Below are 72089 nucleotides of genomic sequence, written 5' to 3'. Positions count from 1 at the left end.
ATAGTTGCCAAGAAGTTTCTAGTTACAACACCCACCTGTGGATGAGTGATCAAAAAAGTAATGGGGGAGAGGCAAGTGGATAGTGAAGAACCAGGCATGTATGATGTGACTGGGTTTGCAGAGTCATATTTTTTCAGCTCTGCAAATTTCAACAGTGTCAAAGATATAATTTTATCCAAGGTCATTTAGGATCAGTTTTTATCGTTTCATTTGCCTAAGAGTCTTCTAATCCTGAATGATATCACACTACCCAAGCAAACAGACTGTCAGACATGTAAATAAACAGACAAATGTCAAACAGAGTCTTACTAAATGCTACCACCATTATGATAGTTGAAACATCTTTAATTATTTTTTTGTGTTAATGAAATGCAACCTTTATCAGTTATATATATTGAGGTTACATAAGATTGGATTCAGGGGGAAATGGTTTCACTGTTAATAAATGCTTAAGAACCACTGATAATTAAACACGAGAACTCTGGACTTGAAAAATGAAGACTTTGTTTCATACCCATAATGCACCAGTGCCTAGCTCAGTGACCTTGAGCAAATTACTTAAAAGTTTTGGTCTTCCGTTTAAATCTACGACACAAGAGAGAATTGTGTTAGCATTTTTTTTTTTAAATCAGGAAAATAAATAAAAATAATGTATATGAGTCATACCGTTTGAATTTATGTCCATGCCCCTTGCTGGGGGATGGATTTCTCCTTTGCTGTTCTCATGATAGTGAGTGAGTTCTCATGAGACCTGGTTGTTTAAAAGTGTATAGCACCTTCCTCTTTGCTCTCTTCCTCCTTTGGGCATGTAAGACATGCCTGCTTCCCTTTCCCCTTCCACCATGACTGTAAGTTTCTCTTAGGCCTCCCCAGCCTTAGAACCATGAGTCAATTAATCCTCTTTTCTTTATAAATTAACCAGTCACAGGTATGTCTTTATAGCCATGTGAGAATGGACTATTACAATGAGGATTAAAAATCTCAGGAGATATCTGAATATTTAAAAAGAAGCTGTTTGGTGCAAAAAAACAAACAAACAAACAAAAACTCTAGTAGGTGACAAATGTGGAAAAATGATCTTTTTCTCAGATTCATCTTAACTCATTCATCTCATTTCATTTGTCTCATCTCATCTCAGCTACATAACACTCCCTTGTACTTTCTTTACTTTAGCTAGTGACCCTACTTATCATGATGCTCAGAAAAATATAAAGGCCAGTATAGAAAATTCATAAATACCCAAAGGCACCATTGTAAGGTGTATTCTATGCCTACTCTTGAAGACTTTGAGGTTGACTTTCACTAGATGTGGAACATACTTGATGAGATTCTCACACCCTGAACTTGCCTGATCTCATCAGACATCTTTAATCCTACAACTCTTTTCTTTACTAGAGAACATAGTAAAAGCTGGAGGTGGTGTATAGATGAGGTGGTGGAAGAATGCCAAATAATGATTTAAAAACATAGCATTTATAATTATGAAATTCACTACTAAAACCACTCTCTCTCTGAAAATTTTGCTACCTTACTTGGAGAAACATGGCCTTAGCAAAACAGCTGTGATAATATTATGCATTCAATGTGGAGACTTATTCATTGACTCAAGAAATATTTATCAGTATGTATTTTAGGTGTTGCGACTGAATAGAAACTAAGAAAATGATATATGATTTCTTTTCCTCAAGCATATAATGATATGCTTAGTGAGAAAAACACACAAAAAAACCCATTCCAGCTCATGTAAGACAATAGAGAAACAGACAATTTAGGAAATCCACCTTGAGGAGGGTAGGATTAAACGTGGTTCCACAAAAGGGGTGCCACTTGAAAATCTTCCCACTTCAGCCTCTTGAGCAGCTTGATCCACAAGAATGCACCATCATGCCTGGCTAACCTTGGTATTTTTTTTTTTTTTTTTTTTTTTAGAGACAGGGTTCTTCCATCTTGCCCAAGCTGGTCTCAAATTCCTGGCCCAAGCAATCCTTTTGCGTTGGCTTCCCAAAGTGCTGGGATTACACATGTGAGCCACCATGCCTGGACTACATTTATTTTTATCTAAAAATCAGAGACCTTAATCTGATGTTGTATTTCATAACCAGGACTTTAACTCAAATAAGCTAGATAAATCAGCAGTAAAGAAAACACAGAAGTTGGATTATGAAACTGTAGAGCCACAGAAAAATTTGAATTTAGATACTGGATGTTAGTTAGGCTTGAAAATAAGATATTTTTTCTTTCCTCCTTATAATAAAAGGAGAGAAAACTTAGCTAACCTTGCATTCTGGGTTCCTCTGAACTGGTGGAACTCTTCCTCCTTCAATCATTAATTCCTGGAATGATAAAACCAATTAAAATAGCACTTCTTTGAAGAAAAGGAGAGGGACTGGGAAGTCGTATCTTTATTTTCTTTGTATCTTTTTTCCCTTTCTTGCTATAAAGAAACAGTAAAATAAAGTAAACCAACGTTAGCTAAGTAGGTCTGACCTAGTGCACTGTAATTCTGGGCAATCTTCAAACTACCTTGAGTAATGTTTCTGGCCTGGACACCTAGCTCACCAGGATTACTGTGGTGATACTTAAAATATTGTTTATATATGACTCTCATTACATATTTCACAGAATTTTACACATCAGTCATTCTATCGCTTTCTAGTATCATAGTGATACAGTAATGACACATTTAATGGAAATAGGTTATATTACTCTAGCCAGAATAGTATTTACAAAAGTCCTTTGTCACATCCTATTTGCCCTAAGGTAGTCCAGATTTCCTTCTGACTCTGACGTGCCTCCAATAGTAAATATCAAGCCTATTAAGTTGAATTGTTATTATGACACTCATGGAACAAGATATGACATAATTCAATAATTTGGCACAATTACTACTCTACAATCAGAGTTTTTAAGGATAGCTCCAGGTAGATTACCAAGTTGCTAACTGTGCATGACACACGAGAGTTCATCATTTCCGCCTTTTCTTTGGAGTCTTGTCAATGTCTGTAAAGTGTTGCTAGAAAAGGCAGTGAACTGGACAGTGAAATAAAATACAGGATAAAGTTTGCAAAATAATTACTGAATATTTACTATGTTCCAAGCATAGAAAAAGGTACTGGGAATTCAACAATTAAATAACAAACATACATGACTCCCACTCTTAGAGGTTTTACAACCAAATGGGAGAGACATTTTAAAAACTGGTCTTGTGGCCGGGCGCGGTGGCTCATGCCTGTAATCCCAGCACTTTGGGAGGGCGAGGCCGGTGGATCACTTGAGGCCAGGAGATGGAGACCATCCTGGCTAACACGGTGAAATCTCGTCTCTACTAAAAAATACAAAAAACTAGCTGGGCGAGGTGGCGGGCCCCTGTAGCCCCAGCTACTCGGGAGGCTGAGGCAGGAGAATGGCGTGAACCTGGGAGGCGGAGCTTGCAGTGAGCCGAGATCCGGCCACTGCACTCCAGCCTGGGCGGCAGAGCGAGACTCCGTCTCAAAAAAAAAAAAAAAAAAAAAAAAAAAACTGGTCTTGTACAATGTGACAAGTGCCCTGAGAGGAGCAGTATTAGGTGCAAGAGAAACCTGTAAGAGTGGTGCCTACCTTGGACCTGCAGAAGAAAAGGCTGCCTTTTAGATGTAACTGGAGGTCATTGTCTTAAGTGGAATAACTCAGAAACAGAAAATCAAACACCGTATGTTCTCACTCATAAGTGAGAACTAAATAATATGTACAGATAGACAAAGAGAGTAGAATAATAGACGCTAGAGACTTAGAAAGGGTGGAGGTTTAGAAGGGAATGAAGGATGAGAAATCACTTAATGGGGACAGTGTACACTATTTGGGTGATGGTTGTACTAAAATCCCAGACTTTACCACTATGCAATATATCCATGTAAAAACACCATACTTGTACCCTCTAAATCTATTAAAAAGGAAGAAGAAAAAAAGTATGATATCTCATGTGAAAAAAAGGTATACATTTATAATGGAAAGATATATCTGTTGTTAGAAAAAATAGTTGGTACCTGCTGTGGTTTGAATGTGTTGCCCAAAGAGCATGCATGTGTTGGAAACTTAAGCCCCTGATGCTACAGTTTTGGGACATGGAGTCTAATGGGAGGTGTTTAGATCATGAGCTTCAACCTCATCAATTGATCAACGTCAATTATAAAAGGGCTTGATGCTGCATGTCTGATGTCTTGCTCTCTCTCATCCACTCTTTGCTCTTCTGCCATGACATGACACAGCAAGAAGACCCTTGCCTGATGCCATCCCTTGGATCTTTTACTTCCCAACTTCCAGAAATGCAAGTCAGTAAAGTTCTGTTCCTTTACTCAGTTCTGTAAATTTACTCAGTCGTAGGCCTTCTGTTGTAGCAGCACAAAACAGACTAAGACAGTCCCTGATGATGTAAAAATTATGCCACAACTTGTAAGTAAGACAGAGCCTGTTTGTCAAGTACAAGGATTTAGAGTAGCCCAAGTGGCTAGAATACCAAAAGACAGGGTAGGATGCAGTGAGACTTGAGATAACAAGAAAATTGAGGTGCCAAATTATAAGGTCATTTTGTTCTGTGTCCAAACGGCAGCTGGAATCTATTTAAATGTTTTAGGTATGGAGTGACGGAAACAACTTTTTGACTAGGAACTGGGTTAAAGAAAGCTCCTTACTAATAATATTTATTCAAATTAGCTAATTAAATTTTTTAGAAAATCTAGAACAAAAATGCTGTTTTACATCTGTCAATTCAATCAGCATCTCTTCAGCATGTAAGAGTCCTCTTTTTCCTTTTGGGGGGAATGTTTGGTGAATTTTTAATATACCTTATTAAACTCAGTGATGGGTTTATACTTGGAGAAAATATTTGACAAACAAAAGATTTAGAAGCAAAAATAAGAAAGCAACATGTAGTGAACATTTTATTACATGCTAGACTCTACTGGGTACTTTCATGTAAATTTTCTCATGCAAATTTAGACAGAGACAAGGGAGCAAACGAGGAGTGCATTGGATTAAGTGACAACTAACTCTGCCGCATATGGCTTTTGATATGGTTTAAAGTCACTAACTACAGTCATAAAACAGGAAACGAGACAGTGATGTTCCTCTAGAAAGACTTGCCCTGTAGTTTTACAGACCTACCGTCTTGACAACAGGAATATCTTTAATTCGTTGGTCTCCAAAAGCAGGTTTTCTCGGTCCTTTCCCCCTATTGGGCTTCATATATGGCTCACCCTCCACACATAGATCCTGACACCTCCATCCCAGGAAGCAACAAGGAAAGGAATAATTGGAAGGGAAGATAGGAAGGGAAAATTAGAAAGGGACAGTGGGAAAGTTACATATTTTATTATTTATTTTAGTCAGGAGTTTTGTGAATTACTTTTGTAAAGTCAATTTTTTTCTTTGCTCTCTGTTTTTCTTTGTAAAAGATATCCATGGTTGTCTTCTAAGCTTGTTTGGGTTAGAGTGCTAGTTATGTGTAAAGAAACATCAAATGTTGAACCCTTGCAGGATGAAGGTAAGGAAGTGTGACCTGTATTGTAGAAGTCAATGAAGGTTGCAGGAGAAGAAAACAGAACTGAGGCTTGACCTATGAGGGCCTGTAAGGCTGGATACTGCCTACTTCTGTATCCTCAACTGCCTGGAGGAGAATTATGCAACAATTAATGCTTCATTCAGGTAACTTGCCTCTCAGCCTCCAGGATAGAAGAGTAAAGGACCTTTGTTCCTCCCCATCCGCTTACTACTTGGGTGAGAACACTTCCCATCAGATGCCTGGAAGTCTTCTCACATTCCCTAACCCCATCCATGGGAACTCCGGTCCTTTCTCTTTCGGAAACCCATGCTTCTGTTGGCAACCCATCCATCTTCATCCCCCCAAACTGTCAAGAACTATGAAGAATCTAAGATGTTTATCCTACTTGCAAGCTAATAAGTTAGCCTGTGGGTTTCATGAATTCTGACAAAAGACATGAGCCTCCCAAGTCAGAGAAAAAGGAACATTATTATTCATACATAGCCAGAAGAGTAAGTTGTACTTTTGCTTTAGTTCCCCTTGTCCATTCAAAGTCTGAATATTCATTTCATATATCATTATCTGTGTACAAACATTTCAAAGTATCCTTTTGAATTTTCCAGCTACACAATAATATTACCTTCAAAGAATGACAGTTTCTTACACATATATTCCACTTTCATTTAGGGAGAAAATTCTCCAGATTATAATTATGAAAGAGGAAATTCAGATTCTGGTTATGGGCATAGATTTTTCCTTTCCACTTATTGATTAACTCATCACATTTACTGGGTGTGTTCTATGTATAAGAGTCTGGGAATCCTTATCCCAAAAAGCAAAGAAAAGGAAGAGGCTGGGGTTTTGTTCATGTCTCAGGAAAAAAATGCATTATTCATTTGTAAATTAAGATTTATTGATATTTACTGATCAGAAAAGGAAAAAGGTTTGGTAGTATTTGATTTGCAAATAAGCATTTGTTGCTTATTTTTGAGGTATACTATATTAAGTGAATTTAGTGTTGAACTGCTTGCTACATTTCATAAAAAGGTCAATGATGAGAACAGACATGCAAAAGCAATTCACCATTGTCTAAACGGAAAAATACAATTTTATTATACTAGATTAAATAAATATAATATAGTTTAAATTATATTGTTAATAGTAAAGAATAAGAGATGTAAAACATGACTACTATATTCATATAATAGTAAAAAAATTTCTGTACAGTTTTACTATTTGAATACATTGATTGGGTAACACTGCTAGATATAAAGTATTAGAGAGATGGAATATATTGTATTTAAAGTGTAGACTCTGAAGTCTGACAGGGTTCAAATCTAGGCTTTTTTACTGACAAACTGATTGACGTTGAGCATGTTGACATCTCTTGGGAATCGAATTTGTTCATCTATAAAATGAGAAAAATAATAATGCCAACTTTATAGGGTTCTAATAAGGATTAAATGAGTTACTGAAGACAAAGTGCTTAGAACAGTGCTTGGCACATAGTAAACGTTCAGTAAATGTTAGGACGAGATGAGAATTGAATTTAAGCAAAGAAGCAAAGTAAAAGTCTTTGACCTGCCTCATTTCTGCTTTTGTAGAATGTGGCCATTGTACAATCTCTATGATTATACATTGTGCAATCTCTATGATTCCGTCTAAGCTTATACAGCCTATTTCTATGGTTAGATTATTCGAACTTCCAAGCCAGAGACAGGATCAATTGTTAGAAAAGCAAATGGTCATTTGCTTGTTGCCAGGGCAATGATTTGCATTGTTCCAGGAAGAAGGAAGGAACATAAATGTTTTTCTATGAACTGGACTCTGCCTAATTGATCTGGCATTGTGTAAATTACTAAAACAATATTTGCTTAATTTAGTCCAACACAAACGTGGAGAAATGCTTCTACATCTACTCCTTCCTCTAGGATTCAAAAAAACAAAACAAAACAAAAAATTCAAGTGCTACTGAGCTCTTATAAAGGCCAGGCATTTCTTTTGTGAACTAAAGATTGTGTAACTATGAAAGGAGTTATTGGGGATTAGAATATATTTTAGAATTCATCTAACACTAACATCTTTGTTAAAAGCCTTCTAAAGATGTGAACTGTGTGTATTTCCTTTTGTCTATTGACCAGTTATATCTTAAAGTATTATAAAGAAGAGAGGAAGTTCAAAGAAAGAAAGAAAAAAAAGAAATGGAGCACCTTTTTTTTTTTTCTCATAAAATCTTTATTATTTAAGATAGCCCTGACCAAGAGTAATATGCTCTTATTTGTACTCATGGCCCAGTAGTGAAGAAATAAGATTCTAAGTAAGCAAAGTGGATCCTTTTGGTGTTGTGGAGAACTGGTGCTCTTTCTTTGTAAGGATTTCATTTACACAGCTTTCTAGCAATACAAATTTTCTATTTATAACTTTCTTTCATGTTTCAAACCCTAATATACAATTTAAAAAGTCTGAACTCGGCCGGGCGCGGTGGCTCAAGCCTGTAATCCCAGCACTTTGGGAGGCCGAGGCGGGTGGATCACGAGGTCAGGAGATCGAGACTATCCTGGCTAACATGGTGAAACCCCGTCTCTACTAAAAATACAAAAAAAAAAAAAAAAAAAAAAAAAAAAAACTAGCCGGGCGTGGTGGCGGGCGCCTGTAGTCTCAGCTACTTGGGAGGCTGAGGTGGGAGAATGGCATGAACCCGGGAGGCGGAGCTTGCAGTGAGCCGAGATCACGCCACTGCACTCCAGCCTGGGAGACACAGCGAGACTCCGTCTCAAAAAAAAAAAAAAAAAAAAAAAAAAAAGTCTGAACTCAAGAAACTCTGTAACAAAACCAAATGGTTTAAAAAAAAACTTTGCCCCACTTCAGGCTGGGTGCAGTGGCTCACAACTGTAATCCCAGCACTTAGGGAGGCTGCAGCAGGTGGATCACTTGAGGCCAGGAGTTCAAGACCAGCCTGGCCACCATAGTGAAATCCCGTCTTTACTAAAAAACCAAAAAATTAACTGGGTGTGGAGGCACATGCCTGTAATCACAGCTACTCGGGAGGCTGAGGCACAAGAATTGCTTGAACCAGGGAGGCAGAGGTTTCAGTGAGCTGAGATTGTATCACTGCACCCCAGCCTGTGCATCAGAGACAGATCCTGTCTCCAAAAGATAAAAAAATAAATAAATAAAACTTTGCCCCACTTCAGACCTAGTGACTTCTTCCAACCCTCAAATATCAAGGGCTTTCTCACCACAAGATTTTTAACTATGCTGTGATCTATGATTAAGATGTTTTTATTCCTCATTTCCTAGGAAATCCCTAAGTGACATATGCTGTAAATATTTTGTCACACTGAATCTGAATGGCAGTGTAATCCTTCCCTACTGAAACATTTTTTATTTCATGTGGCATCTTTCTTTTTCCCCTTTCTCCTACATACTGCATTGTATTGCTGATTCAATATTTGTCTTCTCTACTCAAATGTGAACTCAATGAGGGCAGAGAACAAAAAATTATGTTATTTGCTAGTATTTTCACTGCCTATTACTATATAACAGGAGTTCCTAACCCCTGGACCATGGACACATAATGGTCCACGGTCTGTTAGAAACTGGGTGGAACAGCAGGAGGTGAGTGGCTGGCAAGCCAGGGAAACTTCATCTGTATTTACAGTTGCTTCCCACCACTTGCATTACTACCTGAGTTCTGCCTCCTGTCAGATCAGCAGTGGCATCAGATTCTCATAGGAGTGCAAATCCTATTGTGAACTGTGCATGAAAAGAATCTAGTTTGCATGCTCCATATGAAAATCTAATGCCTGATGATCTGTCACTGTCTCCCATCACCCCCAGGTGGGATAGTCTAGTTGTAAGAAAACAAGCTCACGGCTCCCACTGATTCTACATTATGGTGAGTTGTAGAATTATTTCATTATCTATTACAATGTATTAATACTAGAAATAAAGTGCACAATAAATTAAATGTGCTTGAATCATCCTGAAACCACCCCCACCCAGGTCCATGGAAAAATTGTCTTCCATGAAACCAATCTCTGATTCCAAAAAGGTTGGGAACTGCTACTACATAAGATATGGTAGTTAATAGATACATTTCAATAAATGAGTTGTTATATTATGTTAGAACTGAAGAGACAGTCATTCAATGAATAACTATAAATCAGATTTAACTTTTTGTATTACTTTATTCCTATATCCTTTGATGAAAATAGGTTTTGGGGTCGGGTGCTGTGGCTCAAGACTGTAATCCCCGCACTTTGGGAGGCCAAGGCAGGCAGATCACCTGAGGTCAGAAGTTTGAGACCAGCCTGGCCAACATGAAACCCCATCTCTACTAAAAATGCAAAAATTAGCCAGGTGTGGTGGTGCATGCCTGTAATCCTAGCTACTCGGGAGGTTGAGGCATGAGAATCTCTTGAATGAAGGAAGTTGAAGTGAGCCAAGATCGCACCAGTGTATTATAGCCTGGGCAACACAGGGAAATTCTGCCAAAAAAAAAGAAAATAGGTTTTTGAGAACTAAAAAATGGAAGCAGAGAAACCACTAAATGAGGCTCTGGAAGAGATATACATGAAAGGCTATGGTAACTTTGTACTGAGATGGTGCCTGGGGAGATTGAATAGACAGTATTTGGAACATGTTACGAAAGTGAAGTCACCTGGATTTGCTATGAAGGACAAAGGAAAGGGAGGAGTAAAAAATTAATCCTTTGTTTTTGCTAATGGTACTGAATAAATAATTAATACGAATTTCTGAGACGGAGCATTAATGAGCAGATAATTAAGAGTTCCACTCTACATACTATATATATATATAGAAAATATAAATTTTTTTCAGACATCATGTAGCAAACTCGAGTAGGCAATTGGAAAAATTAGTCTGGAGTGCAGGGGAAAGATGGGCCCCAAAGATGCAAATTTGTTTTGGGCCTCATTGACATATATAGTTGACCCTGGAACAATGTGGGGTCCAAAGAGCATGGACCCCTGCACAGCTGAAAATCCACATGTAACTTTTGACTCCCCCTAATCTTAACTACTCTTGTTGACTGGAAGCCTTGCCAAAAACATAAACAGTCAATTAACACCTATTTTGTATGTTATATACTGTATTATCACACTAAAGGTAAACCAGAGTGGAAGTGGTCATCATAAAGGTTTTTGTCCTTGTTTTCTTCACATTGAGCAGGCTGAGGAAGAGGAGGAAGAGGAGAGGGAGGGTCTTGCTGTCTCTGGAGGGGCAGAGATGGAAGAAAATCCAGTATAAGTGGACTCATGAAGTTCAAATCCATGTTGTTCAGGGGTCAACTGTAGTTCATATCCATATCAAATATTGGCCAAGCTGAGCCAGTTAGATTCTCATCAATTATGAAATCAATAGCTACAATGCTATTTTTACCTTAAAGCTACATAGTGCTTATATAATTATTTTATATTATATTTATATTATATATTAATACTTTTAGAGTCAGCAGATTCTCTGCAAGTTTCTCTTAAAGATGTTTGACATGTGATCATGAGTGACTTAAACAAAAAGTCCAAATGTAATTTCCCCCTAAGCTTTACATACTTTCACAAGGCATTTGTATTTAAAACATAAATCCTGTTATTTTAGGCCAATATTTTCTCTTAGGAAACAAACAAGTAGCTTTTGGTAAAGCCTGTGAGAGCCTAAGAACCCTAATGTCTTTAAATCTTAGAGGATTATACACGGTGTTTTGGTTATAAGAACTTGTACTGCCTTTATTCTTTTTTCTTTTTTTAAAAGCATTGTAATTGTACATACTTAAAGGATACAATCTGGCCAGGCGCAGTGGTTCATGCTTGTAATCCTAGCACTTTGGGAGGCCAAGGTGGGCAGATCACTTGAGCCCAGGATTTCAAGATCAGCCTGGGCAATATTGTGAAATCCCATCTCTATTAAAAATACAAAAATTAGTTGGGTATGTGGTGTGTGCCTGTAATCCCAGCTACTTGGGAGGCTGAGGCAGAAGAATTGCTTCAACGTGGGAGGTGAAGGTTGCAGTGAACTGAGATCATACCACCGCACTCCAGCCTGGGTGACAGAGTGAGACTTCACCCCAAAAATAAAAACCAAGGGGGGGGTGCAATTTGATGTTTCAATACACACACACACACACACACACACACACACACACATATCTATATATATAGTGTAATGATTAAATGAAATTTAAAATGAAATTTAAAAATGAATTTAAAAATACTTGTAGAGTGTCAGATGTGTTCCAAGGACTGATCCAAATGCTCCAGGCACAAAAATGTATATGACATGATCACAGCCTGTATTAGCTTAAAATTTTAAGCCATTGTGCCCCTTGTTATTACAGTCATATAATTTTCTTGCATTATTGCTGCAATTCACATTCTCTAATCAGAGTATAGATGTCTAAGTAAAGTGTTAGCTTAATAATTGTTGTTCCAATCAAATTGAATTACGCGTTCACAAAACTTACTAAAATTTTCCTTGCTTATTTAATTCTATCTCTTCCCAGCCCAAGTCAAAAAAATATGAACCCTTGGAAGAATTACATCTAGAAGTGACAAGTTCTAGTTTAAATATTTAAATACATACTATGAGGAATTCAGGCCAAAAGTTTATTCTGCTAGGTCTATTTTTTGGTGTACTAATAAAGCTGGCCATCTCTGCTATAGTTTTGCTAACACGTTGCAGAAGTAATCTCAAGAAGAAAATAGCCCTATTTGATTATGTTTAGGATGGATAGTTCAATACACATTTTGCCAAAATGTTATATTGAGTTTACACAAATAAACACACACAAGCTGTCATAAGTTCATTTAACAATTGTTTTAGGATAGATTTTTATTCTCAAGATCCATAATGAATTGTATTTTATATGAAGATAGGGCTACCTTTTGCTTCAATATTTTGATAGTGAAGAGTGCTGGTGCATCAATAAAGTACTTGTATGTTAAACAAATTAAAGATGTTTTGTGAACTAGTTATGCCTTGAAGACTCACAGGCTTGGTATGTAATGCTGTCATTCTTAGAGATAATTAGCTCCAGGTTGTTCTTTCTGCTGGAATTGTAAATTGCAAATCCATTCTTATCAGAGTGAAATCAGAACTTCAAACCTAATCAGAATTGATTGGATGAATTATTGAGTGTTACGAAAGTTATGCGATGAAGGGCCCTCATATTTGTGACATTCATTTTTATTAGATCCTTCTTATCTGGAGATTAGGTATGTGAGAAGCTCAGAGAAATAATCTTAGAAGAGCCAAGCAGAATTTCTATATCTAAATCCATGTTGTTTACATAGAATATATTGTTCTTTAAATATAAAAATCTATAAATCTGTACAAGACCAACTGATACAAGTGAAAAAAAAAGTCTGATCCTGCTTGAAATAAATTATCAAAGCTATCTACATTTAGAGATGAAAGGTATTAGTCAGGTCTCTCCTCCTAACTTAAGGAGTAAAGGAATTTATTAAAAAGTTACTAGGATCTTTTTATTCCTATTTATTTATTTATTTATTTATTTATTTATTTTTATTTATTTTTGCTTGAAGTGAAGCCCATAGATCATTAAGATTCTTTACCAATTGTGTGGTCTTAATTTCACAAATTGAGGAATCTGATCCATTGATGGTCCTACTTGAACGGGGTAGGAGGGTAACATCCTCCTGTTAAATGTAAAGACTGCATTGTGGGACGTGGCGAGGCTCCATGAGATCCATTTAGTTGCCTTCATCCTCCTGTCCCCAAAGTATATCCATAAATGTATTCTTTCTTAAGAGTTTGGCTGTGTTATCCCAGAGGCCTGGACGTGGGAATTTCCAAATGGCCAGATAACAGTCTCAGTTTCCAATTCAGTGGAACTATTCTTAAGCATGTTAATGAAAATATACTTCTTTCCTGGATCCTAAAGTGTCTAAACGAAAAAAGCTCCTATGCCTGAGGATGGAAAACAAGTATTTTGCAAAAGCCACTACCAATCTATACCTTGGTTCCCAGACATATCTCTAGAAGAGACAGAAACAAGCCCTTTCATATAATTCATTCTTCAACTTCCTTGGAATCCGTCCCTGAAAATGTCTTGTTCTAAATCCCCGATCATCTTGCCATACATTTGTTAAGGCTTATGAAATAGTGTACGTCTTTACCTCAGGCCATTTGTAGACTTGTCATTTACTTTGGTAATTTCCCAATATATGTGTTTCACTTCCAATAAAGAAGTTAAAAGACTCCATTCCCAGATTACCTTGAATCCAGAGGGCAGGTAAATGACAGGCTTGACCAATGAGACGCACTGTTCTGAGACTGGGAATCAGAAGCGAGTGAAATGGGGAGGCCGTGGAAGAGTTTATTTTCAGGGAAGTGTGAGTACAATGGCAACTTCTAGTTCATTGAGGATAAGATAGGCAGAACCTTTTCACATCCACTCCAATGTGTTTATTCCACACATCGGGGAGCCACAGTGAGAATTCTGATCACTGCTACACATGTCATATCTTTTTCACCAGTGTGTGATAGGGACTGCTGAATTTTCATGTCTTAATATTTATGTAATTTTCATTGGAGTCCACTTCAGTTAGGCAGACATCCAGCCCTAACGTCTCCCTCCTATCTTTCTTTTTTTTTTTTTTTTTTTTTTTTTTTTTGAGACGGAGTCTTGCTCTGTGCCCCAGGCTGGAGTGCAGTGGCCGGATCTCGGCTCACTGCAAGCTCCACCCCACCCGGGTTCATGCCATTCTCCTGCCTCAGCCTCCCGAGTAGCTGGGACTACAGGCGCCTGCCACCTCGCCCGGCTAATTTTCTTGTATTTTTAGTAGAGACGGGGTTTCACCGTGTTAGCCAGGATGGTCTCGATCTCCTGACCTCGTGATCCGCCCGTCTCGGCCTCCCAAAGTGCTGGGATTACAGGCTTGAGCCACCGCGCCCGGCCTCCTCCTATCTTTCTCAAAGATATTCCGCCTCATTATACCTACGTATTTGGAAAATGAATAAATAACCAGAAGATGAATCCAGTCTCTGTTAGGCCTGCAATGAAGACAATTTGGCCCCAAATTCTGGTTATTCCTGATAGTCATAATCTTTGCCTCTCACCACAGATGTTATTAGTGAGGTAATATTCAATAATGTATAGAATATTTAGATATTTCTCTTTCCAGGAGCTCGTGTGCTTTGGTAATGAGGCAGAATATCTTTGAGAAAGACAGGAGGGAGACCTTAGGGATGGGTGTCTGCCTAACTGAAGGGGACTCCAGTGAAAATTATATAAATATTAAGGCATGAAAATTCAGCAGTCCCTATCACACACTGGTGAAAAAGATAATCAAATAATATCCTGTTCACCATTGACAAAGTGCCCATTGACAGTAAGCATTTAGGGATCACAAATTTCCACTGCTGTAGAACGATACCAGGCTGACCACTTCTAAAAGTTCTGGGAAAATTAAGGAAAAGAAAAACAAGCTAGGAACTCTAAATTAGCCCTTATCATCCAGAGTTCTGTAACAGAATTATCTCTAAATCTCCAATACAGCCACTGAATGTAACGAATTAGCATTACATTTATTGATGCATAAATAGTACCATTCTCTCCTATGTATCCTGAACGGTACCATGTATGCATCAAATGGTCTCTCGAAACATTCTCTGTGGAGTTAAACAATTAAGTAATTTTCTCATATAACGGTTGAGAAAGGTTGCTCTAAATTTTTGGTTGAAGATATACATTGAAAAGTGAGTACTTTCAATTTGTATGTTAAAACTCTCATTTATCGCAGAGCAGTTCTGTAATCAAAATGCCTCATTATTGTATGTGCTTAGATAGAGGCTGATAATTTACCTGTGGGGGATTTTTTTTTTAAATCGCTGACTGTGATAAAAGGTTGGGAAAGACATCTTTCAAGATGTTTCCTAAAGCAAAGTTCTATAATAATTAAAGTCATTACTTACTGAACATGTACCATGTTCCAGACACTTCTAAGTGCTTTACATGTGAACCTCAGTTGAAGCTCACTATCAGTCCTAAGTGGTAATTAATATTGCTACTATACCTATTTTACAAATGAGGACACTGAGGCGTAGAGGGATTAGTTAAGTTGTTCAAGGTTAGGTAGCTAATAAGTGGCAGATTCAGGATAAGAACTCATCAGGCTGGCTTCAGGGATTGTACTTCCTCTTTTTTTTTTTTTTTTTTTTTTTTTGAGACGGAGTCTCGCTCATTGCCCAGGCTGGAGTGCAGTGGTGCGATCTCGGCTCACTGCAAGCTCTGCCTCCCGGGTTCACGCCATTCTCCTCCCTCAGCCTCCCGAGTAGCTGGGACTACAGGCGTCCACCACCACGCCGGGCTAATTTTTTTGTATTTTTAGTACAGACGGGGTTTCATCGTGTCAACCAGGATGGTCTCGATCTCCTGACCTGGTGATCTGCCGGTGTCAGCCTCCCAAAGTGCTGAGATTACAGGCGTGAGCCACCGCACCCGGCCGGGACTGTACTTCTTAACCACTAAGAATATTGGTTTCTTAGGTTGTATATGTAATGTAGTTTGCCCTAATATTCAGATATTTTATTCTAATTCTGAAATTTTCAATACCACTGTGATTCTCATATATGACTTTACCTCTCAAGCCTGTTTTCCTCCGTTGAGTTAGTTGCCAATAGTTAAATTAGTCTCTGGATTCATTACCAGTTCTGGCTTCTTAGAATTTAATGAAAATAAAAGTCTATTATTAAAAAGTCAAAAAATAACAGATGCTGGTGAGGTTGCAGAGAAAAGGGAACACTTATACACTGTTGGCAGGAATGTAAGATAGTTCAACCATTGTGGAAAGCAGTATGACGTTTCCTCTAAGAACTAAAAACAGAGCTACCATTTGAGCCAGCAATCTCATTACTGGGTATATTCCCAGAGGACTATAAATCCTTCTACTATAAAGATACATACACACGAACATTCATTGCAGCACTATTTACAACAGCACAGACATGAAATTAACCTAAATTTCCATTAATGACAGATGGGGTAAATAAAATGTGGTACGTATACACCCTGGAATACTATGCAGCCATAAGGAAGAATGAGCTCGTGTCTTTGTAAGAACATGGATGGAACTGGAGGCCATTATCCTTAGCAAACTAAGGCAGAAGCAGAAAACCAAATACTGCATGTTCTCACCTGTAAGTGGGAGCTAAATGATGAGAACTCATGGACACAAAGGGAACAATAGACACTGGAGCCTCTTTAAGGGTAGAGGTTGGGAGGAAGAAGAGGAACAGGAAAAACAACTATTGAGTACCAGGCTTAGAATCTGGGTGACGAAATAATCTGTACAATAAACCCCTGTGACACGAATTTATTTATATAACAAACCTGCACATGAACCCCTGAACCTAAAATAAAAGTTAAAAAAAAAAAAGCAAAGGAAAGAAATAGTCTATGTGCATGGTTGAACTCAGGTTGCAAATAGAAGGGAGTTCTTGGGGTATGAAAAGAAAACTGCGTTTCAACTTTTTTTTCTCATAAGCTATTTGTATTGAAATAGATTACAGATAATGAGTGGGCAAGAACTATGTTATGCATTTTTGTACCTAACTGTGGCCATGCCTTGAAACCCACTGAGTGCCCAATACGCACCTTCTCGATTGTAAATATTTGGTATTAACATGATGATAATAAATAGATGAACTAATCAGTTCATGAAAACTTCCTCTTTGGCCCAAATCACTTAATACTAATGTGAGAAAGGACATTAAAAATAACCTTACATTCTGTGATTTCTGATTCTTCCAAGATATCACAACCACAGCTCTGTCCTGAGAGAGTAAAGAATGAGGGCTATTTATTTTGTGATATTGCAGGTCTGCCCACATCAGTGCCCACCACGAAAACTGTTGCTATGTTATCAAGAATTTAAAGGTAAGAAACCATATCTATGTAGGTAAATTTTTAGACTCTATTCAGAAGATTATTTGTTTGTAGGGGGTTAGGTTAAGTATTATTATATTTTGTAGATATTGATGATAATTATCTAGATAATCCTGGAGAATTAAACAAAGCAATGTTGAAGATGTCCAGCTTGTGTATTGTGTTAAAATTCAGTTTACACTTGATTTGAAGTGGGAGTGCAAAGTTTAGCCTGAAGACATGTATATTTCATTTGAATTGTTCAAACAGGCTTGGGGTTTGTAGGTTTTGATTATGTTTGAATATTGAGTAAACTCAGTAATATAGTATATTTTTTCCATTCAAATCCTGAGAATATATATTGGCACTGCCAAATGCAGGCATGCTGAATGAGTAATGAAACTAATTTGGTATTTGTATTGGTCAGGATCCATTTAGAAGATGGAAATCATACCAGCAATCTAACAGGAAAATTTATATAAGGAATTATCAGCATGGTTGAACCTGGGAATTAATATAAATGATTGAACATTTTTGGTTCATTATTTACAGAGAAACATGAATACATATGCAGGATACTAATTAGTATCTGTTAATTAAGGACATCTTAATACTTTATTAGGATAGCAAATTCAATATCATATAGACATTGCTCTGTTTAACATACTTACCAGTTAATTATTGTCTTCTTAAGGCTTTAGGTAAATTTATCATCTATTTGCATATATATCTTTCTATGTGAAAATGCATGCATAGAAACATGTTAAATTCTTTACTGGAAATTTTCACATAAATAGTACACATTAGTAAAATTAGAATTGTCCTTTTTTTCTGTAAAATGAGCAAATTTGTTGTGTTCAGATAACAGATACTCATTTTTTTTTCTAGCAATCTCTTCAGATAACTTTGCTCTTGATGTATTTTAACAAACAACTTGTCTTTGGGAATGTTAAAAGTTCCTGCTAATCTTTGCCCCTGCTGGTGATATTGTGTTTATATCTTGTTTCTTTTGACCATACTCAATTTTGCCTTTTTGAAATTTACGCCCCAAATTAGAAAGAATCGAATGGTTGTGAAGTCTTTTTATGTATAATCAATTTTTCAGGTGTCTTGGAAAGGCCCCCAAGTAACATATCTGTTCCTTTGTAAACATGTTTCAATGATTGTTTACTTTTCAAATTAAAGAAGCATACTCATATTTAAGCAGAGACTGGCATAACTGTTTACAAAATATTTTGCTTTTTAGAGCCTAGATTTATAAACTCTTGTCAATTAGTGGCATTCTTTTTTTTTTTTTTTTTTTTGAGACGGAGTCATTCCTGTCACCCACGCTGGAGTGCAATGATGCAATCTCGGCTCACTGCAACCTCCACCTCCTGGGTTCAAGTGATTCTCCTCCCTCAGCCTCCCCAGTAGCTGGGATTACAGGCTCCTGCCACCAAGCCTGGCTAATTTTTTTTTTTTTTTGTATTTTTAGTAGAGATGGGGTTTCGCCATGTTGGCCAAGCTGGTCTCGAACTCCTGACTTCAGATGATCTACCCGCCTCGGCCTCCCAAAGTGCTGGGATTACAGGTGTGAGCCACTGTGCCCAGTTGGGGCACTCTTCTTATACCTTATGAAATAAATAAATGAACTTGCAGTTAAAGTTCCCATACTATGTCTCTCGTCTTCACCTATCAGTATCCATCACTGTAATATGCCGACTCCAGAACTCCTTCCTCTGCTAAAGAAAAAAAAAAAAACAACCTCTCAATGATTTAATCTGTAGAAAAATATTTTCTAGGCTTTACATAGGCTTAATGTAGATTTCTTTGAGTAATCTTGATTTAATTTTGTTTTATAATGGTTTGCATTTAAAAACAAAAACTCGAAATTATCAAGCAGGCTATCCAATTACAGATTCAAATTCAATCTTGGAACATGAGACTCTCTTGGAATTTACAATGGTTCATATAACTGAGTTCATTGTCCTCATCTGAGCCTCCCAGGTGAAAAAAAACAAAGATCAACATTTACACAATGTTGGCACGTTGTAGTATGCTCGGTCATTGCTTATTTTGAGGACTACCTTTCACTGAGAATGTTATTAAATACCTTGGGGAGGCTTTACTTTCTACTCAAAAACTTCCTTGTTCCTATCTGCAATCTTTATAGATTTCAATCTTTATAGAGTAGAGATAACAAAGGTAATTCAAAACCAAAACTTGGCAATGCGCTCAGAGACTTTAGAACTTCCAAGGCCTAAGATATTGCCATAAGCCTTGATGACATACATAGATTCTTTCTTAGGGCTTAATACCAGGCCACCCCAGGAATTTAGGATACTTCCCTATGGTAAATAGATACGACTAGATATCACCAGTCTTATCATTAAACAGGAACAAAAATCATTTCTAACATAACTACTCATGACCTGGAACATGGAAATGTAGTCTTCTTAAAGGAACCTCATAAAAAAATCCACCTTACCCTTCTACGGAAAGGACCTTACCAGGTATGGTAACAACCAGCACAGCAGCAAAATTCCAAGAAGTTGATCCTTGGATTCATGTTTCTTAAAAAGACAGACATCATTTTCTTTTGACCACTATATATCATCTTCTTTTAATTGCTGAGAGTCTGTTGAATTAGGAGACTTTCAGTTGAGGATTCTTAACTGTCTTCTAAAATCAGAAAGCTCTAGGGAGTAGAAAACTGCCATCAATTTTTTTGATTTTTTTGAACAAACAAAATCAGTTTTGTGATTCTTCTTCATCCTATTCCTTTCTGCTCACTCTTCTTTAACCTTGCCTACTGTTGTACTGTAGCATACCATATTGACCAGAGACCAATTTCTCAACATGCTTCCTCTCCATCTTTTTACTTTGGGCACCTGTGGTCTTCGGTTGCTCAAAGAGAAACAAAATTCTCTTGTGCATTTTCTTCAGACCATTTCTATCACTTTGAATTAACTGATTGTTGGCTCTGTCATCCTCCATCCAACCCTGCTGTTATGGATTTAACAGCTGTCTCTTTAAAACATGCATTCTCAACAGGAGTGGTATCACCCCCATGGAGGCAAAAATCTGTTCTTATGAATTAAAAACGTCTTATCCTTTTTATGTATAATCATGGTTCTACACATGGTATGTGAACAGGTATGCATCTGTATGGTACTAAAATTTCTTGGGTATGGCAATTAGAAACAAAATAGCTAAAAAGGCGCTTTCGAAAATAATATTTTAAAAAATTGACAAACATTACTTAAATATTTCAGAAGGTCAATTATCTTTCAGAGGTCTTGTCTGTACTTAAATTACCCTTACATTATTAACTCCAACCTTTAATCTTGTAAAAACTGGCTCTTAACCCTACTCAATGAAATGCTTCCATTGAGGTCATTATATCCTCATTAGCTAGACATAGCTCATCAGACGCAGGTACTAATTTCAAGGCTATCATTACTATAGTAGTCTTCTGTTCTTTCAGAAACACTCCAGCCTGCTTTGCAGAAATTATTTCGCTCTGCTTAGAAAATCTGAGCAACTTAAGGTACCAATGATTGATTCACTTCTGTTCAAATGAAGGCTACTTATATTACCAATGGGGCTGTGCTCTTCTAAGATACTGTTTCTTATGTGAACATCACTTCTGCTCTGAAGACTCAACAAACCATTTAAAATCCATCAGCCAAGTTTGGTATAGTCCTTGATTCCCTTTTAAGGAATCCCCAAGCAAGTGCTTACGCTATAGCAAAATGGTTCTTTCTGCACCTCTTAAATACAGTCAGGTAAATAGCCATGACTAAGCTAAAAGAAAAAGCCATCCAGCTCTTTGAAACAGACCCAGCAATATATTGGGATGTTTTAATGGTCTGGGTTTAGTTCTGGGTCCCTGGCTTTGTGATCTATTCCAAGGACTAAAACAATTGTGCTGGGAGTTGTCTGTGTTGCAATTAGCTGTTTACATCCTATCCAAAATTTTAGTTGCTGTTTGCACAGCCATTGTCACATTACATGATTCAACAACTTACCTCATAACAAAAGCAGCAGGAAGGATTCACTCTAATCCAACTTCAAACAACATTTTTCTGGAAAATCTCCTGATTCACAGAATTTCAGCCATGTATTTTATTGATTGAAATTTCCCTCCTTCATCCCTTCTAGTTTTTGTGGGTGAAATCATAGAATTGTTGAATCCTAATGTTGGAAAACACCTTCAAGGCTATCTAGTACCAACACCCCAATTAATATCAGAAACTTCTCCACTGATACTTTGTGAAGTCTGGTATAATAAGAAATAATTTTAAAGGTTATATGTCATTTGAGTAAAAAATTAGCGTGAGTTCTGCTTCTCTACACCTCCCTTGCACCTGCGCCCTGAGTAATGTGACTTCACACCTCTTCTCATCAGGACGAGAAGTCTATTTCTCCCACCCCTCAAATCTGAGCTGGCCTTTTGACTTGATTTGTCTAATAGGATGTGGGGGGTGATAGTGTTTAGTTGCAAGCGAAGGCCCCTCTACCTCTTTGAACTCTGCCCAGCCACCATGTGAACAGCCTGGGCTAACCTGGTGGAGAATTAGAAACACATGAATCTAGCAACGAAGTGGACAGTGAACTAACTGTTCCAGATGTAACTGACGTTATCCTATACCAGCCAGCCCTCAGCTGGCCAGTCAGCTGCCCTTAGATGCATGAGTGAGCCCAGAATAAATCAGACGAGCAAAGACCAGATCAGTAGAAAGTTTCAACTAACCTGTAATCTCCAGAGCAAAACTAAAGCCTTTTGTTTTAAGCCACTAAACTTTGGAGTAATTTGTCACATAGAAAATCCTAACTGACATAGGCAGCAAACTGCAATTGTAATTTTATGTATTTATTCTATTAGAACCCTATTTTAGCATTCTAGAATTCTGTTAATTATATTTGCAATGATTTCAAGTAATTCGTTTGCTCTGATTTGATTGGTTAATTTTTTTTTTCTTAGAAAGTATTCCTTTGGGTTGTTTTTGTCTGTGTTTAGCTGATAACTGCAGTAAATCCTAATTTAGGAAAGAATATAGAGAAACCAGAAGCAACTCAATTATGTGCTAAGCAAGTGCTAAGTAGTGTGAAAATTTTCAACTAAATGTGAAGAAAAAAAAAAAAGCCCCAAAGACCTACATTTTTCTTAGCATAATAACGAAATTGAGACAGAAAATTGAAAATATATGTAACACAGGCCAGACTTGGTGGCTCATGCCTGTAATCCCAACACTTTGAGAGGTAGAGGCAGGTGGATCACCTGAGGTCAGAAGTTCGAGACCAGCCTGGCCAACATGGTGAAATCCCATCTTTACTAGAAATACAAAAAAGTTACCCAGGCGTGGTGATGCACGCCTGTAATCCCAGCAACTTGGGAGGCTGAGGTAGGAGAACTGCTTGAAACCAGGAGGTACAGATTGCAGTGAGCCAAGATGGCACCACTACACTCCATCCTTGGTGACACAGAGAGACTCCATTTCAAAAAAGAAAAAGAAAATATACGTAATACTAAATGTATGACATAGATTGAAATTGCAGTGAGATTTCATAGAAAATAGTATTTACTGCAGGGCAACCTCATAGAAGACAAACATAATTTGAGTCTTAAAAATATTCATAGTTTTCAACAGGTAAAGTGGAAAATAAGGATGTTTAATCAGAAGAACAACGTGGACAAAGGCATTCTCACTCCTTATAATGTCTCCTGAAAAAATGGTTCTATTAACTGGCTACAATTTCCTAGAGAGTTTAAATTGACTTGGAAAATTTATACTTTTTTAACACCATCATTTATCCAATAGCCACTGAGTGCCTACCATGTGGTAGGCATTTTTCTGTGTCCTTGGGATACAACAATGAAGAAGCAGCCAAAAATAATTGTTATTGAGGTGTTGCATTCTATACAGGAATCTACTCCTCCACTGCCATTTAGGCAAAACCACTTAACCTGTAAGTTAACCAACGATTTAAGTCATCCTGTACTCCTCATTTTAACACCAAAAAAAAAATTGAAATAAAGTATAATAATTGGACATTACTGTTTGGGTTTTGAGCCTGAAAATCACTACTGAGGAATAAAAATATCTGAACATAAACCTGTGAGCAAAACAAGCTATCTGGGGTTCAATTACAGTCAAAACTGGAATTATGTCTAGTGATTATGCCTGTTCGACTATTTTTGCCTGAAAGTGTTTACTTGTGTAGCAGTTACTTGCTTCCTAAAGTAGAACACTGAAAACTTTTCTACTGCAAAGGACAAATCAAAAGTACCCTCTAGTTTTACAGTGTCCCTGTGTTTATTTTGAAAGGGCCCTGGTAGATTGTGTTAAGATACAGTGTGCAATTGGCTTCCCAGACCTGGGAAATCAGACGTGGGTTCCAGCCCTATTAGCGGGTTACCTCGTAAATGTTGAAAAATTATTCTGTGTGCTTGCTTTATTATTTGAAAAATAGTACTTTTGGAAAAACCACCTTGCTGAGCCCAGGTGATACAGAAAATTGATTGTATAATAATTTATTTGTTCATAAGAAATATTTTTGAGCATCTACTATGTAACAGAACCATTTGTTGGTTCACAATACTAAGAAGGTCCTTGCCCTCCTGAGGCTCACATTCCCATGAAGAGGGCCTAATAATAGTAGTACTAGTAGCCACAATAACAAGATAAGAAAATAAATAAATACATTATTCTGTTTTATTTACCGTGAAGGAAGTAAGATGTTATGAAGGGGAAAAGTTGACAAACTTGTTCTGATTGGTAAATAACTGTTTTTTAATTGTTCTGTTTTTCTCAGTTGGAAGGAAACAAGAGCATCATCAAATGCAAAAACAAAAACAAAACAAAATGAACAAATAAGCCTCTAAGGCAGCAGATGAAGCTCATCATAAACAGTTGCAGAAGTAAACTTGAATTGCCGCCAAGGAGTAGATTAAAGTCTATCTCCACAGACCAAGGTAAGTTAGTTGCTTCATGACTCTATAGGTGTTTAAAATCCAAAATTACTTTTAGAATTTTTTTTTTATTTGTATTTCTTGAATTTTCCCTTTTCCAAGCTGCTTGATATGGAAGGCAAAAGTTACTTTTCCTTATCCATTTCTGCATTATGAAGGGAAGGATTGATTGGTGTCTGCCTAAACATAAGTGGATTGGAAAGACTAGTTAAACAAACCAACAAAAAAACTAGATGGATGCATTAACAATATTTAAATTTTTAATTCTCCTACCAGAAATGTTTTTCTACTCTGCCTACTTTTTAACCCATGCCGTGTGTATTGAAGAAGTCTGTGGAATGAGTGGGGCAGGGAGGTAAAGCAGAGATAAACAGACTTCAAATTCAAGCATGTAGCATAGAAAATACACAGAAGGAATCTCATTGGCCCTGCCTCGAGATCCTTCTACCATAACGTAAACAGGTTACTCTGCCAAAAGTAACTTCTTAGCCACTATATTAAAATGAAGTCAGAGATGATCTTTTTTTTCCCTTTAATTATTCTGCCTTGGTGATTGTCCAACTCCAGCCATGAGAAATGTGGAACTAGCTTTACAAACATAAAAACAAGTAATTATAACACAGCAAAGAATTAAATCGTATTTTGGAAAAGTGAGAAGAAATAGATCACAAATTATGAGGAGCAAAAAGATTTGGGGTAAATTTCATCAAAGGAATTAAAGTTTGAGTCAAGCCTTCGACAACTGCTAGGATTTTTCTAGGCAAGGAGCGAAGGAGTTCAGTTTTGTTTGGACAATTGTCCGTATGCCTGGAGCAAGGGCTTCACAGAGGCACATGGTGGAAGGCAACATCAGAAACGTAGATGGCAGATCTTTTTTCTTTTTAATTTTAAAATACTTAATTGACAAAAATGGTATATATTTAAGGTGTACGATGTGATGATTTAATATACATATACATTATGTGACAATCAGCACTGTCAACACATCCATCACCAACCATATCATTTGTGTGTGTGTATGTGCATGTGTGAGTGTGATATGTTCTTCAAATCTGCTCTTTTATCAAATTTCAAGTACACAGTGTGTATTAACTATACTCAACACATTGTACATTAGATCTCCAGAATTTATTCATCTTATGAATGAAATTTCATACCTTTTGATTAACATCCCCCCATTTCCCCAACCGTCCAGCCCCTGGTAGCCCCTCGTCTATGCTCTGCTTCTATGAGTTGGACTTTTTAAGATTCCACATGTAAGTGAAATCATATAGTATTTGTGCATCTGGCTCATTTCACTTAGCATAATGCCCTCTAAATTTATTCATGTTGCTGTAAGTGGCAGAATTTTCTTCTTTTTTTTGTAGCTGCAAATTATTTCATTATGTTATATACATACACTGTATATGTGTGTGTGTGTATATATAGGCATATAATGCATACCACCTTTTCTTTGTTCATTCATCTACTGATGGACACCTAGAATGATACCGAATCTTGGCTATTGTGAATAGTGCTGTAATAAACATGGGGTGCAGTTATCTCTATGAGATGTTGATTTAATTTCCCTTGGATATGTACCCAGAAGTGGCACTGCTGGATTGCATGACATTCTATTTGTAGTTTTTGAGAAAGCTCCTTATTTTTTTCCATAATGGCCATACCAATTTTTATCTCCTCCAATAGCATATAAGATTTTTCTTTTCTCCACACCCTCACCAACACTTGCTATCTCTTATCTTTTTGATAATAGGTAGACAGTAGATCTTGAATGCCTTACTAAGTACCATATTTTCACCATGCCTTGGAGTTGCAGTTTATGTCATAAACATTGACTCAAATACTCTAAACAAAATTTTCCCCTTAAACCTAATATTTTTTAACCTGCCTAAAATACGGTTAGACATGCTTTCCCCATGGAATTTTGACTTCATAGTTTGAGATTCAGGAATAACCTCAGAATTATAATATCCAATACATAGTAAATTTATTTAATTATCTAATTTTGCAATAGCACATTACAGTGACAGATAACCTAACTTCTCGGGGTTAATTTTTCTGCAAAATTTTCTTACAGATGTGTGCTTTAAGGCTGCTTGATTTCAGACCTAACAACTATAGAAGGAGGAAAAGGTCAATGTTTGGAGTGAATTCTGGACTAACTGGGTGGATATAGCCTTATCCTGAATCACTTTAGAAGATTGCTATCAACATCATTCCAAAAAGGTGGGAATGTGGATTTTCCATCATGGGACAGTTTTCATCGGATTTCTGCTCTACTGGTGTCATTATGTGTCGTTCCCCGAAAGTATCGAATACTTCCAAACCTTACTTTCATTGTATATGATTTTGTAACGACACATTTTCCTAAAATGTTTTCCTAAGTAATCTATTTTCTAAGTAAATGGCACAAAATGAATTTTGCTTTGATTTTTGGTCTCTTCAAAAGTTATTGTTAACAAGTATTATAAATCCTTATGCATGGGATACAGGAATTGAGCCATTATTTTAGCCATGTCATATGCACTTGAATTTATAGAATTCAATTTGGTGATGAATTATTAGGATAAGCAGATGTCTATTTTGCAGAATTTTATTATGATGAGTCTTATCAGATACATTTACCATTTTCATTTATTTGATTTCCATGGATAGTTGGGCATATTTTTAAGAAAGGTGGACATTCAAGAGATCTATGATAGTAAATACTTCTGTTTTTCAGCTTTAACTTCAAAGTTAAAAGGTATAACTTATTTTCCGTCAGAATAACTAAAGATTTAATTACATATTTTCTATAGCTTGTGTGTGTGAGCCGTGGGTAGAAGAAGTTATGGAAGAAAATGATGTAATAATAAAATTAAAATGGGAAGAACTATGGAATGGCAGGAAGAGTTAAAGTCCCTTCCCAAACTCCTTTAATTATGGGTTTCTGGTGTCAGAGTTAAAAGAATGGAATTTAATCAATGTTCTGCCACAATTCAATTGTGTAGTGGTTTAAAACATGATAGACTATGATAGATGCACAGGGATTTAGCAATTATTTACTAAAACTTTCCTGGAGATGAGCCATGACATGGAAGGGATCAATGAAGGCCACACATACACATCAGGATTAGAATCTAATTCTCTTCAGCTGGTCTGGGGATTCTTCCCATTGAAGGGGAGCCAGAGATCACCTCCAAAGCCCCTTTTTAGCCCATAGTGGGCTCTTCTATTGGATCTAGAAACTAAATTGGCACCAGGCAGATGAACAAAATAAAAGTATACACATTTTATTCATTTTGCATGTACATGACGAACTCACAAGAGAGTGAAATCCAAAGAAGTGGCCTAAGCAAGATGCTTTTACGCTTTTTAGACCAAGAATGATAAATGTGAAAAGAAATGACAGTACGAAGGAAAGGTGGCTGGGGGCAATCCATTTTCTAGAGGAGTCACTAGGAGATATATTAGTTGTGGGGGGCTGTCAAATAGGCGAAAGATAAGTGTTTATTAAATATCTTTATTCAGGTTCATTGCAGCATCCAATTCCAGGTCTCTGTCGGTAAGAGCTATTTTCTTGCCCTTGTATGACTAGGGTAGCCCTCCCAGAGGAATCTTTATGGCTTGCCACATGTGGGAAGTGACAGGTCAGCTCTCCCTTTCTGAATCTGCAATTTCTCCACTGTTTTAAACACAAAACAATCAATATACCAATTTGGCATATTCAGGGACATCCTTCACTCCTTCACCATAGACTATCACTGTTTCTTTAAAATGATACATGTTTTCTCTATGTCTCTGTTTCCTCATTTTGTAGAATGAATATGATAAACATGAACTTCCGTACGATTCATACCAGTTGAACAATTCTCAGAATTTGTTCACTTTGTGCCACTGAATGTACATTAGGTAGTACCAATAGTATGTGCAGTTAAAAGTACAGAGATCAGTAATGGGAAGCAAATAAATTGAGATGGGATTCATAGCCAAGAGTCAGGAGACACTTTATTTCTCACAAGTGTTAGTTCTTTTTGGCAGATCCATTTCATTTCTGTACTACAGTACTCAGAATACACAGATGTCTGTGAGATGTAAACACAGCTGTTTTCTTTAGCATCACCTGTAATTTTTAAGCTGGAGAGGAAAAGAAAAGTCTGTCTTAGTGCTTAGGATTTTCTCATAGCTATTCTCACTTAGCCATTATTTCCTAGGACTCTCAGGAAGCAGTAGAAAGATAAACTGTTAAACAAAGAAGGTACACAGTCACAAATATAATGGTATGAACTTTTAAGATAGAGCTAATGGAAACCTCTGGAACTTTCAAGTTCATCTTCATTGGAAAACAATCCCTCTAACAAGAAACTTCACAATTACGTTTAAAAAAGAAACAAACTTTGGAAACTGGGGATTCAATCTTCTTATTGTTCTACTAACAGGTCACGTTGAAATTCTTTACTGAGCCACAGTTTTCTGAAATATTTAGGCTATAGCCACCTAATATTTAGGGGAGGCATGGAGATGAAATATGAAAATGTGACAATACTTCAAAAATATGTGCTCAGTAAATATGATAAATATCTGGAGGCATGATGGATGTTCAGGGTCTATAGAATTTGAAAGCAGTGAGAAAAAGTGGCTCAGTTCATGGTTATGCAGTCAGAGGTTCCTTTCATTCTCATTCCAAACAGAGGTGAATGGGTATCTGCAGCAATATAATATTAGTTTCAAACAAGCATGAGTCCCGTGGCTCACTGCAGGTAGGAGGTGGCGATATAATTCAAACAATGGGACAGGCTGTATTAGAGTTGAGTTGCAAAGATGATGTGAGTTCAAGACTCTCCTATTTGTCTCAAACGGATGAGGTGGTGGCAGCGTGCAGGGCTCCATTACAGCTTTTCTTTAGTCATTTGTTCCATTTTTTTCATGTAGCCTCTTGGGGCTGTTTGTCTGATTTCTTCCTACTGCCCAACCTTCTAGTCAAACCAAGAACTTCTTTCAACTGGGCTATTGCAAAAGCTCCCTATATTTTATCTCTTCCACCCTTTTAATTCTTTCTTAAATTATCAGGGTAATTTTTTAAATGCCAATCTGGCCAAGTCAACAATTCCTTTTCCAAAAGGCCCTCAGTGGTTTTCCAGGCCTTCCTTGATGAGACATCTGGCTAGCTCTTGTACATTGTCTCCTGTAGCCCCCAAAACAATCCTGTAAAAAATATTATGATTCTTTCCTTTCTTTCCTTGCCTTGCAGATAAAAACAGAGTCTAATTGGTGCTGTAACATGATACCTTTCAGGTTTACCTGATCACTCCTATCTTAAAGCATCATCTTTCTCCTCAGAATAAAATGAGAGGTTCAACTGAATTTACTCCATCCACTTTATACATATTTATGTTCACATTTCAATGTTTTCAAATTTTATTTTTTACTGGGAACTACAATAAAATAAACATTTTGCATTATGACCCCGTTAAGAAACACATACAAACTATATTTAATAAATGCTAATTCACCAATACCGTGTATGAAAAGATAAGAATAAATTAATAGCAAACATACTTTCATTTATTTGTAAATAAAATATAGAAAATAACCCCCAGAAAGCAATATAAAAATCAAGAGAGTTGTTTTTAAATATAATGTGTATGTTTGGCTTTTCATAAATTTATTCTAGTCCAGAACATTTATTTTTAAATCATCTTTATTTTAAAATCTTACACTTTATGAAATTTTTTAGAATGTGACTCATATAATGTTAAAACTTTGCCAATTGAGCCAACATTTCTTTCAGTGTTTAATACTTTCTATACTTAATAAATTATTAGTATACTTTAGACAAACTTAAACATTCTCCTATGTTTTAAATTTTAACCTCTTGTTTTTCGAGTGACAGAAAATACATTTTAAATGTAAATTCTGCCAATTTGACTAAATCATTTACAGACTTATTAAATATAATTCTTTATATTATCTCTTTTGAAAAACTCATTAAAAGTTCTTTACAGAAATGTGGTTGAAGGCCTACACATTTTTGCTTGTGAGGGAAGAAAATACCTTACCCTTTTCTGCAAAATTATCCACGAATTCTGCTAAAATATGAAATTTGCCTGTGTTGCATCAACCCTCATAGTATGTTGATGGTAATTTTGACCATCTTACACAAGATAAAAGCACGTAACACTGAAGAGAAAACAGCAAATAGCTCTTTTGTGGCTTATACCTGTTTTCATCACATCCTCTCATGTACCTCTGCCTTTCACACCAGTGGTTCAAATATACTGCAATTTTTGTCACAGCGTGGGTATCTGGGTTCCACACTCTGATATTTACTATTTTTTCTTTTCTTTTAATGCCAGCTGTGACCCACTAAATTGGTCTCATTACCTGCTAATGTATATTTTCCCACAGTTTGAAAAATACAATGTAAGACATTCTGTGTGCCAGTGGTCTCCAGATAATCACTATTTTTAATTTAATGTGCCCCTTCCAAATAAGTTAGTCTATTTCCTGTCCCCTAAAACTCCATTGCAGATAAATATATATTTTCTTATAAAGAGCTGATATATTTTCATATATAGAACTTTCCAACCAACTTTGAAATCATCCATCTTCTTAGCATATTCTGAACCTCTGGAGAGTTTTTAAACCAAATTAAAACTACAAAACTCAATCTTCAGTGTTACTGTTTTGCAGTGTAAACCTGATATAAATTGAATATTAAAATTAGCTCATCTAATACTCACTCATTAGAACTTAGAAAAGAGCCATTTATCCACTTCCAGTTCTTCTCTGATAATGAAAAATTTAATCCAATCCAAAATGAAATTGCTTTGTCATGTATCAAGTTCTGTGTGCGTGTCTATAAATGAAACAGAAGGATATTAAATCTGCTTATCTATTCTTGGTTTGATCCCCTAAAACCTAGTTCAAGCATCACCTCATCTCTGAAGTCTTTCCGAACTCCTTGTCAGCATTAATTATTCCTTCTTTGTGGTATTTCTCTCTCTCTTTTTATTTCTATTATTGTATTCATCACCTTATATTTAATTATTTTTTTACATATCCACTTAGTCATTCAAATTGTGAAGTCAAAGTCATCACTTCCATTACATAAAACCCCAGGCTAATGCACAGACATATTGGTATGGTTTAAAGAAAGTGTTAAGTTTTATTAAGGTATTTTATTTAATGATTTACCAATTCATCCTTATCTTGAATAAGCAGCAAACTGGATTCTTTGGTGGAACAATCAGCTAGACTGTTATTCCAAGGGTTGACAGTGTGAGAAAATAGCAAGCATTTCTCTTGGACTTGCTTCCAATATATTGGGCAGTTTAAGAGATCTGGTCTTTCTAAAGTGAAAAACGGAAATAAGAAATAAATGTTATATTTCTAACCTATCCCTGACACACCACAACCAATCACGCACACATATCATTATAAATGTTCAAAGTTTTTTATTATCACTGTGAGAAAAATGAATTTATTATAAAGTTGAGGTTTTCGGCCGGGCGTGGTGGCTCACGCCTGTAATCCCAGCACTTTGGGAGGCCGAGGTGGGCGGATCACAAGGTCAGGAGATCGAGACCATGGTGAAACCCCGTCTCTACTAAAAATAGAAAAAATTAGCCGGGCGCAGGGGCGGGCGCCTGTAGTCCCAGCTACTCGGGAGGCTGAGGCAGGAGAATGGCGTGAACCCGGGAGGCGGAGCTTGCAGTGAGCCGAGATGGCGCCACTGCACTCCAGCCTGGGTGACAGAGCGAGACTCCATCTCAAAAAAAATAAATAAATAAAATAAAAAATAATAATAATAAAGTTGAGGTTTTCAAGGACTACCGTTCATTCTGGTACCAAGAATTGGAAATTAGTGACCAGTTATCTTGAGCATAAATGGAATCATAAAATATCAAAGTAGGAAAATACCATCAGAATAATTTAAACGGCCACATCTTACATTTTAAGACAGGGAGAGACAGAATAACTTGTTTAAGTTCAGCCAGTCAGATGAAATATTTCTATTTCTCAGTTTCCTTAAATTCATCACCAGTGCCTATTCCACTACACAGGCAACAATATAAAACTCATGTAAAAAGTGCTGATTTTAAATGATGCACAAAATGCATAGCAAATAATTATTTTCACTAAATTAATGAGAAATACCATGGAGAAAAAAGTGTAAGAAAATTTCTAATTGCTGAATGAGGTATTTACCTACTTAATGTGATCTATTGGATAGAATTTTCCAGAGGGACTTTCAGGTTTTCATAAAACTTCCATTCTGTGAGAATGTGCACACAGATCATACTACACTACAGTCACTCAACAGCAGTCACCTTTTTTTACTAACACACGCTGGAACAAGACTAATGTGGCTACATGGTGAGGAAATATAATAAATAGTAAAGAATTCATTCTATGTTTAAGTTCTATCAATTATCTTCAGGCCAAACTTAATAGCTCACTAAGATAATCAAATATTTCACATATTTTCGTATCAACAATGGAGTATCCTAGCAGAGGCTTCTCATGAGGCAGCATGCTTTGCTGGTTAAAACCTTAGGTCAGAAGTCAGACCACGTACGTATAATTCCCAGCCTCCTCACTTGGTGCTTATGTGACCCTCAGCAAGTTGTTGAATCCTTTTATGCCTCAGTTTTCTAATTCAGAAAAGCAGAATGATAAGAATATCTTAACATATGGATTGTTATGAATTGTACCAAAGGTAACACATGAAATCTACAAATATTAATTGTTATTCTTAGGAAATTCAATCCACACAATTACCTGTTGTTTTAGTCCTGTTCTGTTGAATGTCCACACTGCATTTTCCTATTGATGGTTTCTGTAGTAAGGATGCCACTAGTACATAACGAAAAACAATTAAGCGTATTAAATGCTGAAATGTGTGGTGGAGTGGATATATTACATTTGTTACTTCAGGAAACTAAATAATCTCAACAAGCTTGAATATGGACAGAAGATAAAAGTATTAGCAATGTGGTTAAAAAAAAAAAAAAGGTCTCACCTACAGGAAGCATACAGAAACAAATAAGAAAAAAACAAAACAGGTGGACTCACACAGGCATTAGGTTGCCTGTGTCTACTAGATAAGTCAATCTAACAGCATTACTTAAGCTCTTAAATTGCCTACAGTCTCACCCGAACTTTATCATCTTCAAAATGAGTCTAATTGTGCCTGTTCCAAGGGAGAGATTATCTGCTGCAATCTGGAATTTTAGTAGGTACATAATAAACCATAAATAACAGGAAATTTTTCTTTTCTTTGTCATCATCTTTGTGGCACAATTGTGATCTTTTTCAAAAGTTCTTGGGCCACCTATATAATACCCCGTGATGACTCTCAGGGCAATTGGGAACACAAATATGAAAGGCTGGTATCCATAGTGGATATGGACTGACTCTTAGAAGCTTTGCTTCATGACTTTTTATTCATTGATCTTTCACTAAGATTGGGGTGGCCAAATCATGTTGAGATGCTCTAAGATACATGATGGAAGTAGAGTAAGTATTACGCAACAAATGATGTTGCCTCACTTACCTGAAAGACTCAACCCAGTAACAACCAAAACAAGGAGAATAATCCCAGCACAGCTAAGTTTCAGGGCAAATTGATGCCAAGGTGAACCCTGACAGACATCTGAGAAGTTAAAACGAAAAAAACAAAAAGAAACAAACGAAAAAACCCAAAAAACGTCAGTTAACTCAGTGGAGTACATTTGGCACAAAAATGTACTTGGGATAACATAGGGACAATTAGATTCAGCTTAGAGGATGGGGGCAGGGAACAACCTGTATCCATCATTCTAAAAGAAGAGTCCTGCAAGATGGGTTCTCAGATCCAACAGAGTTTGCTTATTGATAAAATACGAACACTTATGCATGTGTGTATACAAAGGATTGGTATAAGAATCAAATGAGATAGGTAGAAAGATGTTTTGAAAATTACCAAGTGCTATACAAAAATGAAGTGCATATCTTAATGTAGGTAGTAAGTCAAAGTATTTCGTCCAAGAAGGAAGACCTTCATTTAGTCAAGATATTTTTTGAGGCTCTATTTTGTGCGAACCACCATGTTAGGTGCCGGTGATATACAGAAATTCTGTTTTTGGACATGGAATCCTGTGCTTTGCTGTTGCCTAGAACAAACATCTCCAAGTTGGGTCAAATGTATGGCCATCAAAGGAGAAGGTTTTGTGACTGCGTACCATTTTCAATATTATCACTAGTATAACATAACATGCGCTTATGTCTACAACATCGCATAGTCTAAACCGAGTGTCAGATAACTGCTTTTCTCTGTAATCATTTCAATTACTATATAATGAGTCTCCCATGTTCTTCAGAAGTTATGATTATATTGATGAAATGTTATAAATTCATCACAACGTTTTCAATATATTTTGCTCTATATCTTTGAAAACATGAATTAATAGAAAAAATAATAAAGAGAGACTTACTTATAAAAATATTCTGGAGAAACATGGGGACATAGCTTCCAAAATTAAATCAACTCTGATAAGGAATTATTCTGGTAGTATACGCCTCAGTTACACTGCTAGAAGTTGTGCCTACATAGCTCCCATATCTCTGATTTAATTGTAAGACTCCCTCCGCTCTCATTTGGTTTTTAACATATTAGATCTATTATAATTATAAATTACTTTATAAATTCTAGTATTAGAGTCAGAAGCTTTTATAAGTAAAGGTTTTCTAATTTATCTGAAGCTATGGATTTGTTTGTATTATCTATTCTTTTTTATTTTTTCTAATATTACTCCATGTAAGTGATTCCTTGCTATGAGTTACATGTTAAAAAATTTAGCATCAGATAGACTATAATATTATCCTTTATTCTCATTATATGTTTCAGAATGGCCATGAAGCCATTTCTACTTTTAATGGTCCATTATCCTTGAGGATTAAGTCATGCAGTCCGTTTGCAGACCTGATAGTCTCTCACATTGGATGCTCACACTGATATAAGTGAATTAGCTCTCTCTAAAACGACCCTGAGGAGATAGAATTTAGTAGCATTAGAGGTGATCTAAGATTATGGGAGGAAACATAATACATTGGAGTCAGGGTTGTAACATATGGATTATCATCTGGAACTATTTAGGACATGCTGTATCAGTGGAGGGGGGCAAGGAGGAGTAGATACCTAGAGGAGACTCCAAGGCCCCAGGGATACATCTGAATGTGAGGAAACCAAGCTTGGTAATATTGGCCTAGAACTTCTAACGAGAGCTATGTGATACAAGAATGGCTACATGCAGTCAATGAGCCCAAGACAGCACTGGGATGGCTTTCCTTCCAGTTTTATAGACATACATTATTTCATCTTTCTGTCTCTTCTCTCCCCCGCTCTTCTCTTCCTTGAAACTCTAAGTTTGTTTGTCAAGTGGAGAAAGCTCTGTAAGGCCATTTTAATTGCTAAATTAATTAATTTTTTATATATTTATTTATTTATTTATTTATTTATTTATTTTTGAGATGGAGTTTCACTCTTGTTGCCCAGGCTGGAGTGCAATGGCGCGATCTCGGCTCACCGCAACCTCCGCCTCCCGGGTTCAAGCGATTCTCCTGCCTCAATCTCCCGAGTAGTTGGGATTACAAGCATGCACCACCAGGCCCGGCTAATTTTGTATTTTTTTTTTTTATTATTAAAGACGGGGTTTCTCCATGTTGGTCAGGCTAGTCTCGAAAGTGCTGGGATTACAGACGTGAGCCACCGTGCCCGGCCTAATTCTATTACTAACATTAATTTAGTAATTTTTCATTACTAAAGTCTAACTAACATTGATTAAGAACAGTCTTTCCAATCTAGCAAATCTGAGTGTGAACATGCTATTTTGGAAAATACGTTCAACCTTCATAACCCACACATTTCCTCATCTGTGAACTGTGGAATAATATCTATGTCATAATATTTTGGAGAGGATTATATGAAACAATTCTTCTAAATGCTGGGCACAGTGTCTGGCACATGGTAACTGTTCAATGAACAGCAGTTCTTTTTTCTAAAAGGTTTTTTTTCTTAACTATAGGTAAAAGGCAACTTGGTGACTTTTAAAAACTTATTCGTTCATGCTAAAATGTAAGGAGTTGAGTGGAGCGTACTGTGTCTGGGAGGAATGTACTCCTGTACTGTGTTTCTGTGGCACCACATGACATTAGAATTAACGAAGTTACAATAAATCACTACAGAAGTCAGGCAGACGTTAGTTATCTGGAAATACCTACCTATGACTGTTCTCCATTTGAGTTTAAAAAGTATGTGAAATCATCTGATTTCATTGTTCTGAACCTTCCATTGGCTTTTCATCAGGCAAATCTGAGTCTGTAGAATGGCTCATATGTCCCTACTTAAGCTGGCCCTCACTTCTATTGGATGTTATCACTCACATCTCTCTCTCTGGTTTCGTTGACTGCCTTAGATACAATCACCATGCTACAGAGTGACCACAGCCTCAACAGTTTAGCCAGAGTCCAGTAGTGGTTTTACATTTTGCCCTCACCCCGTCTGGCCTCCATATGCGCACTCTGCACGCAGACACCTCCTACAATTATCACAGGCATGTTTTCATTTTGAGGTTTTTGCACTTGTTGGTCACCTTCATAGAAGACTCCTCTCTCAGGGTCTTATGTCTTTGTCCCTCGCTTCTGTCAGGTTTTGACTCAATGTCATCTTCTCAGGGAGGCCTTCCTTGATTATTCTGTTTGATATGCTACCCTCCCCGAAAGCTAAATCCTATTTTCAAATTTTTCTCAATAACACTAACACCATCTCATCTTTTATACTGACTTAGTTGTTTATTTTGATTGTGTGCCTTCATTTTTTTTTTAATTTTTATTTTTTATTATACTTTAAGTTCTAGGGTACATGTGCACAACCTGCAGGTTTGTTACATATGTATACATGTGCCATGTTGGTTTGTTGCACCCGTTAACTCATCATTTACATTAGGTATTTCTCCTAATGTTATCCCTTCCCCCTCCCCCCACTCCACAACAGGCCCCGGTGTGTGATGTTCCCCTTCCTGTGTCCAAGTGTTCTCATTGTTCAATTCCCACCTATGAGTGAGAACATGTGGTGTTTGGTTTTCTGTCCTTGTGATAGTTTGCTCAGAATGATCGTTTCCAGCTTCATCCATGTCCCTGCAAAGGACATGAACTCATCCTTTTTTATGGCTGCATAGTATTACATGGTGTGTATGTGCCACATTTTCTTAATCCAGTCTCTTAATGATGGACATTTGGATTGGTTCCAAGTCTTTGCTATTGCGAATGCTGCCACAGTAAAGATACTTGTGCATGTGTCTTTATAGTAGCATGATTTATAATCCTTTGGAGATATACCCAGTAATGGGATCACTGGATCAAATGATATTTCTAGCTCTAGATCCTTGAAGAATAGCCATACTGTCTTCCACAAATGTGCTTCCATTTTACTATAAACTCTATGAAGGAAAATAATTTTGTCTATTTTGTTCACTGCTGTATTCACAGCATGCCTGGCACAGAGTATGAGTTTATTTTTGAATGAATGAATAAACTCTAGAGGCATTTTTGCAAACACCTTATCCAGTTTTCTTTCTTTTTTTTTTTTTTTTTTTTTTTTTTTTGAGGCGGAGTCTTCACTCTGTCGCCCAGGCTGGTTAACAGACCAAACCCTTGCCATCTGACCATAAGCAAGATAAGTTATCACTCACATCTCTCTTTCTGGTTTTGTTGACTGCCTTAGATACAAGCACCACGCTACAGAGTGACCACAGCCTCAACAGTTTAGCCAGAGTCCAATAGTGGTTTTATAATTATTTAATATCAGACTAGTGTTCTATAGTCACATACTTTGCTCTGGCTTTATTCTACTCTTGTTTTTTCTTTCAGGTTTACTCTCAGAATGACATTTTATAGGATAATTATTACAATCCAAGTAGAAAAAAATTTCCGCATCCTTTGGGATCATAGCAACATTTGGGAAGAGTCTCACTATCTCTATATTCATTTTCTGACAATGCCCATTTTCCAACTTTTGCTGAATATGAACAGAGGAAAAGAAAGACTTACTCTTTAAAAAAAAAGCTTGCTCAACCAAATCCTCCCTATAGTTATTAGAATCCTCTAATTTTCTCTACTGTTATATGAAAATTGTAGTGAAACTTAATTGACAGCTCTAAGATTTTCTTCTTGACTTAAAACTTTGAGAATTCAATAGTTTAAAACTTAAACAGTCTTGAAACAGCACAAGTCAAATACTCGGCATGATATGGAATGAATATCAGAATGGTAAACAATTGTAATATTATCGATGACAGTAAATCCAGTTAGATATCAGAAAATAATTATGTGTCATAATAATTTCATACTGATTTTCTGCCTCAGTTTCTAGTTTCTTCCCATCCATCCACAGGCCATGCTATCCATCACGTATTACCTCACATTGGTGTTCCCCGCGTCTTTCACTCAGAATCCTAACTCTTCAGAGACACAGGAAAGTGCCAGTTTCAACAAATGGTAAGTAGGTTCATTACTGATATGCTTGAGTATTTTGTGGCTTGTCTCTTTCTAAGCTGTGATACTTTTCAAACTAGAAACTATCAAATAGTAATGATATTCAAATCTTTGATCTCGAATTTTTATTTTCCAGAAAGTTTTCCCCTCTCTTGAGAGAGTGAAGTATGTCACTCATTAAGCCTATACTTTATATATATATTTATATATAATATATAATATATATATAAGATATATGTATTTTATATATATATGGAGAGAGAGAGAGAGAGAGAGAATCTCGCTGTGTCACCCAGGCTGGAGTACAGTGACACAATTACAGCTCACTGCAGCCTTGATCTCTTGGGCTCAATCAATCCTCTCACCTCAGCCTCCTAAGTAGCTAGGACCACAGGCGTGTGCCAGACACTTGGCTATTTTTTTGTATTGTTTGTAGAGATGAAGTTTTGCCACATTACCCAGGCTGGTCTTGAACTCCTGGACTCAAGCAAACCACCCACCTCAGCCTACCAAAGTGCTGGGATTACAGGCATGAGCCACTGCAACTGGCCTACACGTTGTATTCTGAAAGGAATATTATGGATGAAAATGCACTGGGACCTAATCATAGTATTGATATTTTGTAGAGGAATTTGGACTAACGTACGTTGTTATTACAGCAAGTTTGCAATGTGTGTCTTAAATATTCCTTAGTTCACACATGTAAAATATTTTTCCTTCTTTCCTTCCTTCCTTCCTCCTCCTCTTTCTGTCTCTTTCTCTCTCTCTTCCTTTCTCTCTCCTCTTTCTCTCTTCCTTCCTTCCTTCCTTCCTTCCTTCCTTCCTTCCTTCCTTCCTTTCTTTCTTTCTTTCTTTCTTTCTTTCTTTCTTTCTTTCTTTCTTTCTTTCATTTATTCTTTCTTTCCTTCCTTGTGGAGCAGAGGTAACCCATAGGCAGTGTGCCCAATGTAGCCTAAAGTGTTGTTTCTTCAGAGTCTTTTAACCAAGGCTCAGTAAGACAGGTGATGTTTGCTTTTCATGCTAACTGGATTGAGAAAAAGAAATGTATGAGGTTTAAAATTTTTGTCCAAAGTTGTGATTATCTACAGGCAAGCCATGCAACACCCATTAAACATTAATATAAAACCACTGCTCATCTTTAAAGCAATGATTTAAAGCCATAAATATAACAGGAAGATCTAATTCTGGAAGATATACAAATGCTGAAAGGAAAATTAAAGCCACTTACCCCGAGGAAGAGATGAAGGTGAAGAACTTTCTGGGCCTGAGTCCTTGGGTAAGGTTAACTCAGCATACATCATTTGTTGGTCCATTGCAGACAGAGGAAGGTGGCATTAAACTTGCATATAAGAAAAAACTCTCAATTCTGTGAGGTAAAATCAGCAAAAGGAAGCGTTCTGCCTGCAGTACTTTGTTGTCTCTCTTTTGTCCCCACCCACCTACACTTCTTGGTGGTGGTTTTCTCTGCAAATTACTGAGACAATCCACTCATTGCATGTTCATTATGCCTAGCTATGTAATATCTACTTTCCTTAATTAACTGGCCTGTTGTTTGACAAAATTCTGGGAGGCTCGTTTGTTCTTGTTTTTTTTTTTTTTTTTTTTTTTTTTTTTTTTTTTTTTTTGAGGCGGAGTCTCGCTCTGTCGCCCAGGCTGGAGTGCAGTGGCGCGATCTCGGCTCACTGCAAGCTCCGCCTCCCGGGTTCCCGCCATTCTCCTGCCTCAGCCTCCCGAGTAGCTGGGACTACAGGCGCCGCCACCACGCCCGGCTAATTTTTTTGTATTTTTAGTGGAGACGGGGTTTCATTGTGTTAGCCAGGATGGTCTCGATCTCCTGACCTCGTGATCCGCCCGTCTCGGCCTCCCAAAGTGCTGGGATTACAGGCTTGAGCCACCGCGCCCGGCTGTTCTTGTTTTTATAACCATTCTTTTTCTGTTGCTCTCTCAGGGCCAGTACCAGAGTGAAGCAGATGAGGCATAGCCTGGGGTTCCAATTTAAGGGGCCCCCACAAAACTCAGTAATTAACAGAAATAATATTTAGCACAATTTTGTAAAAGTAAAAATTAATGTAAAAAAGTCCATAATGCTATTCAAAGACTCTAAAATCTTCCTGAAATATCTGTGCTTCAAAGAAAGTGGTGAAATGTGAGAAATGGGAACATAAATGTGAGAAAGCCCAATGAATAACACAACAGAAAAAGCAATGTGCTAAAGATCAATAGCCTACTGTTAGCTTAGCGCTAAAGGCACTGTTGGATATGATAGCATTTTCACATAAGTAAAAGTATTTGGAAACCATCTGAATTGTAGGAAGTGGAGCATATGGAATTTTTTTTTATCTCTTTCAAAGATTTTCTTTTTCTTTCGAGGTGATTATAGAATGTGTATACTTTTTTTTCCTTTTTCTTTTTTTATTATACTTTAAGTATAATAAGTACGTTGTGCACAACATACAGGTTTGTTACATATGTATACATGTGCCATGTTGCTGTGCTGCACCCGTTTACTCATCATTTACATTAGGTATATCTCCTTTTGCTATCCCTCCCCCCTCCCCACACCCCACGACAGACCCCACTGTGTGGTGTTCCTCACCCTGTGTCCAAGTGTTCTCATTGTTCACTTCCCACCTATGAATGAGAACATGCAGAGTTTGGTTTTCTGTCATTGCAATAGTTTGCTCAGAATGATGGTTTCAAGCTTCATCCATGTCCCTACAAAGGACATGAACTCATCCTTTTTTATGGCTGCATAGTATTCCATGTGTATATGTGCCACATTTTCTTAATCCAGTCTATCATTAATGGACATTTGGGTTGGTTCCAAGTCTTTGCTATTGTGAATAGTACCACAATAAACATACGTGTCTCTATAGCAGCATGATTTATCATCCTTTGGATATATGCCCAGTAATGGGATGGCTGGGTCAAATGGTATTTCTAGTTCTAGATCCTTGAGGAATCACCACACTGTCTTCCACAATAGTTGAACTAGTTTACAGTCCTACTAACAGTGTAAAAGCATTCCTATTTCTCCACATCGTCTCCAGCACCTGTTGTTTCCTGACTTTTTAATGATCGCCATTCTAACTGGTGTGACATGGTATCTCATTGTGGTTTTGATTTGCATTTCTCTGACACCCAGCGATGATGAGCATTTTTTCATGTGTCTGTTGGCTGCATAAATGTCTTCTTTTGCGAAGTGTCTGTTCATATCCTTTGCCCACTTTTGGATGGGGTTGTTTGATTTTTTCTTATAAATTTGTTTAAGTTCTTTGTAGATTCTGGATATTAGCCCCTTGTCAGACGGGTAGATTGTAAACATTTTCTCCCATTCTGTAGGTTGTCTGTTCACTCTGGTGGTAGTTCCTTTCGCCATGCAGAAGCTCTTTAGTTTAATTAGATCCCATTTGTCAATTTTGGCTTTTGTTGCCATTGCTTTTGGTGTTTTAGTCATGAAGTCCTTGCCCATGCCTATGTCCTGAATGGTATTGCCTAGGTTTTCTTCTAGGGCTTTTATGGTTTTAGGTCTAACATTTAAGTCTTTAATCCATCTTGAATTAATTTCTGCATAAGGTGTAAGGAAGGGATCCAGTTTCAGCTTTCTACATATGGCTAGCCAGTTTTCCCAGCACCATTTATTAAATAGGGAATCCTTTCCCCATTTCTTGTTTCCATCAGGTTTGTCAAAGATCAGATGGTTGTAGATGTGTGGTATTATTTTTGAGGGCTCTGTACTGTTCTATTGGTCTATATCTCTGTTTTGGTACCAGTACCATGCTGTTTTGGTTACTGTAGCCTTGTATTATAGTTTGAAGTCAAGTAGTGTGATGCCTCCTGCTTTGTTCTTTTTGCTTAGGATTGTCTTGGCAATGCGGGCTCTTTTTTAGTTCAATATGAACTTTAAGGTAGTTATTTCCAATTCTGTGAAGAAAGTCATTGGTAGCTTGATGGGGATGGCATTGAATCTATAAATTACCTTGGGCAGTATGGCCATTTTCACAATATTGATTTTTCCTATTCATGAGCATGGAATGTTCTTCCATTTGTTTTTGTCCTCTTTTATTTCATTGAGCAGTGTTTTGTAGTTCTCCTTGAAGAGGTCCTTCACCTCTTTCAAAGATTTTTAGGCACAGAACCTCAGAGCAAGACCTTAGGTGGACTGGGTTCCAAGATGGCTGAATAGGAACAGCTCCAGTCTACAGCTCCCAGTGTGAGCGACACAGAAGAGGGTGATATCTGCATTTCCAACTGAGGTCTGGGTTCGTCTCACTGGGGCTTGTCAGACAGTGGGTGCAGCCCATGGAGCAGGGTGGGGCATCGCCTCTCCAAGGAAGCATAAGGGATCAGAGAATTCCCTTTCCTAGCCAAGGGAAGCCGTGACAGATGGTACCTGGAAAATTGGGACACTCCCACCTTAATATGGCACTTTTCCAATAGTCTTAGCAAATGGCACACCAGGAGATTATATCCCGCACTTGGCTCAGAGGTTCCCACACCCACGGAGCCTCACTCACTGCTAGCGCAGCAGCCTGAGATCAAACTGCAAGGTGGTAGTGAGGGTGCTGGGGGAGGGGAGTCCTCCATTGCTGAGGCCTGAGTAGGTAAACAAAGCTGCCGGGAATCTTGAACTGGGTGCAGCCCACTGCAGCTCAAGGAGGCCTGTCTGGCTCTGTAGATTCCACCTCTAGAGGCACGGCATAGCTAAAGAAAATTCAGCAGAAACTTCTGTAGACTAAAACATCCCTGTTTGACAGTTTTGGATAGAGTAATGGTTCTCCTAGCATGGAGTTTGAGATCTGAGAACAGACCGACTGCCTCCTCTCGTGGGTCCCTGACCCCCAAGTAGCCTAACTGGGAGACACCTCCCAGAAGGGGCCAACTGACACCTCATACAGGCAGGTGCCCCTCTGAGATGAAACCTCCAGAGGAAGGATCAGGCAGCAACATTTTCCGTTCTGCAATATTTGCTGTTCTGCAACCTCCACTGGTGATACCCAGGCAAACAGGGTCTGGAGTGGACCTCCAGCAAACTCCAACAGACCTGCAGCTGTGAGTCCTGAATGTTAGAAGGAAAACTAACAAACTGAAAGGACATCTACACCAAAACCCCATCTGTATGTCACTATCATCAAAGACCAAAGGTAGATAAAACCACAAAGATGGGGAGAAACCAGAGCAGAAAAGCTGAAAATTCTAAAAATGAGAGTGCCTCTTCTCCTCCAAAGGAACGCAGCTCCTCGCCAGCAATGGAACAAAGCTGGATGGAGAATGACTTTGATAAGTTGAGAGAAGACGGCTTCAGGCAATCAGTAATAACAAACTTCTCCGAGCTAAAGGAGGATTTAAAAACCCATCAAAAAAGAAGCTAAAAACCTTGAAAAAATATGAGATGAATGGCAAACTAGAGTACAGAGCATGGAGAAGACCTTAAATGACCTGATGGAGCTGAAAACTGTGGCATGAGAACTACGTGACACATGCACAAGCTTCAGTAGCTGATTTGATCAAGTGGAAGAAAAAGTATCAGTGATTGAAGATCAAATGAATGAAATGAAGTGAGAAGAGAAGTTTAGAGAAAAAAGAGTACAAATAAATAAACAAAGCCTCCAAGAAATGTGGGACTATGTGAAAAGACCAAATCTATGTCTGATTGGTGTACCTGAAAGTGACAGGGAGAATGGAACCAAGTTTGAAAACATTCTTCAGGATATTATCCAGGAGAACTTCCCCAACCTAGCAAGGCAGGCCAACATTCAAATTCAGGCAATACAGAGAATGCCACAAAGATATTCCTTGAGAAGAGCAACTCCAAGACACATAATTGTCAGATTCACCAAAGCTGAAATGAAGAAAAAAATGTTAAGGGCAGCAAGAAAGAAAGGTCGGGTTACCCACAAAGGGAAGCCCATCAGACTAACAGCTAATCTCTCTGCAGAAACTCTACAAGCCAGAAGAGAGTGGGGGCCAATATTCAACATTTTTAAAGAAAAGAATTTCATATCAACCCAGAATTTCATATCCAGCCAAATTAAGCTTCATAAGTGAAGGAGACATAAAATCCTCTACAGACAAACAAATGCTGAGACATTTTGTCACCACCAGACCTGCCTTACAAGAGCTCCTGAAAGAAACACTAAACATGGGAAGGAATAACTGGTACCAGTCACTGCAAAAACATGCCAAATTGTAAAGACCATTGATGCTAGGAAGAAACTGCATCAACTGATGAGCAAAATAACCAGCTAACATTATAATGACAGGAACAAATTCACACATAACAATATTAACCTTAAATGTAAATGGGCTAAGTCCTCCAATTAAAAGACACAGACTGGCAAATTGAACAAAGTGTCAAAGCCCATCAGTGTGCTGTATTCAGGAGACCCATCTCACATGCAGACACACATAGACTCAAAATTAAGAGATGGAGGAAGATATACCTAGCAAATGGAAAACAAAAAAAAGCAGAGCTTGCACTCCTAGTCTCTGATAAAACAGACTTTAAACCAGCAAAAATCAATAGAGACAAAGAAGGCCATTATATAATGGTAAAGGGATCAATTCAACAAGAAGAGTTAACTATCCTAAATATATATGCACCCAATACAAGAGCACCCAGATTCATAAAGCAAGCCCTTAGAGACCTAAAAAGAGACTTAGACTCCCATACAATAATAATGGGAGACTTTAACACCCTGCTGTCAACATTAGACAGATCAATGAGACAGAAAGTTAACAAGGACATCCAGGAATTGAACTCAGCTCTGCACCAAGGAGACCTAATAGACATCTACAGAACTCTCCACCCCAAATCAACAGAATATACATTCTTCTCAAGACCACATCACACTTATTCCAAGATTGACCACGTAGGTGGAAGTAAAGCATTCCTCAGCAAATGTGAAAGATCAGAAATTATAACAAACTACCTCTCAGACCACAGTGCAATCAAACTAGAACTCAGGATTAAGAAACTCACTCAAAACCACTCAACTACATGGAAACTGAACAACCTGCTCCTGAATGACTACTGGATACATCATGAAATGAAGGCAGAAATAAAGATGTTCTTTGAATCCAATGAGAACAAAGACACAACATACCAGAATCTCTGGGACACATTCAAAGCAGTGTGTAGAGGGAAATGTATGCACTAAATGCCCACAAGAGAAAGCAGGAAAGATCTAAAATTGACACCCTAACATCACAATGGAAAGAACCAGAGAAGCAAGAGCAAACACATTCAAAAGCTAGCAGAAGGCAAGAAATAACTAAGATGAGAGCACAGTTGAAGGAGACAGAGACACAAAATGTCTTAAAAAAATCAATGAATCTAGGAGCTCTTTTTTTGAAAAGATCAACAAAATTGATAGACCGCTAGCAAGACTAATAAAGAAGAAAAGAGAGAAGAATCAAATAGATGCAATAAAAAATGATAAAAGGAATATCACCACTGATCCAACAGAAATACAAATTACCATAAGAGAATACTATAAACACCTCTATGCAAATAAACTAGAAAATCTAGAAGAAATGGATAAATTCCTGGACATATACACCCTCCCAAGACTAAAGCAGGAAGAAGTTGAATCCCTGAATAGACCAATAACAGGCTCTGAAATTGAGGCAATAATTAATAGTCTACCAATGAAAAAAAGTCCAGGACCAGACGGATTCACAGCCACATTCTACCAGAGTTCCAAATAGGAGCTGGTACCATTCCTTCTGAAACTATTTCAATCAATAGAAAAAGAGGGAATCCTCCCTAACTCATTTTAGAAGGCCAGCATCATCCTGATACCAAAGCCTGGCAGAGACACAACAAAAAAAGAGAATTTTAGACCAATATCCTTGATGAACATCGATGCAAAAATCCTCAATAAAATACTGGCAAACCGAATCCAGCAGCACATCAAAAAGCTTAGCCACTACGATCAAGTAGGCTTCATCCCTGGGATGCAACGCTGGTTCAACATATGCAAATCAATAAACACAATCCATCACATAAACAGAACCAATGACAAAAAAACACATGATTATCTCCATGGATGCAGAAAAGGCCTTTGACAAAATTCAACAGCTCTTCATGCTAAAAACTCTCAATGAACTAGGTATTGATGGTACATATCTCAAAATAATAAGAGCTGTTTATGACAAACCCACAACCAATATCATACTGAATGGGCAAAAACTGGAAGCCATTTCCTTTGAAAACTGGCACAAGACAGGGATGCCTTCTCTCACCACTGTTATTCAACATAGTGTTGGAAGTTCTGGCCAGGGCAATCAGGCAGGAGAAAGAAATAAAGGGTATTCAATTAGGAAAAGAGGAAGTCAAATTGTATTGGTTTGCAGATGACATGATTGTATATTTAGAAAACCCCATCGTCTCAGCTGAGAATCTTCTTAGGCTGATAAGCAACTTCAGCAAAGTCTCAGGATACAAAATCAATGTGCAAAAATCACAAGCATTCCTCTACACCAATAACAGACAAACAGAGAGCCAAATCATGAGTGAACTCCCATTCACAATTGCTTCAAAGAGAATAAAATACCTAGGAGTCCAACTTACAAGGAATGTAAAGGACCTCTTCAAGGAGAATGAGAATACACTGCTCAATGAAATAAAAGAGGACACAAACAAATGGAAGAACATTCCAAGCTCATGGATTCGAAGAATCAATGTCATGAAAATGGCCATACTGCCCAAGGTAATTTATAGATTCAATGCCATCCCCATCAAGCTACCAATGACTTTCTTCACAGAATTGGAAATAACTGCTTTAAAGTTCATGTGGAACCAAAAAAGAACCCTCATTGCCAAGACAATCCTAAGCCAAAAGAACAAAGCTGGAGGCATCATGCTACCTGACTTCAAACTATACTACAAGGCTACAGTAACCAAAACAGCATGGTACTGGTACCAAAACAGAGATATAGACCAATGGAACAGTACAGAGCCCTCAGAAATAATACCACACATCTACAACCATCTGATCTTTGACAAACCTGATGGAAACAAGAAATGGGGAAAGGATTCCCTATTTAATAAATGGTGCTGGGAAAACTGGCTAGCCATATGTAGAAAGCTGAAACTGGATCCCTTCCTTACACCTTATGCAGAAATTAATTCAAGATGGATTAAAGACTTAAGTGTTAGACCTAAAACCATAAAAGCCCTAGAAGAAAACCTAGGCAATACCATTCAGGACATAGGCATGGGCAAGGACTTCATGACTAAAACACCAAAAGCAATGGCAACAAAAGCCAAAATTGACAAATGGGATCTAATTAAACTAAAGAGCTTCTGCATGGCGAAAGGAACTACCACCAGAGTGAACAGACAACCTACAGAATGGGAGAAAATGTTTACAATCTACCCGTCTGACAAGGGGCTAATATCCAGAATCTACAAAGAACTTAAACAAATTTATAAGAAAAAATCAAACAACCCCATCCAAAAGTGGGCAAAGGATATGAACAGACACTTCGCAAAAGAAGACATTTATGCAGCCAACAGACACATGAAAAAATGCTCATCATCGCTGGGTGTCAGAGAAATGCAAATCAAAACCACAATGAGATACCATGTCACACCAGTTAGAATGGCGATCATTAAAAAGTCAGGAAACAACAGGTGCTGGAGACGATGTGGAGAAATAGGAATGCTTTTACACTGTTAGTGGGACTGTAAACTAGTTCAACTATTGTGGAAGACAGTGTGGTGATTCCTCAAGGATCTAGAACTAGAAATACCATTTGACCCAGCCATCCCATTACTGGGCATATATCCAAAGGATGATAAATCATGCTGCTATAGAGACACATGCACACGTATGTTTATTGCGGCACTATTCACAATAGCAAAGACTTGGAACCAACCCAAATGTCCATTAATGATAGACTGGATTAAGAAAATGTGGCACATATACACCATGGAATACTACACAGCCACAAAAAGGATGAGTTCATGTCCTTTGTAGGGACATGGATAAAGCTGGAAACCATCATTTTGAGCAAACTATCGCAAGGATGGAAAACCAAACTCTGCATGTTCTCATTCATAGGTGGGAATTGAACAATGAGAACACTTGGACACAGGGTGGGGAACATCACACACTGGGGCCTGTGGTGAGGTAGGGGTATGGGGAATGGATAGCATGAGGAGATATACCAAATGTAAATGACGAGTTAACAGGTGCAGCACACCTACATGACACATGTATACTGTCATGTGTGTCCGTGTGAAGAGACTACCAAACAGGCTTTGTGTGAGCAATAAAGCTTTTTAATCACCTGGGTGCCAGCGGGCCGAGTCCGAAAAGAGAATCAACGAAGGGAGATAAGGGTGGGGCCGTTTTATAGGATTTGGGTAGGTAAAGCAAAATTCCAGTCAAAGGGGGGTTGTTCTCTGGCAGCCAGGAGTGGGGGTCTCAAGGTGCTCAGTGAGGGAGCTTTTTGAGTCAGGATGAACCAGAAAAGGGAATTTCACAAGGTAATGTCATCACTTAAGGCAAGGACTGGCCATTTTCCCTTCTTTTGTGGTGGAACGTCATCAGTTAAGGCAGGGGCAGGGCATTTTCACTTCTTTTGTGATTCTTCAGTTACTTCAGGCCATGTGGAAGTATATGTGCAAGTCAAAGGGGATGAGATGGCCTAGCTTCAGCTCAGAGGCCTGATATATACATTTGTAACAAACCTGCACGTTGTGCACACGTACCCTAAAACTTAAAGTGTAATAATAATAAAAAATAATAAGTTAATAAATAAAAGATTAGGGAGGCGGTGGCCAGCTTCTTCACACACTATGCACACGTAGTCCTAACCAGTTTTTCTCTTACTATGTAAATGGTACACCTGGTCGGACAAATCTTTCCTGCTCTATGTAAATCAGACAGTACCCCCCCAAGCTCATCTATAAAACCTTCCTCATTTCACTACTGAAGTGGCAATCCATTTCTTCGGCACCCCCTCTCTCTGCAGCAGAGAGAACTCTACTCTTTCTTTTGCCTATTAAACTTCTTTTAGCCTCACTCTGGTGTGTCTGTTTTTCATGGCCATGAGACAACAAATCTTGGGTATTTACCCAAGACAGTGATGTCACTTCACCAGTAAGCCGGAGTGCTGATCATTTGGGTCAGAGATAAAATCACAAGGAGTTGAAGTTGTCTTCTTGTGCTGAGTCACTTCCTGAGTGCAGGCCACAAGATCAAATGAGCCATTTTTTCTATCTGGGTGGTTCCAGGTGATCCTTCAAGTGCAGGGTCTGCAAAATATCTCAAGCACTTGTCTTAGGTTTTACAATAATGATTTTATCCCCAGGAGCTAGTTGGGCAGGATGAGATTTTTGTAGCCCCCCAGCTGCATGACTCTTAAACCCTAATTTCTAACCTTGTGGCTAATTTGTTAGTTCTACAAAGGCAGTCTAGTCCCCAGGAAAGAAGGAGGTTTCTTTTGGGAAAGGGCTGCTATCATCTTTGTTTTAAACTATGAACTAAGTTTCTCCTAAAGTTGGTTCAGCCTATACCCGGGAATGAACAAGGACAGCTTGGAGGTTAGAAGCAAAATAGAGTTGGCTAAGTCATATCTCTTACACTGTGTCAGCTGTGATTTTGTAAAAATGGTTTTAAGAAAATTATGACACTGAAAGAGATCTGACCTAACCAACTCCGTCTTTCCTTTAACCTCCAACTGCCCTTGGTCATTTCTGGGTATGGGCCAAGCTAATTTGGGGAGAAATTTAGTTTATAGTTTAAATGATAGTAGCCGTTCCCCCAAAACTAAACTGCCTTTGTAAAGCTAATGAAAGTCCACCAGGCTAAGAGAATGAGAGGAAACTGAATTCTGCCAAGGTGTAGACATATATGATTACCGTCCATTATTCCAGAGGTCACAAGATTGGCAACTTCCCCAGTTACTCCTGTAGATAACATCACTGTGGTAGAACCTATGATTGGCCTTTTGAAATGTCTTTTGGGGTTTCTGCATTTCTGATGACTGATGACTCCACCCATACCCGCCAGGTGGTCCTGTGGCCCCACCCAGAAGCTAACTCAGTGCTCGCAAGAACCATTTTCCACACCTTAGGATTGCATCTCCAACCAATGAGCCACACCTTTTTCCTAGCCACCTGCTCCTCTCAAAACTGTGTTTGAAAAACTCTAGCCTCCAAATTTAGGAGAAGGCTGATTTGAGTAGTAATAAAACTATGTTCTCCTGTTTATCCAGGTTTACATGTGTACAACTCTTTCTTTATGGCTATTTTCCCGTCTTGATAAATCAGCTCTATCTGGGCAGTTGGCAAGAAGAACCCACTGGGCAGTTACAGGACGGTCCAGAAAGCTTGCAGTCCTGGCATACAGACAGAAACGTTCACTGCTAGAGTGGTCAAAGCGACAGTTCCTACAGTCCTTAGGAGAGTCAGCTCTCAGCACAGGAGAGAGTAAGGGGATAAGCAGATGTTTGCAAAGGATAAGGAAGCGGGTACAGCACAGCACAAAGAGGTAACCCACCCCCAGGAGTAGGGGGTTTATGTTTTCGGGTCTCATCACCCTCCACAACCCCCATGCCCTGGAGCTTTGACTATGCAACAATCAGGCCTGAAAAGGGTCTGAGACCACTGGCCTGGGACAGATTTAAGAATCTCTACTCAGGCTGGGCACGGTGGCTCACTTCTATAATCCCAGCACTGTGGGGGGCTGAGGCAGGTGGATCACCTCAAGTCAGGAATTCAAGGCCACCCTGGCCAACACAGTAGAAACCCCATCTCTACTAAAATACAAAAATTAGCCAGGCGTGGAGGCAGGTGCCTGTAATCCCAGCTACTTGGGAGGTTGAGGTAGGAGAATTGCTTGAACCTGGGAGGCAGAGGTTGCAATGAGCCAAGATTGTGCCATTGCACTCCAACCTGGGTGACAGAGCAAGGCTCCATTTGGAAAGATGTTTTAGGAAGGTGAGAGGAGAGGAGAGATGCTTAGCTGTTCTGGGTACTTGCTTCCTGCCTCTGGTGCAGCTGGGAGGTGGATAAAGGAAAATTCTCTTCAAAAGTAGGTGGAAGAAATTAGGGGTTCAGGGAAGCATTCAATAGATGGTGTCTCCAGGGAGCAGGTTTCAGGAGAAGGTAGGAGTTTTAGTGGCCAGAATAATATGTCTATTATACTACCTGCTTCTACATCATACAGACAGAAATCAAACTGTCCACAGCTCAGACCAGACCTTATGCCCTGTGATGAGCTTCAGTGCTTCCGGTTCAAAACTGAAAATAAGAACCCCTTCCAGGTCAAAAATCTTACCTTTGGAATAATGAATTTCCACCCTACTTCACAAATTACTTAAATAACACTTTTTGAATGACTGAAGTTTGCCAACTATACTTTGTACATATAAATTGTTTTCATTTTATAGTCACTGTCCAAGGTAGACAGTGTAGTCAACACATATTGAGCCTTCCAGGGACTACCCTACAATGGGCCCAAGCTCTTTCTTTCTCTTTTGGGGAGAGGGGGTGGCAGGAGAGACAAGGTCTCGTTCTGCTACCCAGGCTGGAGTGCGGTGGCGGAATCAGAAGCTCTGTTAACCCTGAAACATATATTGTCTCAGTCAGTCACCACAGAGCACTGTTATCTCCAGATTATTCTGATTAATTAAAAAATTTTGAGAGTTTAAATATCTTGTCCAAAATAACAGAATATGTAAGTGGAAAAGCTCATACCTGAATCCATGCAGTCTGATTCTAGAGTCCGTGGAAACTGACAGGCGGAGGACCAAATATGATGCAACTACTAAGTGACAGGTACAATTCGTCGGGGCAGAAAGGTGTGGTACATTGTGTCACCCATCATGTGGGTTATAGATACACTCTTATAACAAAAGACGGGTTAACAAGAGAAAAGCATAACACATCTACTTCATCAAAGTTTTCTATGATGTGGGAAATTTCAGAAATGAAGACCCAGAAAAGACTCGAGGAAAACTCTCCACTTTTGTACTTCGATTTTATGGAGAACGTGATTGGACCAAAGAGTGTCATCTAAAGGCACAGACTGAGGGGGAAACCCCACAAGACCTGTTTATTCCAGTCTTGGCTTCCGTGTGCAGCATTCCTTCCTCCTGAGTAGAGGGCAAGACCCATTCTAGAATGAGGCTCTAATAATCTACTATTAGATAATGAGGGCAGATAATTTCTTTATGGACAGATTACATGGAAAAATAGAGGAAACTTAGAGTAATATTTCTAGCTTCTATAATTAGCTTTTAGAAAGAGGAATTCTCATTTCTATGGCATGCCTAGGGGAGAAAGGGGAGTCAGGGACAGGAGGACAGTAGAAGGTCGAAGAGAAACTTTGCTTCTGAGGCCCTTCCAATGTTTTCCATTTCAAAGTACTCAGCATGCCAGAGTGCCAATCTTTGGAGTATCATTTTCTAAGCCCAGAACAAATTCCAGCACACCTGTGTAGGTCTAACTCAAACACTATGATCACTCTTTTGCTCTGAACTGGTTTAGTACACTTAAACCAAAAGTATGTATGAATTTGACCTGAAACAAAAAATGACTACATAATTTCATAGGATAAAATGCAAAAAATAAGTAAATGGTATTTTCATATATTTAGCAAATATTAGATAAATAAAAATATAGTATTTGGGAGTAAAAAAAAGATAGATAAGGAAAGCACTGTGATGGAGGGGTACAATGGCAACATGGTGGAGTAAGAAGTCCCGGACCCTCCTTCTTCCAATAAGTAATTAAGAAACAATTCATGGAAAAATTTCCTTTTTGAGAAATCAGAAACAAATTGAAAGGTGACTACACTTTGAGAGAATGCAAAACCACACTCATCAAAGTTAGTAGCAAAATTCAAAATAACCTCTGACCTAAAACTCTTCTCAGTGCCACATAATTATAGGAAGAAACTCTCTAGCCCTCAGCTTCACCTAGGGAAGAGAAGGGACTGATTTGTGCATCCAGTACTCCAACTTTTCTGAGGGGGTTCCCCAGAGGACTGGCTTCTGTCTTGCCATACTTGGAACTCTGAAGTTTCCAGCACAGTCTAGTCACCTTCAGGAGAACAAAGGTGGTGGCTTAGGCTGATAGATGCCATCGATCCTTCCCTCTGCTCAGCACACAGCAAGTAGATGAAAAATTCCCATCAGCTTCCCTTCGGGAATAGAAAGAGTTAATTGACGTATCCAGTACCTCGGTTTCTCCAGGGCTGCCCAAAAAATGAGCATCTGACTCACTAGTCCTAGAACTCTACTGAGTCCCGCGTATATTAGTCACCTGGGAAAAAATGAAGGTGGTAGCTTGGCCTGGTAGACACCATAGCTCTTCCCCAACCCTAGCTCAGCAAAGAGTGAGTTGGCAAAAACCCCAGATGCCTTATTTTTGGGGAGGGAAGAGTTGGTAAAGACCCCAAAATATGTGGCTGGGCTAATTTGTGGGAGTCCTTTCCTATACAAAGCCAGTCTGTGAAGATTAGGAGAGATGCCTACTTTGTCTAATGCACAGACATCAATACAGAGAATCACGAAAAAATGCAGGCAAAGATGTTTCAAAAGAGATACATTTTCAGAGACCAACCCTAATGAAACAGTTATATGATTTACCTGACAAGACTAAAAGTCAAAGATGCTCACCAAGGTAAAGAGAACAATACATTAGTGAAATAAGAATTTCAGGAAAGATTTAGAAAATATTTTAAAAACTACCAAAGAGAAATCATGGCAGAACACAAAAACCGAACTGAAAAATTTAGTAGAGGAGTTCAAGAGCAGACTAGATCCAGAAAAAGAAAAGACCAGTGAACTTTAAGAATGGCCACTGAAAATAATTTAGTCAGAAGTGCAAAAAGAAAAAACAGAGTGAAAAGGGGTGAAGAAAGCTTAAGGGAATTATGGGTTATGTAAGACAAACTAATATAAGCATTATCAGAGTCTTAGAAGAAGAGGGAAAGAAAAGACCAGAAAGCTTATTCAGAGAAATGTTGGCTCAAAATTTCTCAAATCTGGGCAAGGAAGGGGACACCCAGATCCAAGAAGCCTAAAAACAAATAAACAAACAAACAACAAACCAAATAAGACTCCCCTGCAAAATTCATACCAAGAAACATGATAGTGAAATTGTCAAAAATCAAAGACAAAAAGAGAATTTTGAAAGCAGCAAGAGAAAAGTGGTTTGTCAATGCAAGGGAACCTTCATATGACTATTAGTAAATTTTTCAGCACAAACCTTGAGGGCAGAAAAAAGTTGGATAATAAATCAAAAGTGCTAAAAGAAAAAAACTGCCAATGAAGAACACTATACCCAATGAAACTGTCCTTCAAAAATACAGGTGACATAAAAATGATCACTACAATACCTGCCTTATAAGAAATGCTAATGTGAGTTATTCAAGTTGAAACAAAATTACACTCAAGAGCAACACAATAGCAGAGGCAAGCAAGAAACTAATTGGTAAAGGTAGATATATAGACAAACACAGAATGCCGCATTACTGTCATGATGATGGGCAAATCCTTTTTAGCTCTGGTATAAAAGGGAAAAGCAAAATAGCCAGGCACAGTTGCACACACCTATAGTCCCAGCTACTTGGAGGCTGAGGCATGAGAATCACTTGAGCCAAGAAGTTAGGGAATAGTCTGGGCAACATAGCAAGATCCTGTCTCAAAACAACCCCAAAAGTTAAAAGATAATACTACTAAAGTAATTATTTAACAGTTAAGAGATACACAGTATGAATAGATATGAATTGTGACAACTATTTCAAACAGGAAATTCTGCAATATGGAACGACTTGGATGAACCTGTAGGATATTATGCGAAATGAAATAAGCCAGACACAGAAAGACAAATGCTGCATTATTTCACCTATATGAGGTATCTAAAATAGTCCAATTCATAGAATTAAAGCATGTAAGGGTGGTTGCCAGGGAATGTAGAGAAGGAAAATGAGTTACTAGTGAAGGTACATAAAGCTACAGTCAAGTAAGATGAATAAGCTCTAGAGATCTGCTATACAACATTGTACCTATAGTCAAAAATACTGTATTGTACTTAAAAGTATATTAACAAGATAGCCTCATGTTGTGCTCTTAACCACACTAAAATAATTAGAGAAGAAAATAATTGGCACTGTTATTCATAATTGTTATGAGATTAAATTGACACAAAATTTCTGGAAAGTAGTTGACAAGATGTTAAGAATCTTAAAAATGATCAGACCTTTAAAACCAAAGACAATGTGAAAAGAGATCCACTTCATCTTATTTGTTTCCTAAATACCACACAGATTGTATTATTTATGTGGTTAAAAATGCTATTCATTGAGCATACATTCTGAAATAGTAATGTAGCATGTTCCTCTGGATTCTGGAATGCTTTGCAAGAGTGTTAGTAGCATAAGTGTTCAAAAATACATTTCGATTTTCCTTTATTCAAGAGCATGATAAGATTACACTTCTCTACCTTCTTAAATGTAGGTATGGCCCCATGAGTAGTTGCAGTCAATTGAATGTCAGTATGTTTTACTTTTGGAAGTTTTAAGAACCAAAGTGTAATTTGTCAAGTTCTCTTCCCCCTACCATAGCAGACAAGATTCCCAGTGGTATCTTTTGTGTGCTCTGGGTCCTGTAGTGAGGTAGATACAAAGTAGAGCCTTCAGTTAACTTTCTTAAAAAAAAATAGGTAGGGTCTCACTCTGTCATCCAGACTTGAGTGTATAATCTCAGCTCACTGAAGCCTCAACCTCCCAGGCTCAAACAATCCTCCTAATTCAGATATGTGCTACAGGTACACTTCACCGCACCTGGCTAATTTTTTTTATTTCTTTACAGAGATGGGGTCTTGCTATGTTGCCCAGAATAGTTTTGAACTCCTGGGCTCAAGCAATCCTCCTGCCTTGGCCTCTCAAAGTGCTGGGATTATAAGCATTAGCCACTGCACCTGGCCTAGTTAACTAACTTTCTTTCTCTCTTTCTTTCTTTCTCTCTTTCTTTCTTTCTTTCTCTTTCTTTCTTTCTTTCTTTTCTTTCTTTCTTTCCTCCTTCTCTCCTTCCTTCCTTCCTTCCTTCCTTCCTTCTCTCTCTCTCTCTCTATTTATTGAATGGAGTCTTACTCTGTCACCCAAGCTGTGCAGTGGTGCTCGCTTGTCTCACTGCAACTTCCGCCTCCCAGGTTCAAGTGATTCTCCTGCTTCAGCCTCCCGAGTAGCTGGGATTACAGACATGCACTCCATGCCCAGCTAATTTTTGTATTTTAGTAGAGACAAGTTTTCACCATGTTAGCCAGGCTCCTGGCCAACTCCTGGCCTCAAGTGATTCTGCCCACCTCGGCCTCCCAAAGGGCTGGAATTATAGGCATGACCAACCGTGCCAGGCCCTGGCCTAGTTAACTATCAATATATGTGAAGCATGGGGAAAAATTTTGGAATTTGAGGGTTATTAGTCATGACCAGATTTAACCATTAAAAAGCATCTGTTGCTTACTTGTCCATGAGATAAACATCTCAACTCAGAACACATCTCTTTTTCATTGTCTGAGAATATCTGAAGTGGTTTTAAGACATGTGAAAAAGTTTTAACACTTTATATCGATGACATACTTTCATGATACCTGCAGTGTGAACAAAATGTTTAAATTTCACATGACTCTTAGCTCTAAGGAACCAGACTTGCAGCATAATTTAGTCTGTCCTTACTGATAAAGGGAGTTTTTAGATCAATATTGAAGAGTATACTGATTATCAAAGTGGTTAAATATTTAAGTTTGCAAATTCAATTGTGACTAGTTAGCAAACATCAAAACATCATTGAATATACAGTACATGCACCATCCATGGTTTTAGGATATGCTGAATGTATAGTGGAATAAATCTGATTCCTAACCTCAATAATTTAATGGAAGATATGGATATGTGCGCTCTAAGATAGTCTGGAATGGTTCCAGCCTCCTGGTAATCATACCTTTGTGTAATTCCAAGATCCTTGACCACTTGTTTTAGGATGTTATTTGCTTCAGAGAAACTCTCTTATCTTTACCACCATCTGGAGCACCACAACCATCTTTGCAAAATCAGCCGAAATTTACCACTTCCTTTTTTTCTGAAGATACAGCTTGTATTTTACATTTGTTGTTGCTAGGTTTCTGTTATGCATTTGTATTTTATATTTAACATTTTGGTATAATCCTCCCAACAAATAATGTGGAGTGTAACATAGTAGATGCTTTCTGAGCAGTAACTGAAAGACTGAATTGGAGTCTCACATGAATCTCATGATAAGGGGATCATGTTACTTTATACTTTGAGAATTTGACTTCCAGCAGCTACTTTATCCCCCATCCATAACCTTTGTATTTGTATTTGATGACACAAAAATGATGAGAGAACTGTGCTATTCTAAAAATAAACACAATTCTTAGATTTCAAAAGTGAGCTTTAACAATATGTATCCCCATCTTAGTGAATGGACTTCAGGCTCATGCTTATAGCTCCACTGATAGCTGACATGCTGATTGATGATAGCTTATAAAAATATCTTTCTGTGGAGACTTTTGTGGTAAATATTTCCTGTGCAACTGACCTCATTTTGTTTGCAGTGGAAATTTCTGAAACTTGAACATCAAAAACTTTCATACAATATCTTTTTTCATCATGATTTTAACAATGTTCTGAATACTGGTATAATGTATTATTGAACAGGTTATGGAAAGCACATTTATTATTGGAAAGAGTTTGTATTTGAAGTCTTGATCAAGTAGGTTCAGTTGGTACTTAAAATCATATATTTTGCTGTATGATTTTCTTACATTAATAACAGTGAATTCAGTTATAATGCCCAATCACACACACACAAAATTATCTTTTGAGGACAAATATAACCATTCGCCTAGATTAAATGTGGAAAATTTGTTAGGAGGTGTTGTGGGCTGAATGTGTTCCTACTCTTCGCCCCAGAATTCATATGTTGACCTCTTAGCCCTTAGAAGATGGAGTCTTTAAAGAGGTAAATAAATTAAAGGTGAGCCCTAGTCCAGTACGACTGGACTTCTCATACGAAGAGATTAAGACACAGATCCTTACAGAGGTAAGACCAGGTGAAGACAAAGAGAGAAGATGACCATCTATAAGCCAAAGAGAGAGGCCTTAAAAGAAATCAACTCGTGGCTCACGCCTGTAATCCCAGCACTTTGGGAGGCTGAGGCGGGCAGATATGAGGTTGGGAGTTTGAGACCAGCCTGGCCAATACGGTGAAACCTCGTCTCTACTAAAAATGAAAAATTAGCTGGGCGTGGTGGTGCATGCCTGTATAGTCCCAGCTACTGGGGAGGCTGAGACAGAGTCACTTGAACCTATGAGGCAGAGGTTGCTGTGATTGTGCAACTGCACTCCAGCACGGGCAACAGAGCAAGACCCTGTCAAAAAAAAAAAAAAAAAAGAAAAAAGAAAGAAAGAAAAAAGAGAAGAAATTAACTCCACCAACACCCTGATCTCAGATTTCTAGACTCTAGAACTCTGAAAAAAATTATTTTTTATTTAAGCCACCCAGTCTGTGGCATTTCATTACGTAAGCCCTAGAAAACAAATATAGGAGGTTTTCCAGAGCTACACTCCAGTACAAATAAGAAGCATAGAATAAGCACAATAAATATACCACATATCCATTCTTCCTTCAATATACATTTGTGTTGTTGCTCTCTGGCATTACAAAAACAGTCACAGTTCAAGGGAAAATTTTCATTTCCTAGCAAAAATAGACACCTGTTTATGTTACTACACTGCAAATACATTATAAATATATTTATATGTAAAATCTATAGGAACAGAAAAAAAGAAAGAAGAACTGAGACTTAAAACAGAAGAAGCTTAACTGGTACATCTGCACTCTGATGAGTGAGAAGTCCAAACAAATAGAAAAGTCACAGCCAAACGGTGAGTTCCTTCTATGGTTAGAACACATCTGTCTTAACTCAGAAATCACGCCTAATCTTGTTAATAGCTTACATTTTTCTTAGGCATCAATAAGCACTTTTTAACTGTTTAAATTTAGCAAGAAACATTTTGTTTGTAACTCTGAATTTCAGTGGGCTAATTATGGTGCACACAGGCGGTAAATAACAGATGAGGTAGAAGATAAATGGAGTGATGGTGCCACACAGTCTTTAATCCTCAGAGGCTTTCACTCACTCCCCCATCTTCATTGTCTTACTGCACTCTTCCAATATGATTGATCATCTTCCAATTCTGTGGATGGCGAAAGAGAAGATATTTCATTGAAAACACTGTCCTTACATTCTCAGTCTTCTCAGAGAATATGTTTCTCTTCTTTTATTTGTCATCACTGAACACTAGAGCTCCCCCAAGGACACAACTTTTCTTGTGTATTTTTTTATTATGGTTAAAAAAACATATAACATAAAATGTGCCAGCATAACCATTCCTAAGTGTAGAGTTCACTAATGTTAAGTTACTGGCGTTGTTATAATACAGATCTTCAGAATTTTTTTCATCTTACAAAACTGAGTCAGTGTACCCTTTAAACAATAACCCCTCATTTCTTGCTCCTCTCAGCTCCTGGAAATCACCATTTTACTTTTTTTCTCTATGAATTTGACTTCTCTAGGTACTTCATGTAAGTGGAATCATACATTGTCTTTTTTTTTTTTTTTCTCCAAGACGGAGTCTCGCTCTGCTGCCCAGGCTGGAGTGCAGTGGTGCAATCTAGGCTCACTGCAAACTCTGCCTCCCGGGTTCAAGGGATTCTCCTGCTTCAGCCTCCCAAGTAGCTGGGATTACAGGTGCCACCATTACGCCCAGCTAATTTGCATATTTTTAGTAGAGACAGGGTTTCACCATGTTAGTCAGGCTGGTCTCGAACTCCTGACCTCAGGTGATCTGCCTAGCTCGGCCTCCCAAAGTGCTGGGATTACAGGCGTGAGCCACGGCGCCCAGCCCATTATCTGTCTTTTTTATAACTGGCTTATTTCACTTGTCATAACGTTCTCAAGGTTCATCCATGTTGCAACATGTGTCAGAATTTCCTTCCTTTTTAAGGCTGAATAATATTCCACTGTATGAATATACCACATCTTAGACTCTCACCTGCTAGTGGACACTTGACATGCTTCTACTTTCTGGCTCCTGTAACTAGTACTGCTATGAACATGGGTGTAAAAATATCTCCTTGAGACTGGTTTAGTCCATTTGTGCTGGTATAACAAAATACCAAGACTGGGTAATTTATAAAGAATAGAAATTTATTGATTACAGTTCTGGAGGCTAGAAAGTCCATGATCAAGGTGCTGGCACTTGCTGTCTGGTAAGCATTCTTGCTGCATCCTCACATGGTGGAGGGAGTGAAAAAATGCAAAAAGCATGAATGTTGTGTCTTCACATGGCAAAAGGCAGAAGAGCAAAAGGGTCTAAAGCTAGTTCCCTCCATCCCTTATAAAAGGCACTAATCCATTTATGAGACTGGAGCCCTCATAACTCAAACATTCCCCAAAGACCTCACCTCTTATATCACTGCAATGCAGATAGTTTTAACATAAATTTGGAGGGGGCACATTCAAACCGTAGCAGAGACCCTGCTTGCTTGCTTTCTCTTTTCTTTTTTCTTTCTTTCTTTCTTTCTTTCTTTTCTTTTCTTTCTTTCTTTTTTCTTTCTTTCTTTCCTTTCTTTCTTTCTTTCTTCCTTCCTTCCTTCCTTCCTTCCTTCCTTCCTTTTTTCTTTCTTTCTTTCTTTCTCTTTCTTTCTTTCTTTCTTTCTTTCTTTCTTTCTTTCTTTCTTTCTTTCTTTCTTTCTTTCTTCTCTCTTTCTCTCTCTCTTTCTTTCTCTCTTTCTCTCTTTTTTTCTTATATATACCTAGAAGGGGGATTACTGGGTCATATGGTAATTCTATTTTTAGTTTTTTGAGGAATCATCACACTATTTTTCATAGTGGTGACACCATTTTATAATCCCACCAACAATGCATAAGGTTTCCAATTTCTCCGCATCCTTACCAACACTTATTTTCTGTTTTATTTCATTTTGTTTAATAGTAGCCATCCTGATAGGTTTGAAGTGACATCTCATCTTGTTTTTAATTCTAACATCCCTTCTATGTCTGGTTGTGATGCTTGCTCTGTCCTTTCATTTATTTTTTGCCTTTTAAAATGGCTTCCCCCCCCCCCCTTGATAGCCTGATAATATACCAAGAAAAAGGAACTGCTCCAATTTGATCTTTAGTTTGTGGTGAGTTGTGGAGAGAGGGAAGTAAGGTTAGATCTCAGATTTGTAATGAGGCCCCTGGACTGTAAGCTTCACAAATGTTTCTGTTTGTTTGTTTGTTTTTCCATCCCACTTAGGTGGGAGAGGATGGCTAGAGTGGTTCCAATTGGATATTTCTCTTCTCCCATGTGGAAGGCTAGAGCCGACTAGAGTTGTATAATGCTTCTTCTAGGTCAGTTAGACTCTTAATAATGCCCCAGCAATTTAGGTCCTGGTTTACTATTTTCTTCTGAGGGCAGTTTCTTTCTTTTTAAGAAGAACACAGTGTACAATAAGAAAAAACAACAAGAAGAAGAAGAACGCAGTGCTCTGGCATGTTTTAAAACTATTCCTTTCTTTCTCCACCTATTGGAAGCATGAGAGGGTTTTTCTCTAGTATTTTCTGTGAGAACCTGCTCAAGTTCCTGGAGGTAAATCTCACAAAATTGTAGGATCCTCATATGACTGGGTCCTGCTGGAGTTTTTAACTCTTAAAGTTGCCTGCATTGGGCCTCCAGCACCTCATCAATTATAGTCTGGCTTTTCCTCTCCCAACTCTGGCTCTCATGATAGTTTCTCTTCCTGAATCCCTGTATTTTCCCGTCTGCCTCTTCAAACCGGGATGCAGCCATTTGCTGTTTCTTCACTGCTCTTGCATATCCTAGAAGAGTTGTTGATTTGTCAGTCTGTTCAACTTGTTCTTGTGTTTAATCTGAGGTGGCAACTTCCCAGCTCCTTATAGGCAGAACTGGAGACTGCAAGTTTTTTCTCATTATGGTTTTGACTTAAATTTTCCAGATATTAGTGAAGTTGAGCAACTTTTTATATTCTTGTTGGCCACTTACATGTTATCTTTCAAGAAATGTCTATTCAATTTCTTTGCCCATTTTTTAATCAGGCTATTTGATTTTTGCTTATGAGTTATAAGAGTTCTTTGTATATTCTGGATATTAATCTCTTATCAAATTTTAGAAATGAAAATCTTTTCTTCTATTCCACAGATTGCCTTTTCACTCGTTTTTTTAGACGGAGTCTCACTCTGTCACCCAGGTCGGATTGCAATGGTGCCATCTTGGCTCACTGCAACCTCTGCTTCCCGTGTGCAAGCGATTCTCCTGCCTCAGCCTCCCAAGTAGCTGGAATTCCAAGGACATGCCACCACACCTGGCTCATGTTTTGTATCTTTAGTAGAGATGGGGTTTCACCATGTTGGCCAGGCTGGTCTCGAACTCCTGACTTCAGGTGATCCGCCCACCTTGGCCTCCCAATGTGCTGGGATTACAGGCATGAGCCACTGCATCTGGCCTCTTTTCACTCTGTTGATTGTGTCCTTTGTTGCACAAAAGTTTTTAAGATTCATGTAGTCTCATTTATCTATTTTTGCTTTTATTGCCTGTGTTTTTAGTATCATACCCAATAAATCATTGTCAAGTCCAGTGTCATGAAGCTTTCCCTATATGTTTTCTTATAGGAATTTTATAAATTTAGGTTTTATGTTTAGGTCATTAATATATTTTGATTTAATGGTGTAAAATAAAGGCCCAACTTCATTCTTTTGCATGTAGAGATCCAGTTTTTTCAATACCAGTTGTTGAAGACACTGTTTTTCCCCACTGAGTGGTCTTGGTATCCTTGTCAAGGATCATTTGACCACATGCATGAAAATTTAATTTATAGGCTGTGTATTCTATTCAATTGGTCTATTTGTCTGTTTTTATGCCAGTACCGCACTACTTTGATTATCATAGATTTGTAATATGTTTTGAAATCAGAAAAAGTCTAATGTCCTCCAACTTGGTTCTTTTTCAAAATTGTTTTGACTATTCAGAGTACTTTGATATACCAAATGAATTTCAGGATTTATTTTTTTATTTCTCCAAAAGATCCCGTAAGGATTTTGATAAGGATTGCATTGACTCTGTAGGTCACTTTGGACATTAGAACAATGTAACAATCTTAAGTTATCTAATCCGTGAACACAGGATATCTTTCATTTATTAGTATCTGCTTTAATTTCATTCAGCAACGTTTTATGGTTTTTGGTGTACAAGCTTCTCATCTCCTTGGTTAGGTTTATTCCTAAGCTTTTTATTGTTTCGAGTGAAATTGTAAATGGGTTTGTTTTCTTAATTTCCTTTTTGGATTGTTCATTATTCATGTGTAGAAATGCAACTGATTTCTGTGTGTTGGTTTTGTACCTTGTAACTTTGCTTAATTCATTTATTAGTTCTAACAGATTTTATTGTGTATGGAATCATTAGAGTTTTCTATGTATACGATTTTGTCCTCTGTAAACAGAGATTATTTACTTCTTTTCCAATATGGATGCCTTTTATTTGTTTTTCTTGCTTAATTGTTCTGGGTATAATTTTCAGTTCTATGTTGAATAGAAGTAGTAAGAGTGGGCATCTTTGCCTTGTTTCTGATACTAGAGAAAAAGCTTTTAGTCTTTTATCCTTGTGTATGATGTTATCTGTGGGCTCTTTATAAATGGTCTTAATTGTGTTCATGGAATGGCCTTCTCTTCCCATTTTATTAAGTGTTTTAACAGGAAAGAGTGTTTAATCTTGTCAAATGATATTTCTCCACTGATTGGGATAATCGTGGTTTTTGTCCTTTATTCTGTTAATGTGTTATATACGTTACATTGTTTTGTTCTTTTCTTTTTTCTCTCTCTTTCTTTCCTTTCTTCCTTCCTTCCTTCCTTTCTCTCTCTCCTTCCTTTCTTTCTTTCTCTTTCTTTCTTTCTTTTTCTTTCTTTCTTTCTTTCTTTCTTTTTCTTTCTTTCTTTTCTTTCTTTCTCTTTCTTTCTTTCTTTCTTTCTTTCTTTCTTTCTTTCTTTCTTTCTTTCTTTCTTTCTTTCTTTCTTTCTTTCTTTCTTTCTTTCGAGACAGGGTCTCACTCTGTCACCCAGGCTGGAGTGGAATGGTGCTATCTTGACTCACTGCAGCCTCAATCTCCTGAGCTCAAGCAATCCTCTCACCTCAGGCTCCCAAGTAACTGGGACTACAAGTATGTGCCACCACACCTGGCTAGTTTTTATATTTTTTTATAGAGGTGAGGTTTTGCTGTGTTGCCCAGGCTGGTCTCGAACTCTTGAGCTCAAGCGATCTACCCACCTCCACCTCACAAAGGGCTGGGATTACAGGCATGAGTCATTGCACCCATAGATGGATTTTCATATGCTAAACTATCCTTGCATTCCTGAGTAAATCCCATTGGTTATCATATATGATTCTCTTAATATACTATTGAATTTGGTTTGCTAGTATTTCGTTGAGGATTTTTGCATTCAAATTCATCAGAGATATTGGTCTGTAGTTTTCTTTTCTTGCAGTGTCTTTGCCTAGCTTTGGTATTAGGGCAATTTTGACCTGCTATAAGGAATTTAGAAGCATTCTATCCTCTTGAATTCTATGAAGGAGTTTCAGGGAAACTGGTGTTAATTCTTTTGTAAATGTTTAGTAGAATTCTCCAGTGAAGCCACCTGGGATTTCTTTTTAGGGGGATTTTTGATTACTAATTCAATCTTCATACTAGTTATTGATCTTTTCAGATTTTTTATATCTACATGATTCAGTCTTGCTAGCTTGTATGTTTCTAGGAATTTGTACATTTCTTTTAGGTTATCCAATTTGTTGGCATGCAATTGTTCACAGTATTCTCATGATCTTTTTTTATTTCTGTGGTATCAATTGTAATATCTCTTTTTTCATTTCTGATTTTATTTATTTGCTTCTTCTCTTTTTTTAATCTAGCTAAGGGTTTATCAATTTTGTTGGTTTTTTGTCCATTATTTTTAGTTTTTATTTTGTTTATCACTGCTCTAATCTTTATTATTTCCCTTCTGCTAAATTTGAGTTTAGTTTGTTCTTATTTTTTGGTTTCCTAAGGTGCAAAGTTAGATCATTGATTGAGATATTTCTTCTTTTTTAGCTTACACATTTACAACTATAAAATTTCTTTATCATTGCTTTTGCTGCATCCCACAAGTTTTGGTATGTTGTGTTTTCAGTCTCATTTGTCCCAATGTATTTCCTAATTTCCATTGTGACTTGTTTTGTGACTCCATTGGTCATTTAAGAGTTGTTTAATTTCTAAGTATTTGTAGATTTTTCAGTTTCTCTTGTGTTAGTGATTTCTAGTTCACTGTATGGTGATTGGAAAAGATACTTTCTATGATTTCAATGTTTTTGAATTTGTTAAGATGTGTTTTGTGACCTAACATGTGATGTATCCTGGAAAATGTTCCATGTGCACTCAAAATGAATGTATACCCTGGTGCTGTTGGTTGGAATGTTCTGTATGTGTCTATTGGGTCCAGTTGGTTTACAGTGTTGTTCAAGTCTTCTATTTCCTTATTAATGTTCTGTCTGGTTCTTCTATCAACTATTAAATGTAACTTATTGAAGTCTTCTACTACAATTGTGTTTCTGTGTTTTTCTCCTTTCAATTCTTTCAAAGCTTGATTTATATATTTAAGAGCTATTAGGTTTTGTGCATAAGTATTCATAATAGTAATATATTCATGGTGAATTGAATGTTTTTCATTATAGGATATCCTTCTTTGTCTCCTGTAAGTTTTTCATTTAAAGTCTCTTTGTTTGATATTATGTAGCCACTCTTGCTCTATTTTGGTTATTATTTGGCCAGAATCTGATTTTTTCCATTTTTTCACTTTTAGCCTATATATGTCCTGATATTAAGACTTACTTTGTAATTTTCTTAATGGCTTTTGGTTAAAAAATAAAACACTTCACAAACTTGCATGTCATCGTTGCTCAAGGGCCACACAAATCTTCTCTGTCTTGTTCCAACTTTAGTTTGTGTACTGCTGAAGCAAGCACTGTCAATTTTTTTTGCGTGTCTTCCGACTTTTTTATCTCTCATTTTCTCTGCCTTCCTTTGTATTACATTGATTTTTTGGAGTGACATACTTTTATTCTTTTTGCATTTTCTTTTTTCCTGTATTCCATAGATATTTTCTTTTTGGTCGCCATGGTAATTATGTAAAGCATCTTAAAGTTATAATAGTCTATTTTAAACTGTTAACAACTTCAATCATATACAAACATTGTACTACATTGCAGCTTTGCCCCCCCAACACTTTATGTTATTGATGTCACAAGTTACATATTTATATACTGTATACCAGTTAACATGCAATTGTACCTATTTGTTGTACAGTTTTATCATTTAAAATCTATGCACCAAAATTAAGATAATACAGGTTACTCTACTTGCCCATGAATTTACCTTTGATTCTTCTTTTTGATCAAGTCTGCCATTGAACCTCTAATAAGCTTTTCAGTTCAGTTATTGTATTTTTCACTCCATAATTTCTATTTGGTTCTTTGTTATAGTGTTTCGTATATTTGTTAATAACCTCATTGTGTTGATGCACTATTTTTCTTATCTCCTTTGGTGGCATATCTGTCCCCTTGTTTAGTTTATTGAGTGTATTTATGACAATTTAAAAAATTCTTTGTCAAGCAGCTCTTAGATCTGTGTTGCTTTCGTTTTAGGACAGGTTTTATTTTGGTCTTTTGATTGGACCAATCTGTTTCTCTGTTTCTTTGTATGCCTTGTGAGATATAGATATAGATATCTATATAGAGATATCTATATCTGTCTATATCTATATCTATGTCTATATCTGTATCTATATATACACACACACACATATATACATTTTTTCTGGGTTTTGGGCTTTTGGAAAAACAGCCACCTCTCTTAGCTTTACCAATCAACTCAGTTTGAGGTTCTGGGACCTTTGAAACCTTTTCTCATGTCTTACTTTTCTTGGTGTTGTCCTATAAAACTGCAACTCTAACATGCTGCTAGCCTTTGCTTTCAGTGCCTTCCACACTCTACTACCCGTCCCACCAGCACTGTGAGTCAGGGGAGACAGAAACCAGTTCCTCAGGCAGCCCTCAGACAAGCCCCAGCATGAGATGCATGGTCCACTTTTTCGTTTCCATCAGGAGAGAGAATCCCTTGTATGGGGTGGTTCCTCCCAGTTGCTTCACAATATAATGCATAAAGGTGGGACATGAATGGGCATGTCAAATGTCACAAATTTTTTCTATCCTTTTTTTGGGGGGGGAATCCTTTCTTGGTTTTATAATGGGCTGGTGCTTCAGCTTCTCTAGTAGTCTCTAGTGTTGCCACAGCAATAAGCCTGTGGGGAAGGCAGTCCCGTAATTTCCTATTCTGCTGTCTTGCTAATGTCATCCCTTCCTTTTTTCATTTTTAAGCCTAAAGTAGATTCTCTTAGCTCATGATTAACATTTGCTCACTTTTGTATCTTTACCTTCTTGCACAAAATTATCCTCTTAATCACTTCTTTTTGTGGTCACCTTCTGGCCTCCATTGTGGCCCTTCATTTTCAACAGTTACATTGTTTTTTTTTAACTGTATTTTCCTGTCCATCCCAATGCCCACTGCTAACCTGGCAAAGTTCAATGTCAAAAATAGGTAATCTAGTCAACAACTTGTCTTTATTGTTCCTTGAGCTGCTCAGTTATTACCTCTACTATTACTACATTATAAATCTTAGGATTACGTATAATCATTAATTCTTTGAATTTTTTAGGTTTCATATTATATTGTGTGTGTATGTGTGTGTGTGTGTTTTGTCAATTCTCTCTCTCTCACTATCTATATTTTCTAGTGATAAGATATTCATAAATTCTGATATGCTTTGCTGTAAAGTGTAATTTGCATAATTACATCATCAAGTGGATTCACTAGCATAAATAGAAAAAAATTATAGATCTGAATTTTCATGAGGGTTTTATATATGTGTGTGTATATATAGAGAGAGATAGAACATATATATTTATAGGCACATTATAATAATATGTAATATATATTACATATGTATATAAAATATATACACACATTAATAATTATATAACAAGGATCTGTTGTGATAGAAGAAAATTGTGCAGGTGATTGGTTGTTGCTCTGCATACTCTGTAACAAGCAAGATGATCCATCAACACGTTTCATGCCATGTATGGACAAGTGAAGACTCTTCTTTGGTTGATATTTCTAGCTAGTTTATACTTTTGCACTTTATAGGCTTTTGCAAGCATCTGTTTGAAGAGAACAGCTTACTGCAAATCAGTTATTTTTGGTACGGCCATTGTGGCTTCCTAGTAGACACAGTTATGATTCAGAACTTGAAGTTATACTTGAGTGCACTAAAACACTATCTTAATCCCCTAATTAGATCAGACTTCTAGTCACTCTATTGACCTTTCTAAGATACTCCCACCCTTTACATTTACTTGATGAATGTTTCTTTAAATGTGGTCCATGAACCACCTGAAATAATTTTTAGCACATTCTCCATTCTAGCTAACTGTACTTTGGGAAGAAAAAGGGGTTTATTGTCGCAAGAATCTGCATTATTAACAAGTTTTCAAGTTATTCTTATATATACTATAGTTTGAGATCTTTATACGCACTAAAGCTTTATATACTAAAGCTCGAGAATAATTCTATAAATATATCGAATTATTCCATGCAGATGACCCAGGATACACTTTCATAATTGTGGCAGACTCTGTGTATCCTAAAAATTTAGATAAGATGTATGGCAGAACCAAATACACTAGTACCAATAAAAAGACTGTTAGTTACCAAATAGTCAGTTAAGAACATTTTAACTGACTCACTAAAGAGTGGATTGTGAAAGTCACACACACATCTCACTTCATAATTATCAGTGAGTTTTAAGAAATAAGTGTGTGCTCTCATGATAGACATATAATGAAAATTTTCTTCGATGGATAAACACTTTCTGTCTTCAGGGTTCAAACCCAGAAGACTGTTTCCATTGTCAAGTAATTTGAGCACCTGGTTTAATTCTGCTCCAATAATAGAAAGTGACTTTTAGGAAATCTCAGAGTTTGCTGTTTTTTTTTTTAACTTGTAATGTGAAAATGTCAGACTTGGAGACACTTAAAGTCTTTTTTTAAAAATTTTATTTATTTATTTATTTATTTATTATACTTCAAGTTCTAGGGTACATGTGCACAACGTGCAGGTTTGTTACCTATGTATACATGTGGCATGTTGGTGTGCTGCACCCATCAACTCGTCACTTACATTAGGTATATCTCCTAATGCTATCCCTCCCTCATCCCCCCACCCCACGACAGGCCCCGGTGTGTGGTGGTCCCCACCCTGTGTCCAAGTGTTCTCATTTTTCAATTCCCACCTATGAGTGAGAACATGCACTATTTGGTTTTCTGCCCTTGCAATAGTTTGCTCAGAATGATGGTTTCCAGCTTCATCCATGTCCCTACTAAGGACATGAACTCATCCTTTTTTATGGCTGCATAGTATTCCATGCTGTATATGTGCCGCATTTTCCAAATCCAGTCTATCACTGATGGACATTTGGGTTGGTTCCAAGTCTTTGCTATTCTGAATAGTGCCACAATAAACATACGTGTGCATGTGACTTTATAGCAGCATGATTTATAATCCTTTGGGTGTATGCCCAGTAATGGGATGGCTGGGTCAAATGGTATTTTTAGTTCTAGATCCTTGAGGAATCACCACACTATCTTCCACAATGGTTGAACTAGTTTACAGTCCCACCAACAGTGTAAAAGCATTCCTATTTCTCCACATTGTCTCTAGCACCTGTTGTTTCCTGACTTTTTAATGATCACCATTCTAACTGGTGTGACTTGGTATCTCATTGTGGTTTTGATTTGCATTTCTCTGATGGCCTGTGATGATGAGCATTTTTTCATGGGTCTGTTGGCTACATAAGTGTCTTCTTTTGCGAAGTGTCTGTTCATATCCTTTGCCCACTTTTGGATGGGGTTGTTTGATTTTTTCTTGTAAATTTGTTTAAGTTCTTTGTAGATTCTGGATATTAGCCCTTTGTCAGATGGGCTGTAAAAAGTTTCTCCCATTCTGTGGTTTGCCTGTTCACTCTGGTGGTAGTTTCTTTTGCTGTGCAGAAGCTCTTTAGTTTAATTAGATCCCATTTATCAATTTTGGCTTTTGTTGCCATTGCTTTTGGTGTTTTAGTCATGAAGTCTTTGCCCATGCCTATGTCCTGAATGGTATTGCCTAGATGTTCTTCTAGGGTTTTTATGGTTTTAGGTCTAACATTTATCTAACATTTAAGTCTTTAATTCATCTTGAATTAATTTTTGTATAAGGTGTAAGGAAGAGATCTAGTTTCAGCTTTCTACATACGGCTAGCCAATTTTCCCAGCACCATTTGTTAAATAAGGAATCCTTTCCCCATTTCTTGTTTTTGTCAGGTTTGTCAAAGATCAGATGGTTGTAGATGTGTGATATTATTCCTGAGGGCTTTGTTCTGTTCCATTGGTCTATATCTCTGTTTTGGTACCAGTACCATGCAGTTTTGGTTACTGTAGCCTTATAGTATAGTTTGAAGTCAGGTAGTGTGATGTCTCCTGCTTTGTTCTTTTGTCTTAGGATTGTCTTGGTAATGAGGGTTCTTTTTTGGTTCCATATGAACTTTAGGGTGGTTTTTTCCAATTCTGTGAAGAAAGTCATTGGTAGCTTGATGGGGATGGCATTGAATCTATAAATTACCTTGGGCAGTATGGCCATTTTCATGATATTGATTCTTCCAATCCATGAGCATGGAATGCTCTTCCATTTGTTTGTGTCCTTTTTTATTTCGTTGAGCAGTGGTTTGCATTTCTCCTTGAAGAGGTCCTTCACATCCCTTGTAAGTTGGATTCCTAGGTATTTTATTCTCTTTGAAGCAATTGTGAATGGGAGTTCTCTCATGATTTGGCTCTCTGTTTATCTATTATTGGTGTAGAGGAATGCTTGTGATTTTTGCACATTGATTTTGTATCCTGAGACTTTGCTGCAGTTGCTTATCAGCTTAAAGAGATTTTGGGCTGAGATGATGGGGTTTTCTAAACATACATCTGCAA

The 72089-nt window shown here is 37.6% G+C and overlaps 1 protein-coding gene and 1 non-coding gene across 4 annotated transcripts; both read right to left on the bottom strand.

Annotated features, from left to right (window-relative positions):
* Positions 1–27634: 27634 nt before the first annotated feature.
* On the bottom strand, positions 27635–40296 carry KLRB1 (killer cell lectin like receptor B1). 3 transcript variants are annotated; one of them, XM_015151052.3, is made up of 6 exons: positions 40121–40295; positions 33917–34015; positions 33142–33216; positions 31555–31709; positions 31101–31216; positions 27635–28494 (listed from the first exon to the last, which is right to left on the bottom strand). In XM_015151052.3, exons 1-6 carry the CDS (start codon positions 40203–40205, stop codon positions 28341–28343), a joined length of 684 nt encoding a protein of 227 aa, XP_015006538.1. In that variant the 5' UTR covers positions 40206–40295; the 3' UTR covers positions 27635–28340. The 3 variants fall into 3 exon arrangements, with proteins under 3 accessions (XP_015006538.1, XP_015006539.1, XP_077809704.1); XM_077953578.1 differs by lacking the exon at positions 27635–28494 and adding an exon at positions 28501–29562; XM_015151053.3 differs by lacking the exon at positions 33917–34015 and having other exon boundaries at positions 40121–40296.
* Positions 40297–66882: 26586 nt separating this feature from the next.
* On the bottom strand, positions 66883–66989 carry LOC114671146 (U6 spliceosomal RNA). Its single transcript, XR_003721042.2, has one exon. It is a non-coding gene; the product is annotated as a U6 spliceosomal RNA (small nuclear RNA).
* Between the last annotated feature and the right edge of the window lie 5100 nt (positions 66990–72089).

The sequence above is a fragment of the Macaca mulatta genome, chromosome 11 (genome assembly GCF_049350105.2).
Source record: "Macaca mulatta isolate MMU2019108-1 chromosome 11, T2T-MMU8v2.0, whole genome shotgun sequence".
NCBI lineage: Eukaryota > Metazoa > Chordata > Mammalia > Primates > Cercopithecidae > Macaca > Macaca mulatta.
The sequence above is the reverse complement of the archived record's forward strand: the minus strand, read 5'-3'. Positions and strand labels throughout refer to the sequence as shown.

Coding starts and splice junctions, on each gene's coding strand:
- KLRB1 (XM_015151052.3), bottom strand. CDS start 40,205: ATGGACCAACAAATGATGTATGCTGAGTTAACCTTACCCAAGGACTCA. Junction 34,016..40,120: donor ACCTTCATCTCTTCCTCGGG/GTAAGTGGCTTT, acceptor TTAACTTCTCAG/ATGTCTGTCAGGGTTCACCT. Junction 28,495..31,100: donor TCTTTTCTAAGTTCTAATGA/GTGAGTATTAGA, acceptor TTTCCTCTCCAG/CTTAAAAATTACAGGTGATG.